The sequence below is a fragment of the Passer montanus genome, unplaced genomic scaffold (assembly GCF_014805655.1).
Source record: "Passer montanus isolate IOZ18808 unplaced genomic scaffold, ASM1480565v1 scaffold36, whole genome shotgun sequence".
Taxonomy (NCBI): Eukaryota; Metazoa; Chordata; class Aves; order Passeriformes; family Passeridae; genus Passer; species Passer montanus.
Window position 1 is genome coordinate 41,116 of NW_024368374.1, and position 72,089 is coordinate 113,204.

Below are 72,089 nucleotides of genomic sequence, written 5' to 3' on the forward strand. Positions count from 1 at the left end.
ATCAAGATTTTAGTCTGCATTGAAGCTTTTGAAGTATTTTCCAGGGAAAACCCTTAATTTTAAAAATGTATCATACAAACTACAGAAACTAGAATGTCTTGTTTAAATTAGCAGAAGGGAATAATAATTAATTTTGCAAACTTAATAACCTCTTTCAGCTTCATAGAAAATGTTTAATCTTAACTGCAATTTCATCCTGACTCTTTCTTATGCCAGAGAATACAAATGTGTAGCTACCTGTCAAAGATATCCATATTAGTTTTCCCACTCATAAGAATTGAATTTCAGTTTGAGAGTGAAGGTGTAAGTCAGTTCAATTAAAAGTACTCAGGACTTCATATTTACCAACAGATATGGATCTTGTGGATATCTCATTTTAAGTGATACTCAACACCTATTTTAGAAATTTTTTTGGTCCAGCCTCCAGAAACTTGATGAGGCATTTATGTGAAAATATCCTTATTTAAATCTTACATTCGGTGATGATTTCTAAACAGGGTAATATGATCTGTGATTCAGCTGATAATTCACAAAACATTTAAACTAATTTGCGTAAACCTAAGTGTCTACTATCATTTATAATTGGAATTACCAATTCAAATAATGAAGCATACTATTACAGAAAGATAAACATGCGCAGAAGTCAATTCTAGTAAGGACATGTTAAAATTGCACCTTTTTGGGGACTGCAGGACTTTAGGCTGCATGAGCAAATTCTGTAGTTTGAAAATATTTCCAATTACTCTCTCATATTTCCCTACTTTTTGTATGCATAAAAGAAATGCCCAGCAATATTAGTGAATTACATTTTCCTACCAGAATTAAATGTTAAAACTAACTGCTGCTTAGCCCATTCTCCATATTTCAGTAATTTAGCCTCTTTTCTTTCCCACATCAGCAGTGTCAATGAATGTCACAGAAATGAAAATTAACATTTTTGGGGACTGAAATGCCACATTTGTGGTCTCTTTCATAAAATACTATTATTTTCCAATGGGTTGGCTTGATCTCAGTTCACCAACCTAGAAATGTAAGGTTCATACCCCTTTATTCATTCTTCCAAATTAGTTTGTATTAGCTATTCACTTTAAGGCCAGAATGACTGTAACAGACTGATGGAAGACTATGGAAGTTCATTTTATTACATGTTGTGGTGTGATTTTATACTTTGTAATATTTTGTAATAATTTTGATTTTCTATCCCCTTATTTTCCCGAAATGATGTACCCTATCTTGTACCCCCTTCCTCTACCTGTGTAATCATTCTCCTGTGTTGAGATCATCCCCCAAATCCCTGCCCTGGCTCTCTGTCAGTCACTCAGCATCCCATCCCCTCTATCCAGAACTTTCGGTCCAAGTCATCGAATGATTAGTCCGAGACCAGGGGTCAGCCCCCTAAGTATTACTCTATACGTTATCCCAAATGTCCATCCCTAAGGTTGCATCCCTGAAGGGTCTTTATTGGTCAGCAAATGTACCTACCTTCGGTTTCCTCCCCCCCTTTAAATATAACCTCGAGATTCCTTTGTTGGACTCTGAGCAAGGCGCATCACTGAGGTGTGGGGCCCCCTGAGGAGCTCCGAATAAACCTTGGACTGGCCCCCTGCTGAGAGTCGGCCTTTTATCCTCTACCAATGCCTCCGGTGTCTCTTCTGATGCAAAGGCACTAGCCCAGCTGCCCTCAGTACCCTCGGGGCACCAGAGAGTGTCCCCCCACTGTCGGTCGCTTTGGGGCTGCCCCCCCGTTGTTTGCCGACCTGGGGCTGGCCGGGTTTCACTGGGAGGCACCCAGAGAGACGGAGACAATTACAGATTAAATAAATTAGATCATGTCATCCTCTAGAAAAAAAAAGGTGGAAAGAGACAATGGTTTAAAAGGTGGCAATGTCTACTACATGGGAAAAGGGCAAATACTTCTGTTCAATTTCACCAGTTCTGAAGCACTGGCTAGTTCACTGTCTTCTGAAGATGGAAACTTGGTTTATCCAGCATCCCATTTGAAGGAAAGCTCCTCCCATTCCTGGCCATAAAATAATAGAAGATAGAAGCTGCTCTCAGTTGCAAACCACAAGCAGCACAAGACCCATGGAACAAAAGCATCATGTATCTATTAAACAAATTAAAATTTAAATTCTCTCCCTTTAGTTCATTTAAATTGCACTTACATTTCTTTCTGGGTGATCCACAAGAAGATATCTAAAATCCTTTGGTGTATCAACTGATGTAGACCATGACATGATTAAGAGCTTTGTTGCTTCTCTCAGCTACACAAACTACCAGTCTCTTTAGACTTCTGTTACTTGAGCTGTATTTTTACAGGACTTTAGTGGGTGGTTTAGGCTAATCTTGGTGAAAGCTCTAGAAAGACCTGTGATACAAATGCAAGTGTGTAATGAAGAGGAAACAGTATTTAGTATCATTAAAAATATTTTTTTTTTTTCACTTTTGGTCCATGTCCTTCATCCCTTAACCATTCTGCATCTGTATCTAAGGTTTGTATCAATTTTTGTGTGCTTTGGCACAAAATGATTAGCATTATTATTCCCAAAACTCAAAAACTATTGATCCTATCCCAGACTCAGTTCACTTTCCTTCATAATAGAAGTATTTACTTCTAAATAATTCATATTTCATATTAGCATCCAGGTTAAATATAATGCTTACAAGCTCACACTCAAAGGCTAAGGATATGTTAAGCAAAGAAAGATAAGAAAGAACAACATGGTTCCCCCTTAGCCTGAAGGAATTAATTTCTTATTTTCCCTTTCCAACCTCCATGGAAATCCTTAACATTAATTCTGTCAAGGTGTAGCTTAAACACGGAAATCAGCACATGAAGCTGCCAGAACACTGAATTAAACAAAAGTGCATGGTTCTATAGGCATAAATCCCGGAGAGCACAGTTAAAAAACAAAACAAGAACAACAAGTGGTTCCAGTTCATCTCACACTATTAAATAGGTCAGTGATTTCTATCCACAGAGTCATGGCCAACTTATCTCTTCCAGCTCAAAGAAAGATGTGTTAATTGCAAAGTGAACAGTACATGATGTTTTACCATTCACTAAGAATTCTCTGGCCTGAATTTCACCTCTGCCTTAGATTACTGCAGCTTGAGCTGAAATGTCTGAAATTAACTGAGCCACAGAAAATTACAATAGAATTTCAGCAGCTAACCATATAATAAATGTATTTCAGCATCAGCACACACGGAGTATATACATTTAATTTAAAAAAAGTATATGGGTTATGGCTTCGAAATCACATTAATATTTATGCAACTTTTTCACTAGGACAAGCTGTAGCATTAGGATTGTGTACAGCTGCCATTAAATCAGTGGGTGACCACCTATCTGTGATGTAGAAGCAGTAATTGCCACACACTTGCACCATCTCTCTTTGCCATCCTTCTACTGATTAAATAGAGCCTGAGGTCACAGCACTCAACTCGCATTTCTGAAGTAGAATAAACAGAGCTGCAGCAGTCGTTTGGTAAACACAAGCGTTCTTTTGCAGGCAGGCTGATGACAAATCATGCAAACCTGGGCTGTCTGCACTTGCCTGGATGTCAGTGAATGAATACAGAGATAATCACTGTGTGATGTAAATTGTTTCTGGGTTAAAAATAAACAATCCATGAACTAAGTACAAAATTATAAATTAATGACAGACCTACCTTGATTGAATAACTCCCCATGCTCCATATCTAAGATTTCCTCCTATTTAATGGATACAATAATGAGTTGTATGCTTAGAAAAGAACTTTTCAGGTAGTTAAGATGATAATTTTGTCAGTCTCCACCTTCTGAGGAAGAGACACTGACACTTCCAGTGTCTAGAGACACTGACAATTCTTGAGGGATCTCACTTTGGTTCTGTTTCATAAGTTCTGGTAAATGCAAGTCCTTGTTATACAGAGGAGTGCAAATGATATGAAAAAAAAAAAAAAAGAAGTGATAGAGTTTTTCTTTTATCACTTATATAAGTGTATGAGAGCAGGGGTGATCAAAGTATGTTCTGAAATGCTATGTCATAAGCATTTTTGTCAAATATAAATTGGACAGGGAGTGATGTGCTGAGAGATGAGGTGCCTGAAAACGTTTGCTTAGTTGCACAACTTCCTGTTCCTACCAAAACTGTTGACCTATACTTTCATACTGGAGGTGGATCACCTAGTGAAGCAAAGATGTGACTTCTTGTGATTTCCTAATAGACAGCAGTTCTTAAAAGATGAATCATAATCACGTGACCACATGTTGAAAGCATTAGCAGATGTTAAACTGCTACTGTGATCCATTTAGCAAGATCGGCTTGAAGACGTGAGTCCAGGGGGGATTTTAATATGGAAAAATCAGACAGCAGTAGAACTGATTGGTCTGTAACATTGAAAATCAGTTTTGAATTAGTGTGTTGACACTGAGAATGTTATTTCTCTGATTTCCAAACAAGTACATAATCACAAGGGCTAAGCATAAATTTTCATCTCTGTTTGTATTTGGATATGAATAAATGACTGAATTCTCAGCCATTTTGGGAAATGAGAAAAAAACCCATAAAAATATATAAAAATATAGATATAGAACACATTAATTTTTGCAAAAATAAGCCCTACTGTTTTATGCATACCTTAGCTCAAATACTCTTAAAATTTAAAAAGTAGGAAATCATATTCTGTGTATTCTCAAATCTTACCCATACCTGGATAGGTATGTGAATTGACAAACACAGGTAACCAAAGGCAACCACCAAACCCCAGCTAAAAGGAAAAGAATAGATTTATTTCATTACCTCACTGACAATGCTGCTCACCAGAGACACACAGACTTGGTTAGTCTCAGCTCATCCTAGCGAGCAGGGAGGCTCAAGCATGGCTGTGAGAGTGGGTTATCTCTACACAGGCATTCTACTTCCCAAAGCATGCACAGGATTGACAACAGTAGGCATAATAAATTGAGTTTTCCCACACAGACAGTGTTTAATCTCTAATTCATTTGTTCTCTTTATAAAGATATCATATTTTGTATACGATTTCATAACAGCAGAAAAATACTTAGTCAATGTTTTATCCCTCTGTTCCATTTCACTCATTAAAAACTCCACTTTTGTTACATTATATCAGGAAGCCAGCTAACTGATCCTGATTAATTTATCCTTATACATATTTGATACAGGTGTAAAATCAATACACGGAACTGCTATTATTTTCTAATATTAAAAAGAGAAACTAAGTCTAAATAGCACATTACTACTATATACTAGATAAGAATGTGAAGATAGGTGGACATTTGACTTGACAAAGAAGAGTGAGTCTTGTTTTATCTTGAAAGGCTGTCTTTGGGGATATGACACATTATCAGTTGTCCTACTTTTAATTATTTTGTGTCCCCATAAATTAGGCATGCTAATTTTTGATGTATAATGAAAGATTAAGTTAAAAACTGTGGTCCTGACCTATTATACCCTTCATATTTGCATGAATTTAATATGTATTTTCCTGCTCTGTAAAGTCGCATGAACATGTTTAACTTTTTTCGCCTCAATAATCTTTAATGCAACATAAAGGTAAATATATAAATAAATTGTATTTAAAAACAGGATTCAAAGAAAATAAAAATGAGACATCTCCTATATACCGTAAGTGGTTCTGTATTTCCTTGGATATTAAATAGAAACTACTGAGCATATTGGGATTTACAAACCAGCAAACTTACTGGAAAAGTCTCAACTTACCTCAATGAGTTAGACTTTTAAGACATTAATAATTCATTTTCCATGTCATTCAATAAATTGCACATTGACATTTATCTCAGCAGGACAAGAAATATCTCGTCAGATTTCAAATTTTGTAAACTCATTTGAGAAAATCCCTAAATTAAGGATGAGTAGATCACTGATGTCTCTTAAATCATGAAAAGCTATGATTGCAACACACTAGTACTCTTAGCATAAAAATAAACAATATATTGTAAAAAATATATCATTGGTTTTTTTGATGTTGACAGAATTGAAGCCAATGCAAGTTCTGGTTTTCTCTAATGACAAGTCATCTGTATGTTTTCCAAAGAGACTGGACCTTGGCAGAACTGGGTGTCAGACTTCAAAAACCTTAAATTCTTCATCCAAGTCAAAGTTGGTATTTTGCCAGTGGTTTAGTATCTCAGATGTAGTCTCATGGAACATTTCTCAGATTCTGATTTATCTCAGTATTTGATCTCCAGCATTTAATTCAGTTGAAACAACTACTGCATTAGGTTTTGGCAGGAATCCCACAGCAGACCTGATACATTTTTTTACTGTGATCTCTGAGTGCTTTATTATGCACCACTTGGGTTAGTGATTGCAGTGAAATTTTAAAATCTCTGTGCAGTCCCTCATCTGTGAATCTCATTTCTCAATTTGAAAATCAAAATTGTCAAGAATTTCTTTAGCTGACAGCCCAAGCCTTATTTCACTTCTGCTTTAAATCTGCTGTAGCACATGGCTTACTTGATTTTCTTTGTGTGTTTGGGGCTGCACAGAGTTCCTGCTGAGGTTCTGATATGAGTGCAAAGCAAAGTCAGCTCCTAAAAGAAATTAACAGCCCTCTTATTGCTAATTAAAAGCTCTTTGCTTTCTCTCCACATGGCCATTGCAGCTGCTTCACATCCTCTCAATGTTTCAAAAACACATAAATTCAAAGAAAATATTGGGAACAGCACCTGGCACTTGCTGCACCTGCCGTGATGAGACTATATTTCATTCTGTCAGTAAATTAAAATTCTCCAGAGCTGAAAAGGATGCTTTTTTTCACATTCAACGTCTTCCATTTTCCCCAGTGGTAAAGAAATGGTAGTTTTCCTTCCATTTTCGATACTAAATATATCATATTGTTGTTTGCTTCAGTGGTGCAGACACCTGCCTCCTGCTGTAAATGTTGTGTTCCACTTTGGAAAGATTTCCCCAGGGCTCCACATTCAAGTATTGGCTTGTAACTATGGCTTAATATCATGTCAAAATCTCTTAAGGAAGATGCAGCTTGTCAAGTCATCTCAGGACTGAACCTCCATCTAGTGAAATTCTGAAAATATCCTTTGAGTGTTTGAAGCCTAAGAAGACAAATAAAAGGCTAGCAAGTCATTTGTAAAGATAATGGCTAACAGCATGCATTTTCCCATTCCCTCCCCCGCTTTCCATTAATGTTGATAAAGGGAGAAGAGCAGAGTACAGGTCAGTGATATTTGTTATTTATATTCAGGTCAAGGAAAGTTCCAAACTTTTGTGCTTTGAGCATGGCAGCAAAATGGAAGCAAAGAGAATGAAAATCTCAACCAAACTGTGGTAGATTTAAGCTCTGATATTTTGATCTTAGAGCTTATTTTCAGAAAAGAAATGGCAAGCAGGAAGTTTTTCACTATAAAAAATTTAACAAACAACACTAAAATTTGGCTGGATCCTTGTAGCATGACGCTGCTGTGGTTGCCACAGTATAGGAGTATTTTTTTAAAGAAATCTACAATGATTACATTAGAAATGGGACTACAACAGAAATTATTATTTGGGATTTTAGCATACAATAGGAAAGGATTTCCCAGTAACTTTTACTAGGGGTTACCTGAAAAAGGTATTCACATATTATCAAAAGGGCGTGTGTCTCTTTTTTTTTTTTTCTTTTCCAGATTGAGAAAAGGGTTCTCTAGATCAATATTAACCTCTTCCCAAATTTCTATATCATTCAAAAATTTGTACTAATTGTCCCCAACAAAGGGAGAAAACCAAAACCCAACAACAAATCCCAACACCACTTTGGATTAACACCTAACAGGGACAAGGGTCTTTATTTCAGTGTTCTTTTTTACCCTAATTGTATTTCTTTAATAAAATAAATACAAAACTACCAAGAGCAGCAATACATTACTGCTCCTTTCCTTTGTCAATCTCCTCACTTTCAGTCCTCAGCTACAGTCCTCATAGCAGACCCAAACCTGCAAGTTTGCAGGTTCGAAGGAGTGTGGGCATGCTTGGCATGAGTGAAAAATTTCACAGTTTAACACATGTCACGGCAAACACTTCATGGAAGAGGCCAAGGAGAGCTCACAGCTCCCACTCAGGAAAGAGCATGACACAGAGAAAAAGAAATACTAACATTTGACTGAAGAGTTATTGCAGATAGAAGGGAAATAACATTTGGGCTGTTGAAATCCTAAAAAAAATATTTTTTGTGTAATGCCTGTTATTCACACATAACGTCTAACACTAACAGACATTCAGTAACATTTCTAAGTGAATTTTACTGAAGGTTGATCAAATCTATGTGAATTTATAATGCCATCATTCAGAAGACACACATGAGAACTGAAGATTTGATTAATTTCTTTGGATGGTTATTTCGTGGGCTTCTCTACCCTAAGACATAAAATTTATGAAATTACTGAGAAAGAAAGTAAAAGATGTATATATTACATCTACCAAGCAAATTCTTCACAATTTTTAGCTGTAGTCAAGCAGGAAAATAATTCAATTTTAATTGTTAAATGTTGAGCTTGTATTGAAATATAAAACAATTGAGATAACATGATAAAAAGAAGCCAGTCAGAAGATCTTCTAAAACAATACAAAATATAATTAATACTTTGTTAGGCTCTCATATCTATATCTCATAATGCCATTATGCTTAATTAAAAGATGATATTTCAAAAGTCTATTTAAATCATTAGGTAATTATGTCGCTTCAATGTTCAGCTATTTCTAATGTTTACTCTTAAAAAACAACAGAAAAAATAGCTACTGATATGGATATGTCAAGGATTTATACTATTATGATTCTATCATTTGAATCTCTTGTTAAAGATATATAGTTTTAAAAACAATATATATATTGAATTTTTTCTCTCACCATGCGTCTCAGAACAATATTTGTCATATCCTTGATACTCATCAACTTTTCTTCACCAGTATGTTTTTCAACTTCTGTTGATAATGTCAATCATGCAGTTTTCCATGCATCATGTAACTTATTTTTTTTTACTTACCATTTGAAATGATGTATTTGTTTTGTTTCTACTTCATTTAAAATCCTTAGCAACATCATAAAAATTTACTTTGAAATAATTGGGTGTCTAGCAAAGATTTTCTAAGATGCATTTTCTTTCTTGGTATGTCAAGTCAAGACACTTTTCTCATGAAAAATACAGATCTAGCAAACACAAATACTTTATTTATCTACTTTGGATTTTTTTTTTATTGTTCCATAAAATATTGGAATGCTTTTAATTTGAAAAACTAATCTTTTTTTCCTAATTCCACCTATTCAATTTTAGAAATTATTTCCTAATGAAAAATTTACTTGAATATTTGTTCTGATTTTTATATGTAATAACAAATTAAAGTGTTCAAAATTTAGAAAAACATTAATTTAACTATAAAATGTCTGAATTTTAAAAACATTATATTTAGTCAAGCTTATGAAAGTTTTTGGTTCTCTATCAAACTTTGGGAAAGCTGACAGGTTTTCTTTACAAGCCTATTCATAGCAGGTATAAATACCATAACAGATGCAAGTTACAATGGGAAGAATTGAATACAGAAAAATTGCCTGTATGTTAAATAAAAACACCATTGAAGAAAACGGAATTTTCAAGCTCAAAATACCTACTATTTTCAGTATGTAGTAAGTGTTATTTATAAAATAGTCTGTGAATCACCTCTCAGCCACAGAATCAGCCACAAAAGGAATAACACTTGGGACTCCTAGCTCCCATTGTTATACTCCATGTTTCCCTTGGTGTTTCCCTTTGTTTTTGTTCTTTTGCTATACTATTAAAATTCATATATAAGTAATAGGAGAGATTCTGAGTTGAAAGGTGCTGTCTATAAATTATTGATATTAAATAATAGAATGACTGAAATTGGAATAAGCAAAGAACTAAGTGAGCAAACATCACCTAATCATTGTGAATTAAACAACTTCTGTTTGCTTTGATATTTAAAGTTAATTTAAATAATATCACTCATGTAGTACACTTTTTTTGCAAGACAATTAGCTTGATAAAAAGTATTAATTAATACATTTTGATAAAATTTCATGTAATATATATTAAATTATTAAAAAAGGATTAAAGAGCAAGCATCAGACAAATCTCAGGAGGTCATTCCAAACAGACTATCATTATTAAAATATTTAAAACATATATTTGTGTCATGTCATAATAAACTCTTGCCTTACTCTGCATCATTGGTGATTTATAAGAAAATAACAAATCATCAATGACAAAGTCAACAGTAAGTAAGAAATTACTTGTAGGGAAATACCTGGATTGTATGGTAGACTGGGAAGATATACCAATAACATTTTACAATGATGAAATATAAGTGACAAAGAATTATGATACACTTTCTGTGTAAGATCTCTATCTATGTAGAATCAGTGATTCTAGTACTTTTGCTAGTACTAAAGGATATTTTATTCTTGTAGACATAGAAGACAAAGTGTATTTGGACCATCTCCTTTGCTAATATGGTTTAGACACTGCCTTTACTGAAAAGCAAGGACTTAGTTCATTAAACACCAAGTACGCTGACTCACGGGGGAGAAGAATATAAATAACTTTTTCTCTGATTATATCGCTAAGTGATATTGATACACTTCAGACCTTCTCAAGACTGAATGTTTCTCAACTGGGAGTCTAAATACCATATCATCTTAGATGAGGCGTATGAAATTAGTTCTATTCTCTTTGAGAATGGGACTGCATAAGTGATTAGAGCTCTGGAGAACCTGCTCTGTGGGAAAAATCTGAAAGAGCTGGGTCTCTTCTCCCTGGAGGAGCAAAGGCTCAGGAGAGGACCTAATCAAAGTATTCCAGTATTTAAGGGCAGCTACAAAGAGAAAGATCATTCTCTCTCTTTATAAGAAACCACATAGAGAAGACAAGGGACAGGAGCTTCAAGTTGCCCTGGGAGAGATTTCATTTTGGTGTAAGGAAGGAAGTTTTTACAGTGAGAACAATCAGTCCCCAGGAACCACCTCCCCAGGGGTATTGTAGTTTTCTCATTGCTGGAAAGTTTCAGCATGCAGCTGCATGGGGGGCTAGGTAATCTTGTCTAGACTCCAATTCACACAAAAGGTTGAACCAGATGAGCTCTCGAGGTCCCTTTCAATCTGGGCTGCTTTACAATTCTATGATTCCATGAAAATTGTCTGCTATACTCTCGCATAAGGTTAATAACCAAATCACAGAAATATATGCGTTGAAAGGAGCATCCAGAGGACACATAATCATCTCTTCTTCTGAAATGAAGGTCTATGGTCTAATTATATTGAATTTCTCAAGAACTCTTTCAATCAACTTTTGAATGTCTCCAAGAATGGACACTCCACAAACTCTTTGGGTAGCATTTTGCAGTGTCCAAGCACCTTCTATTTTGTCCTTATTGTTACTCAGACCTTCCCACCTCCCAGCTTGTTTCCATCATCTTCATTGTGCATATTGAAGCATTCTGGCTCTATCTTTGTATCCTCTAATCAGATGCAGGCAAAAAGACTTATTCTTTCAAAGATGAACAAACCAAATTTTTCACCCTCTCCTCACACCTGCATCCCCCTTCCAAAGTCTTTGTTCAATGGAAACCCAAAATGGGTCGCAGCAGTCCATATGTGACTTCACAATTGCCAAATAGAGTGGAAGAATCATTACCTTGGATCTGATGGCTGCATTCTTGGTAATACAGTCCAATATGTCATGAGGGTTCTTTGATGCAAGTCTACTGATATATGTTCAACACACTGCCCACCAGGATCCCAGGACATTTTATGCAAAGCTGCATTTTTCCCAATTATTCTCCTAAATGGTCGGTTAAATCCAATCCTCAGCTTATGGCGTAGTGAACAGAATTTCTGTCCTTTGCCATAGTTTTAAGAATGCTTAATGCAAACAAAATGTTTGAGAGTTTAGCAGGCATTTCTGTCGACATTGTCCAAACTAAAGTTAGTTTTTGAGTTTTTTTCAGAAATATATTTCTGACAGGATATGATTAAACAGATTTACAGTAGATTAGCAAAAAAACTGTCCCCTGACTCAAAACTTTAAGTTCTTGCAATCAGATAGTAATGTTCAGTGTATCTTTCAAAAAATCACAAACTTTTTCTATACTACTTGGTTTAAAAGTGAAGATTTGGATTAAATATTGTTTTGCTGGTGGTTCAAATATGGCTTTAGTTCAAAACATTTTAACGTTTCTTCTAATTGGTATTGTATTACTCCTTTTATAAAATCCTTCTTATGCCAGAAAAAAAAGAAAAAAACAGTTGACTATCAACTATCAAAAGTTTATCTTTTACTTTTTTGGCTATTCTAATAGTAACAAAAATTAGGTGCAAGTGTTTTATCTTCAATCAGACAATCAGTTAAAATTTAACACTACAGCTCAAGTAACAAATTTCTGCCAGAAGAATTTACAATGGGGCGCAAAAGGAGTGAACAATTGTGCTGGAATTAAAATGTTAGCACTCTTTTTCAAAATGTGGATTGTCCTAAGTATGAAGTCCAAACTATTAATGTTGTAGGAAGAGTCACTGACATTTGAAAATGAGATATGTCAAAAATACTAGCAAAGCAGCCTAAGAGAAAGAGCAATATCTCATTGTCAGAACTATTTTTAATGTTGTACAAAAAAAAAAAGCTGAATTCTAAGAAATGTCCTGGCCTACATTCCTATCTTTTTCACGAACAGGTTGCCTTTTGCATCTTATGGAACTATATTGCCACCCACCATAATGATTACTTCCAAAATACAAAATACTGCATTAATGGGGATCTTGAAATGCATGGCATGTTGAGAGAACTTTGTAAAGAATGGGTGACCTGAAGAGATATGAACTACATCAAGCTATGCAACTGTTTGCCATTTGAGGCATGCAGGTAAATTGAGTATCATTGCTTTTATACAAATAGACTCTAAAAAATAATTTTGTAAGCTGTTACTGTAAAAATCTTACACCACCTTCGCAAAACACATAAAGACACACTTCTCAAACAGAAAAAAACCTCATAATACTAGCTCACATTTATTAATAGTGAGCTTCTGAAACACAGTTTACAGTTGTATTTCCAGTCCTTTTGGGAGATTATCACAGTTAAAGATGCAAAGACGTTCTTTCCTGTTCTGCAGCTATTCAGGCATACTTCTACATATTGATCTCTGTTTTTCCTGTCTTCAAAGAAGGACAGGTCAGGTTCCTATGGTACAGAGAGGAGTAAGATGCTAAAAAAAAAAAAAAAAACAGTAAAGAAAAAGTGAAATTGTACCTGAATACCTGTTGTGAAACCAAACTGAGTACATGCTGCCAGGGTTCCTCTTGATGTCAATGTTTAGGCCTGTGCAAAAGTCAAATGCAATATGAGATTCTTCACATGGAGTGCTAGCTATTTATTGTTGACTTATGATTCTGTTACTATCCCAATTATAGTGTCAAAGGTGTTCCCTGGGTTGTTTTCAGGAGGGCTGCTTGAGGCAGCTGGTTATGAAGACTGACATATTCTCTCATGCTAAGAGAATGTTAACATTGTGTCACCATTTATGCCAGTATAAAATTATTGTGTTAAATTTCCCGTTTTTCTGTGATGTCCATCTTTTACAGCTTGATAATTCCACCTATGTCAGGAGTACATTCTGAAAATTTAGCCAATGAGAAATTCCTTTTCACCTTTTAAACCACCTGCTCTAAAATACAATTCAGATTTATGCCAGTTATAGGTAAAATTAAGAGGTAAATTGTTAGAGAAAATACAAAGAAAAAATGAGAAATAGTGAGGAATGCTAAATCCTGATTGATAAACCTTCTTTCTTTTTGTTATAAAATGACTACCTAAAGGGAGTAGTGTATATCATTTACCTTGACTTTGACACAGTAACCTAGTAAAACAGAAGAGATAAGGATTGAATGGGTGGATGACAAGGCAAATGAAAACTCAGAACTACTCTTTGAGTCGAAGGGCAGAGATCATGGTTTTGAAGTCTTAACTGGTAGTGAATGTCATGCTTGGGTAAGTACTGGAACTCAGGCTGTTTAGTCTCTTAATCAACAATTTGGAATATGAGACAAAATACATTATCATTACATCTGTGAACAAAGCCAAACTTGGGGGAATGGCTAGTGTGTTGGATATCAGGGCTGCCATTCAGAGGTACCTCAAAAAGATGGAGGATTGGGTTAACAGAATCATCATGAATTCCAGCAAAGACTAATGTGAAATCTTGCTGCTCAAGACAGAGCATCCCCTGACATCAGTGCAGGTTGTTAACAGACTTCTGCAGAAAGGAGCTGAGGGCCAAATGACAATTTAAAATTTAGTGCAAACAAGTTGACAGAACAGATAAGTCACTTCTCTTCAGCCCTGGTGAAGCTGTATTTGTAATGCTGCCTCCCAACTTCAGCTTCCCCATGCAATGTAGGGATTGACAAACCTGAGAAAGCCTAAAAGTAAACTATTAATGCAGAGAGAGCTCCAGACCTAATTATATACAAGGAAAGACTGAAGAAATTTGGTTTGTTTAACTTTGAGAAGGGAAAGCTCAGAAAAAAATATTATTGCAGCCTTTTCCTACATAACAAAGTGATTACAGAGAGAATAGAAGATGACTTAATTCAAGTTTTCATAGTGGAAGCAACAGGCTACAACAAAAGAAATTCTTATTGCATAGTGGTAAAAAAGATCACAGTGAGAGAACAATAACATATTCAGATACATAGATAATTTTTGGAAATTTAAAAAGTTCATTTGGAAAAGTTCACAGGTACCTTGATCTACCTTAGAGTTTATTTTTGGTTTGAGCAGGATGTTGAAATAAATCAGATCATGTCTTTTAATCTTCATTTTTTGTAGTTCTGTCATTCAAACACTGCAGGACTGAATGATAAGAATAGCATGCAGAATCCAAAACAGATCTACCAGGCAATTTATGACAGAATGGAAACATTATGGCTTTGGTTGTAATTTTTGTGTTGAGTTGGGTTTTTCAAAGCTATGTACTATATGACTGTTTGCTTATTGCCACAGAATTGGTGAAATGCAGAAGGGTAAGACAATTGCACTGCCTTTAAATTCCCAGCCCAAGTTTGCTTTACCATCAAAGAAACACTGTATTTTCTCCAAGAGTTGCTTTCCTTTTTTGTTTTTTTTCTCCATTAACTGGTGCTACTCAGACTGCAGTCTGCTAGTTTCAGACTACTTAGCTTCCTGCATTAATTTAGGTAGGATTCGTTTTATCCCCTGATTCACTTTTTGTTATGATCAGTTGTGTGTCTTAGCTTTTTCCATGCACTTTTTGAGAAGTTTTTCTGCAGGGCCTTTCAAGTTTTCAAGTCTCTCAAAAGGTTTGTGAAGGCAGATTCGATTTTTGACCTCTAGCTTGACTTCTCAGGACACCTTATCTTGAAGTAGTACTAGCTATGATTTACTAGAGTAAAAGTATTTGCATAATTGCATGAAATAATAACTTTTTTCTTACAGGTCTTCAGACTTTTCCTGCCATGACATGGCTTTTCCATCCATAAACCCCCAATTTTCTTATGAGCCACTGTGTACAACATACTGTCAATAACGTGCTGGTTCTTAGCCTTGAATTCTTCACTGCCTCATCCTTCCTATTCAATTCAGTATAAAGAAATACTTGTTGTTAAAGTTCAAGTTTTTGAATGCTAAGTTTTAAAAAATGTGACATACAAAGAAAGAGCTAAATTTAGAAGCAAGAAAAATTATTGTGAGTACTATGCACAGTCACACATGTGAGGTGATTTTTGAGCTGGTTCCTTTCCCTATCTTTGTGCTGCTTCAAAAGTAACCTGGTACATAATTTTACCTATGAAGATTATCATGCTCATTATCTTAAGCAACCAGTTACTGAATCCATTGACAGAGAAAACAAAGTTCAACTTTCCTCAAAAAAAAAAAAAAGGAAAAAAATAGAAAAAAAATTCAAATAAATCTGTATGTATTTTGATGTGATATTTTCAGAGAACTGCATTTTTCAATCAGCAAATACAACTCAGCCCCAAAATGTATCACATCAAATTACCATCAAGCCAAAAGACATCTGTTCATAACTGCATGGTAAACTCAATAAAGATTAAGAGTAGTTAGAATACCAATTACTCGTGAAAGCCAGGAGCCACAGAGAAATTAGCAATAAATTGATAAATTGATAAAGGCATTAAGGCTAAACAGTTAAAGCTAATGACAATTTATGTTCCAGCACAGAGTATAATCTAACAGGGACCAAGTCCTTTAAATTTTCCTGTGCACAAGAAATCTTTGCTCATGCAGAGAGGAAATGATCCCTCTTCACGTACTTGCATCTATATTTGATGTTGTTGCACTTACTTGAAGACCTTAGGGAGAAAATGAGAAAACTTTTTAGGGACCTTAGCTAGAGGAGACTTTTACCCCAAAACATATAAAAGTTATTTGAATGAGAAAATGCATGAAAGGAAGGACTTTTCATAAGCTTTTAGCCCTGGGCATTGAAGATCTGCATTATGATTTCTTATACTTTTATCTCTTACTGTGAAAAAGAATATTGCAAATCTGGAAATACAAAAATTCACTACATTTTTGGTCTCAAGAAACTGTGCTAAACCATCACAGGGCATATAAACTACACTAAGTAAAAGATTGTTATAAATCACCCAAGAAATATTATGACAACTTTTAGGCTTCTTTGCCTGTTTGTTTGCTTACATACTTTATTTTCTTTTTTGTTTTTTTTTTTTTTTGTTTGTTTGTTTGTTTTGGTTTTTTTTGTTTTGTTTCAGTTGGAGAGGGAAGTTGTAAGCAGGAGTAAAAAGAAAAATAATATTTTCTTTCCTAGTAGCTTAAGAGAAGAACTTGCCAATAAACTACCCCCCAGTAAATGCAGATGATCTGAAAACACTAAAGGAGACAATATGTTCTTGTTGTAGAAATTTCTTCAGGGAAAAGAAAAATATAAATTATTCAGAAAGTTCCGAAGGTTTAGAACAAGTTGTTTATGATGCACGCATGACCATGAGACAACAAATGTGACTGCAGCAGTTCTCAAACACTATTTGTGCTGCAATAAGTGAAAGGTCTCCGTTGAATAATGGTTGACTGAACAGACAACTGGCTGAGGCCATTTGTCAAAGTAAAAGGTGTGTAAGCCACATTTTCTTTATCATTAAGGAGAAATCACTTTAGTTGAAAGAAGAAGTATTTTGCTATACATTATTTAAATTAATTTTATTTGTGATTTTAAAGATTTAATGTCAAATATACCCCATCTGCTATAAGAATGAAGTGAAAATTTTCTCTGACTGCATAAAAGATAAAATAGTTTTTTAAATTTAATATTTATGCATACAAATTTTAAAATTCTGCTTTATCCAAGTAAAAAATATGATCTTTTGTGTAAGTCTCCTGAATATTGTACATATTGTCAAAGATGCTAAATCTATGATGCATTCATTAATAGATATTCAATCTTTCCTCATATTTCATCCATAATTATTATGTATTTAATCACAATATATATTAAAATCTTCTGGGTATATGAGAAACAATCAGAGGTTCTTGAATTGTCTGCATGAAGGCTACCTTGATTCTAAAAAGAGTTTTGACTCATAATTATTTTAAGAATTGTCTAATTTTTATTCATTTAATATAGTTTGAGTCTCATTTGTCTGTGGAAGAAAATTGTGTAAAGAGTGGGGTTCTTTTCTTGAGTGCAGACTATGAGCTTAATGAATTCTGTATGCCGTATACTATATGCTATTTTTACACACTAAAGTAAAATGAATGGGCAGCATGCAACTGTTTAGTGGAAAACCAGTGGGACAGGTATAATAAATGTTTGTTGAACAATAGCAATCAATAGTATAAAGCAACTGTTTATTAAAAAAGTTAATGTTCACAACAAACACTACTAAGTTTAGGGAACAAAAAAACAATAACTTGTCACTTCCAGAGAGGATTGTAATATGATGAATTGTCAAGAAAAAAAGCGGCTAGATCATCACTATTGTTTGCCAAGGACACAGTTTATCAATGTCACTATTATAATCACAAAGTGACTAAAGAAATTATATTCCCACTTGTTCCTAAAAAAACTTGTATGTGATGGCAAATAACAGAAGCTTCTCTTGAGGGTTGTCTAACAAATTATCTGGAAAGTATTCTAAAGGATGATTTTAAATCAAAGGTGCCATATTAGAATCATGCTGCTCTTCTTCATTCTTTACCTTTTTGTCTTTCATAAGATTTTTCCAAGAAAGCTTTTGGGTTGTGTTTAGAAGATAGATCTTAGTATGTATGTGTTCTATCCCTTTGGTTTTCCCCCAGTTTTTCTTTTTTTTTGTGATATATGTCTCTAAGGAAACTCTTGGTAACTAAAATAAAATAGACCAAATGAAAACATAAAAAGTATCAAAAAAATCAGGGAAAAAGTAATATTTTTAAATTTGGACTGCATATATAGTGTACTCTGTCCAGTGCTTAGATAAAAAGAATGTGGAATTCTCTTTCAACATTTTTTTTATCATAGATTTAGATTCTGAGCATTGTCCTCTGTGATTCTGAGTTAAGAAGTGTCAAATAATATTCACAGTCTTTTGAATGAAATAGTTTATACATATTCTTTCAGCCATTGTTAGATAGCTGCAGACTGAGTCACAAGGAAGATATACTTACTTTAACGTTCCAGTCCTATCTTTATCTCAGAATAGTTCCTGATGGCATATTGCATTAGCAGATAAATTGCTTAAATGAAAGTTTTGATTTGAGATTTTCTAAATATAGAAATAATTTTATATTTATAATATGTATTTATACCATATTAACATGATAAATTCCATATATCTTACATCCTAAAATATAGATTAAATAGTTCATCAGACTAACTTCTCTCTATATATGCAAAATTGTTATAGTGTGAAGGGACGGTGAGAATAGTCCATAGTTGAAGAGAAAGCACAATCCCAAAAATAATCTGTAGCACTCAATATAAGCAGTAAGACAGCTAGTATATCTCTGGGACCATAAATTAATTTTATAAACTTTTCTTACTTTAGATTCTGTCATATTTATTCATCAACATTTGAATTCTTGGGTATTATAAGACATTTGAAGTGGTAGTAAATACCTGTGCTCTGGCCAAATCTTCTTTTGAGGTGCTGAGCTGGCATGATTTTTCACTTTCATTAGCTGTCTTGGCCAACTACTCCAGGGACTAGAGTAGGTATTCAAACACCTAGCTCCCACAGAAACACACAGATTTAGGCCTGAGGATAGATGGAGTACTGGCAAGATAATTAGCAGTGCCTAAAATTGTGTCAAACATCCAACTTTAAGAAAATCTAAAATTTTACCCAGGGGATTAGGGGTGTAATTCAGTTGCCCACACATTGGTGCCTTGTGGGTTATGAGATGACAAAGAATATTTCAACTCATCTCCATCTTCATCCTAGAAAATATGTCCTTTGTCATATCTACCAGACAGTGGATATCTTTGCTATCCCATAAGCATATTTTGTGATTCCAGACATCTAGGTATTGAGTCAAACACTCCAAGCACTAATATGATGATAAGCTCTGTCATGTATTGCTCAAACAGAATACATGTTTTATGATCTAAACAAGATCATGTCTGTGTTTGGGGTATTTTTTAAGTTTTCTGTATGAGAAATAGTTCTCCAGTCATCAGCTCATTTGGAAAAATATGAGACACAGATACAAGAAAAGAGAATAAATGAGAGAAGGAAAAGTACTGCTTACTCAAATGATCTTTCCTTTTCCATTTTGTTTCACTCATTGACACCATCATGAAATTCTAATTGTTTTTTTATCCACAGTGATTTTGTCAACTTATTGTTTTGAGTAAACTTTATAGAAATTGTTTTCCTATAAAAAATGACTGTTGCATTGCCTAGAGGATGAAACAAACAATAAATAAAGCATCTCTTTTTTTTTTTTCTATAAAATATCTGCCAGGAGGGCTGTAATGCTTGGTATTTTGATGTTTGGGTCAGCATAAGAGCAGTAAGTACCATAAAATTTTTGCTTTAGAAATGTCTCTACTAAAACAGCTATTACTATGGAAAATTATGCCAGTAGAAAACTATTTGATGTAGTTCTCTGCAGGAGGGCATCTAGTGCTAGTTGGGACTGTCCCTCTAATTTTATTTTTTTTTTGCCTATTTGGAAGGAGATGCTTCTCCAATTGGTTTGTTGTCACATCGCTCTTTGAATGTACCAGCCTATAACGTCACTGTGGGTCAGGTATGACAATGAAACATTTTGTTTGAATCTGTTCTTAAAAGGTTAATAAAACATCACTGTTCTCAGTAGATATTTCTCTTTGTTACTTGTCATGAGTTTCACTTACCAAAATTGTTGGGATATTTATTAATAGTATGCCATCTTTAAGGTCATCTTGGAACAAATTTGTATTTTAGCATGCATCATGTTAACTATGGTAACTTTCTGAGTATGAATACCATAATTCAATACAATATGTAATCTAGTTACTTGGTTTGTAATAGCTGCAGACTGCTATAAGCAATAACTGAGAGATCTCAAGGAAAAAACATTTATAAAAAATATTCACAAGTCAAATCAGGGTGGAAACAGTATGGCACTGATTTTCTGCAAGTGCTCAAAGATCACGGCTTTCAGTCTAGCAGACTTATTAAGGTGGTTGCAACACACTTTAATTCCGTGATTGATATTATCTTCAAAAGAAGTATCAGAATTTGGAATGACTCCAGAGTCATAACCATTATACAAGAGATAAAGGGAACAAAATAAACCTCTGCAGATTACACCTGAGGCCTTTTTCATTAGTAAGCTAATCAATACCAGCTTGCAGAATCAGCACAGGAACAAAAACAAAAAAACTTCACTTGCCCTAGAGAGAGGAAGATCCTGTAAAAGTCAGGGCTTGGGAAATAAAATGATAACATTGTAACTGGAAAAAACCCAAACTCTCACATCAAAGTATTCTTTTCTAAAATCTGATTTCATTTTGTTCTGTCCATTACTTCTCGTATTGCTTTCCAATTCTACCTTGCTCAAGCACTAAAGAGGAAATTTCCCCTCTGGAAGGTTTTTATCTTTTATGAACAACATCAGAACTCCTTTTGGTATTTTTCCTCTGAGGGTAAGAAGTATATAAACCAAAGATCATTTTGTTTTCCTCTCTGACTGTATTACTGCACTTGAGGGGAAATTTGTCTTTATAAAAGGGTTTATGACATTTCAGTGCAATGCAGTATGGTAACACTTGATAACTTTCATTTGGTTTTATTGCTATTCCTTTTGCATCAGATTTATGTGTTCTTTATGGAGTTATGAAAAGACAGGAAAACATAATTTATATTCCTGAATTTTCTTTTCCAAAATAGAACTGAAAAATGTGAAATTCCAAAAATCTTATCATTTTTTTCTATCTGTATTTTTTCTCAGTCCAGGATTCCTCCTTTTAATTCCATTCTTTTCTGAGACCTGTAATTGCAGTAAGAGCTTTCTAAATTGAAAGTTAAGGTGTATGCTAATAGTAAAGAAACTAATGTAGGCATAAAAGATATTATTCAAAGATAATAGTGAACTACAGTTTTATGTTAGAAGATTAAAAAGTTTTACAACATTCTGTCCACAAAGCTTATGTAGATGGAAAATTATTTGACAGAAAGACCTTTAAAGTAAAAAAAAAAAAAAGTTTGCTTTTTTTTTACATAAACTACTAAACTATTATTGTTTTGTTTCTATTGCTCTACTTTTATTGGAATATCTGTCATTATTATGTCAGTAAAGTGCAAGCAGCTTTTAGTACTTAAAACTTTCCTTAATTATATCTTGGAAAGCAGTATTTTTATTGCTGGAATATAATGCACATATTTGCACTCAAGAGGCCTACTGTAGCCCTTATAAAAGTCATCAAAATGCAGATTAATATTCTTAGAATAATTCCCTAAAATCTTAGGGACTTTTTGGATACAAATCACTACTCTTTTAGATTAACATAATATTGTAACATATCTGAATGAGTGACTGTGTCAAACATTTTTCTTACTTAATTGCAGTGAATATATGTCTCACTGGTCTCCACTGACCTTAGAAACATTTTTTGTTGTTGCATCTTGGTTTTATATGCTTTTTAAAAATATATTTTTATGAGAAAATACCTTTATCTTTCAGGTTTATCATCCTGTAACACTGTGGTAATTTCTTCCCTGGCAGAAGTGATAAAAACTTTCAAAAGATATTTCTCAGTGGCTTTCATTATGATAACCGCAACCATCTGTATGAGTAGAAAATCCCAGAGTGCATAATATCAAGTAACGTCTCAAGGTGCAATTCACCAATCTGGAAACACCATAGACTGAGTTACACTCATAACTGAGCTTGAAGACCTGCAGGCAGTTTTGACTGCTATTTCTAGACAGTAATTGAGATACAACAGTGATGGTGCTCATGCTAGAATGGCAAGTGAAGTTTTGGGATTTCTCTTTAGCTTATGATTATTGCTTCATTTAAATAATTTATTTTGCACAAAGTATACTCTTTCCTTGCAAAACAAAATGAAATAAACCAAAAAGCAGGGAAGAATACTACACAGGTCTAGAAATTATGTTAGCAAACAGAAGCAGTGTTTTGAGACCTAGATGTCCACTCTCAATTCTGAAATTAAGAATTACTGATGTAAATGCTAAAAGACTTTCTGGGGAAAGTTCTTTTGAAGTCTTCTGCATTTTTTTTGCTGTACTTTTGGTTGTTTGTTTACTGCAGGCATCATCTTGGCAGTCTAACATTTACACCACACAGGGACAACAGATTGTCATGCAGTACAGATTATGCCATTGCTAAACACTAATTTCCCACAGCTTAAAGAGAACAAAGCTGGGCTTAGTGACACGATTTGTTCAATTTTTTATTCTTTAGCTAGAGCTCAGATAATATTGATCTTCTATTTGTTAAAATATCTTTTTAAATAGAATTTCCTGTTTCCTAGCTTTAGGGCACAGGGACATTATTTAAGGGAAACTCTGTAGGCTCAGGCTTTCATAGTAATTCTGATTGGCTTGAAAAAATAGGTTTCAAAACCATGTAGAAAGTACTGGTTAAAAATTATGTCCTGTAAAGAGATTTTTAAGGGAAGAGTTTCATTAGTATAAAGAAATATGCTTATCAGAGGAAGACAGCAAAAAAAAAAAGTTAGATGAAGCCTCAAGTAACTCCAAAGATAGTTAAGAAACATGTTTTCCCTCTTAGAGCAGTTTGTTATAACTGAGGGAATTAATCAGTGAATAAGACATTCAGAAATGGAAATTCTAATGATTTAAAAGAAAGCAATTTTAGAAGTCTATTCAGTGATAATGTTAACAAAAGTATTTTTAGGTCCAAGTTCTGCTTGCTTATGTCTCCTGTTGCTTTAATACGAATGCAGTGTTGGCCCTTAAGATTATTTCATTGTAGATGCCAAACAGGCAGGACTTTCTTTTAATAGACTCTTCCCTCTAGAATTTCTTTTCTGTAGTTCTCATCTTAAAAACAAAAAAACAAAAATAAAAACAAAACAAAACAAAAAAAAACCCAAACCCAAAACCAAAAACATCTGCATGGTGACTACCATCTGTTACTCAGAGTACTCTCAGTCATCAACTGTGCATGGAGTTAATGGCGAACTATTAAGACAATCTTTCAGAAATGTAATTAAAAGGATGTACATAAGATGCTTTAGTAGTGGAGATGCCATCCCAGGAAATGCTGTTTTGGCATAATTTGGAGGAAAATTAAAATACAGAGAAATAAATATATTAATCATTCTAACTTACAGAAATTCTTTATTTACCTTTTTTAATAAACAGCACTTTCAGCAACATGACAAGAGAGTCCTTACCTTTACATTCCGATTCTTTCTCTAATATTGACAGTTCAAAATATAGACAGTTTAAACTATGTGAGCTGGCATGAAGAATGCTTTTGATGCCATGAGAGGCTACCAAGAACAGAGGCTAGACAGTGTTAAAGGAATAAAGTAGGTATTTATTGAAAGGTCTTCAAAGGATACACCTTGGGCAGTACAGGAGCCTGGCTGAATCTACCCCCAAGATGGATGATGGATGACACATTTTCACACTTTTATAAGTTTTGGTGCATTTACATATTGGGGTTAATTTTCTAATTACAGCTTAGGGCTATGAATTCCCAGCCTCCCAGGTTGTTTTCCTCAATTCACTGTAGTTTACACTTTTTTGGGCCTGGAGCTGCAATGGTGTCCTTGGTTCTCACTGGAAAAGGATTGTTTTGTCTAACTGAACTGTGAAAAGAACTTGCTAACACTTTATATGAAGTTCAGAGTTACATACTAATGCAGTACAGAATCTGGAAAATACAAAAGCTAAAACTTAAGGCATCACTTTAAATTCAGAAAATATCTTTCATCTTATCAGTGAAAATAGCCATGTAGATTGTCATAACTAAAGATTCAGTTTGAGAGTATTATTCTGCTCTTGCAAATATGCTGTGACCCATTATAGACAATAAATACATTTTAAAGAAAATCAGGTTATTTAAACATAATTTATGGCAAATGTTAACTTTATTAGAGGTTTTTTTGTCATTGTTTGTTTATTTTGTTCTGTGTTGCTTAATTTTTTTTATTTCTTTGAAAAATTCCTAGTTAAAACAATAATAGAATGGATCTATATAGAAAAAACTTTAAGAATCTAATTGAGAAAAAAGGGTATAATAGAAACAGCTAAAATATAATCAACTGAAATAAAATTGCAATTTAAAAATATTCAAGTAACTTCTCATTAAATAATCAGTCTGTTATTTAGATTAGACCAAAGAAGAAAGGACAGGATTTTAGATTCACAACATTGACAAAAATACACTCAAAATATTTTCTCTACAAAGAAATAGCTATGATTTTTTTTCAGAAAAAACAAACATCTAGAATCAAACATGCTCTTAGTTTTGATAATGATATATTAGGTATATTATCAAGATATATTTACCTCGATAATGTCTTTGTTAGTTCTAACAATGCTGTTTGTATAAAGCACTGCATGGTCCAATCCTATTGTTACTGACATAAACAGAAGGTAACCCACTGACCACAAAGAAGTTAGGATTTAGGTGGTTATGTTAGTTAGAGACATGTTGGTATCAATGAACAGATGCTAAATAATGAAAGTTAAAACAAAAAAAGCAATGTGTTATGCTGCACATTATTTTTGGGAAGTTTAAACCATATGCTAAGCTGTGGAAAATGTTCTTTGAGCAGTGACATCTTGCTGTTTTGCGTATTCCAAGGGAACAGTGCTGGCAGACTCCAAATTGCCTCTAGCCCTGTCATATGCTAAAGAAGCTTATAGGCTGGTTTATGCTTTTAGGTGCTATAGGCATGATTCTGATCCTATTTGTACTGTTGTTATTTTTTCTTGATACAGTTCCACTATCTGCAATGGAATTACTATTAATTTTGTACTGTGTGTAAGAAAGGATATTCAGCCCTTAAATTTAATCTAACTTTTTTCTTTTAGCTGAAGATATATGTGTTTTGCCATGCATTTGAAATCCAACTTCACAATTTATTTGAAAGTTTTATATACCTTAGAGTAACTCTGTAATGTTTTCTCCCATTTATAACACTTAATACAGATCCCAACATATATTACTTTTTTTGTTTACATCCACTTTTCATTTATTTTGGAAAATTATTAGGAAAAAATCTGCAATCTTCTTGTTTTAAGAGAAGTTGTGAGTTTTTTCAGAGCAGATGATTGCACATTACTTCATTTTCTGAGATGGTGGGTTATGTCTATACATCACTGTCAGTACATGCAATTCTTCTTATTCTTCTTGTAATTTGTAATAACATTGCCATATTGCTAGATCCATGCTTCCTTTATGGTGAGATACAGGGTGCATATTTAAAGATAGAACACTGATGAAGAACTCACTTAGTAATTTCAGTATTATGAATTTGCATTTTTCTTCATTACCATGCTAACACTTTGATTAGGAACAAGTACATACATTTATGCTCATATACACAATAAAGCTACATTTTTATCAGGTTCAGAGTTAGTGAATTGTTAAGCAAAGCCATTTCGATCCAAGCTGACCATACATCATGCTTAGCCAATAGGTATTTCCATGAAGCTCAAATTAATAGCATTTACATACAATGGCAAGGTCTGTGTCTTAATTGTCAACCAATCTGATGTGTCATCACAGATTTAGTTTGATATTCATATTGGTACTGTGCAGTAAAGTAGGTACTTCCCAATAAAGGTACTTCGTAATAGAAGATTTTTTTTGTCTGACTCTAACTGTAACTTTCTATTTTTGTGATTTTCAATTAACAGGATGATTATTGCTCTCTGTATAATGGATTATGCATAATAACTAGGATGTGTAGGTCACCTGCTTGTATTAAAAAATCCTTTTAATTCACTTCAGGGTTACAGAAGGAAAAAAGTTATCTTTTGGTTTTCAAATCTTCAACTAAAACAACAACTTATTTTTAAAAGACACAAATCTCCGATGTGTTTTTATTATTGTTTACCATTTTCTGGGTTTTTTTTACCCATTATTATTGTGCTAGTGAAGTATAGCTTCAGTACCTTTCCTTTTAGTAATTGTATGCTAAACTATTTCCATGTATGTGCAAATCAGGTTATGTCTGCTTTGACTGATTGTGCCAAAGGTATTATATCCATATCAACAATTCCTGTGAAAAATGGAGAGAGGACCCATCAGATCAACATTGTTCTGTTTCGTTTCAGTGTAAAATCACCTAGCTCTCAAATTGATGTTATCAAGTCCTCCTGACCTTCTTGATGCCCACATGGCCCATAAACCTCCACACACATTTTTAAGACAGCAACAACAGAAACACTGTTCATCTTACTGGACTAATTTCATGTACTGGGAAAATTCTGATATCAACTATGTCATTCTTGCACAGGTGAGAATCTGAAGTGTCAGAGACATTTAATAAAGTCCTTTTTTTTCCTTTTTTAATGATGCAGTATGTCCTCTCCTATGGTTTCTCCGTAAAACCATGTTTATCACTTATTGTTTGCATGCCTCACTAATACTAATTTCTACACTAATCAGGTTCCTATTTCTCAATACCCTAATACTGAAGTTTCGTAGAAATTAACACCTTTTGATTCATAAATAGCAATCAATGTGGTTTTATAATATGCATTATTGCATGTAAATTGACCAGCTGATTTGTTATTTGCTCTTGGAGAGTTGATTAGGAATGTAAGGGAGTTTTTTTCTGTGAAACAAATTCTGATACTAAACTAGCCATATTCTTGTCTTCAACTTTAAACAGAGGAATTTTTTCTGTTGCTTGTATACTCTCCATCCAGGAGAATTAAATTAAGTTCAGGTAGTATATCTGGGTGCAGGAGCCCAAATTTCAATTTAAGCTGCCAAATCACCATAATAATCAAAGCCACTTAAAACAGCAATCTGCAAGCCAGCATGGTGACTCTGATGAGTCTGAAGATTATTACTCCAGTCTGTTAGACAATCTGCTCATGAAGACTTTGGTTTAAGCCCTGGTATCACTCATTTGTCTGCACTTTGCTCTTGACTCTGAGCCATGAGTTCCTGATTGCTACTCCAGAGGGGAATATGGAAGATTTGAAAAGAGAATTTTATAAGTGTTTTAACTGAAACAAAAAAAGAAAAAAAGAAAAAATTAGAGACATTTCCTGGACATAAAATAATAATAAAAAAAAGGACACATAATTTAATAGATGAAAAAAAAAAACCAAAAAACTTTTTAAAAAACATCGCTCTTCATTAATTATTTTTTCCCCAGTGGGTTGTAAAGCTTGTTTAAGTTACACTTGGGTTACTTACATCAGTCACACGAGCTTTTTTTTCAAATACAATTAGTCCAAATTTGCAGAGAGAAAAAGATCTATATAATGAAAGCCAAATATTTTTGATTCAAATATCTAGGTCACAATGCCCCTTCCATATTTTTACCAAGTATGATTAATTTCTCTATCAAAAGAGATGCCTTAGACACACTGATTTTTGCAGTACTCTACAGGACAGAAGCTGTTTAGCAACCTCTAAGGATTTGCTGAGAAAGTTATTGACTCTGTATGTGGTCCATGTATATTTACCAGTTTGTCTACAACATATGTATACATGTAAACATACATGTATACATTTGTATATGTGCATATATATACACTTATACATACAAAAATATGCATTTGCACACAGAATGAAATGAAGAGCCTTACCCCAGAATAACTTTGTGGACCATATGCCAGGGATGCTGAGATCTGGCACAGCCTCTGAACTCTCAGATTTATAGTTTGGACAGCAAGTTAAAGTTTCCTCTCACTCCCTTCCAACATTTAGCACTCTTCACCAACAGAATTAGAAGAAATTACATCTTTATGCCTGTCTGCCTTTTTCTGTTTTCTTTGTCTCTTAAATACCCTGAATCAGGCACAGCACAGAAAAAAAAGTCCAGTGTAGCTTGTAGAAAACAGGTATTGATGCAGTAAACACAGTCAAGCACTGTCATGACTAAACTAGGTTGGTGTGATCTCCACTCAGTTTTGGAAGACTGTTTCTGTTACCTTAACTATCTCTTTGAATGGAAATTGATGCCATATTTCAGTCACTTTCATTATTACAACATTGATTTTTTTTTTCCTTGCTCAGAAATAATTTTCTTATGACTTAGTCAAAAAGTTAAAAATTAATTATTGTGAGTGTGAAGTATTATCACAAATTCTTATCTAAAAGGAGGGCACTCATAGGAGGAAAATCAGGGTGACCCTAGGGTGAATCCCAGGCCTCTTTGATGCCCTGAAGATGCAGCTCAAAAACTTTGAAGCACACTCCTGGTCAAAGCAGGGATGTGACATCCCATCATATAGGCTTTATCTCTCAAATAAATACAGACTTTTGGCTGCATCTCTCATTAGCCATTCCTTCACTACAGTACCACTAAGCTAACTTTTAATTTGAAAGCACCTTATTTTTTACTTATGAATCTTTGTGACCTGACAGCTACCAGCATGCTTTTCACAGGTTAAGTGGCTATGATGACACCAGAAAATTCCAGTGTATTTTACTGCAAGTGAGGCCAGCTGGTACAGAATAACTCCTGTCAGTATCTTTGTTCACTTATTTTCCAAAACAGGATAGAAAATCATGAACTACTTTTTGCACTTTCTCTATGGCCTCTGTTAACTCCCAAACCACTCTCAAAAATTGCCTGGAAGACTGAATTTTGACTTGTGCAACAAACATATCAAAGGACCATTGCTGCAGTTAAGTAGTGGTGCATACTTTTACTCTGTATCCAGGAGCCTTCTCTGGCACTATTAAACTGAATAGTATTTTTTATTATTTTTTCAATAAACTTTAAAAAATAAGTATACCTAAAATCAGTTAGTTACACTATTTGGCTCAAAAATTACTGAAGTTTGCTTTGTTTCATTAGGAGCCATTCTAAGATTGTGGAATTTTCATTATTTTAAGCTCTTAGGAGATTGCAAACTATCCTCAAGGTTTCAGCCTCTATTTCCTGTGATCTTTGACAACAAGCTGACAGGTTGCTTGCAGTCTCTAGATGTAGTACTGTTTCTCTTGAGTGATGAAGATGTTAGAGCATTCCTTACACTATTCTCAGGGTATACCCCACAAGTAGCTTACTCCCATTATACAAACTAGTTCTGAGAACACTCCTTTATTTTTCCTCCCCATCTACAAAATGAAAGTCAATACCATGTAAGGGTTGTGATGCTCCTGGTTTCAGATCCAGTTTCAAGCATGGATATTTGCATGTGGCTTTAAGAACACAGTAGATTAAAGCCTTGCTAATCACTTGTAAAACTGATAGTATAGATATTTGGTCACCAGATACTGTTAAGTATGCAGAAGAAAAAAGGACTTTGAGATCCTAAATATATGGAGAAACAAAACCAAGACTTAATCCAAAACAACAGGTCCTGTTGCTGCAAAAAGTGTATTTCATGAGCTCTGAAAACAGTTCACTTGGAATTTGGACTAAAAAAATGAAAGCTGAAGAAGTCTAAGTTCAAGAGCAGCTCTGAAAAACACAAGATATTAGGAAGCAGATGTAAGCTAAAAATAAAACCAGTTACAGCCAAGACAGATCCATGTTTGTGGCACTACAAAAAACAGGCAGTTGTTGCATTTGCCCTACAGCAGTGTCCTGGTAATGACACTGGATATGTGCCAGTTGCTAATTATCCTTACACTAGGAACTTTAAATTGCTGCTTTCTTCCACCTAATGTCTTAGCTTTAGCTCAAAGGCTCATGTGGACCACCTTATCAGAATGACATAAATCTGCTAATATAGTGTACATGTGTACATCGCCATCTCAATGGCCTAAAGGGCTCCTGGGGCATTTGGAAGATCTTTTCCATAGTAAGGTATAAGGACTCCATTTCATTATGACTTTGTACACATCAATGCATAGAAATTGGTCCTCTGACATGGTTTGTATTTTTATGTTTCTATTACATTCTTAAGCAAAGGAAATATGAAGATTGTTAATGTAAATGAAACACAAAGGAAGAGAAGAAAGATAATTTGCATGTGTGTGTTTATGCATGTCTGTGCCAAGAGATGAAGGGATGTAGTAGTTTAATACTATGTGTACACAGTCATTACATATTCCTTATGTTTCACATGTATTTATTAGTTGCTGTTATTAAAGTCAAATAGCTCTCTGTGTTCAGACAATAATATATAAATATCTTATATGCATGTAAGAAATATTCTTAGCCTTGAAGAGTTTATAAATTGAACAGTCACATCAAGAGAAATATAAGTTAATCTAAAAATATGTGATCCTCACTATTAAAACATGAATTCAAAGTTGTGCAAATATTTTTCAAGTGAAAGTTTGAGAAAACATGATCACTTTGCTCAATGCAATCAACTGTATGCTTATGCAAAAACACTGATATCACACAAACGCTTTCAGAATTAAGTTAATATATAGTTTACAGGATCAGTTCTTTTCCTGGTTTCACTAACTGTATTGGTATTAGAAATATTGCTTCACATTTATAGTTTTTAAGCTGTACATCTGAGGTTGATTCCAATCACACAAATTTCTCAGAATTTCAGCTGATAAAGTAAGAAGTCTTAAGTCTGATTTAACATTGTGCTGCTAGTATTTGTAATAAGATTTTTCTCTGTATTTATTTAAACTATTAAGCACATATGCACAGGAATTGCTCTTGTGAGTGTGATGCCTTAGGATTTTAGCTTTCATATTTTTCAAATCCTGTACTGCATTAGTGCATAACTCCAAACTCCATATAGAGTATTAGTTAACTCTCTTTATATTTGGGTCAGACAAAACAATCCCTCTAGGCCTGAGATCCAAGGACACCCTACTGCCTCAAGCCCTGAAAAGTATAAACAAAAGTGAGTTGGAGGGGAGAAAACTGGAGGTATTTGACTTCATAACCTGAAGTTGCAATTGGAGGATTAACCCCTGGTACATAAATGGACCAAACTTACATATGTCTGAAAAACTCGTGCCCATCATCCATCTTGGGTATAGCCCCCCTCAGATGATTTTGACTGCCCAAGGTGTATCTATTGAAGACCTTTAATAAATTCCTCCTTTTATTCTCTTAATCTTGTCTAGCCTTTGTTCTAGGTAGCCACTCCAAGGCAACAAGTGAATAATATCAATGTTTCCTTTGCTTCCATAAGATAGTGGATTTTAGCTACAAGTGTGAAGGCACTTCTTATTGCAAAAAACATTTTGTTCAATATTTTGTTTTGTAAACACATTGCTTTGAGAGGTACAGGTGTAACAGGGTAAGATTATCTAGCAGATAATACTTAGCTGACTGGTACAAGTAGGTGTGCAGACAGGCTGAAGAACTTAGTCCTAGTATGTTCTTCCTTGAAGATATTACATAAGAGATATTTTAGAGCTATTTTCAGGTTAGCACAGCATGCTTTTGAAGATGTTTTCTTACAAAAAATATAAAAGCATCACACACTTGAAATACTTTTGTGTGAGAGTATCTGCTGTGGTAAGTGGACTGAGGGCTTTTAATGCAGAAACTCCTAAAATAATGCTGTTTGTTAAAAATGTCTATAATTCAATACAAACTGGATGGATTTTTTGAGCTGTAAACATCTCATTTAGATGGATAATTTGCTGTATGTTAAACTTATTGTCTGATAGCTAAACTCAAGATAGTTTCTTATTTATCACAAATGTGTCATTTGTGATCATAAAACATAAAAAAACCCCAAAAAACCAAATTAAAAGTAATAATAGCATCGTAGTGTAGAATCCACACTTTTTTTCTTCAACACTGTAGTTCCTCTTGGTAATAATAATAATAATAATAATAATAATAATAATAATAATAAATACAATAATAATTAAATAACCCCAGAAAACAACTTCTCCATGCTCAACTTCCATTGTGAAAGAGGACCACACACAGTAGGAACTTGATTTGATGTATCTGAGAACAGAAAGCCAACATACTACTGACAGTTCCCAGAATACAATATTTTTTCAGCATTAAGATGATACTTGCAACTCACAGAAATGGAAACAGGAATCATTACATTTATGTATCTTGAACAAATCCAGATATTTATTTTTATTTTAGTCACTTTCCTAAATAGACTGGCTATTATTATTACCAATCACAAATAATCATGCAGAATCTTAATGTCATGTTGCAAAATGCATTTGCAGGACACTGTCCTTGCAATCCAAAAAGGGAAGCAACTTATGCTTTGTCTCAGAATCATTTGATATACAAGGAATTATACAGAGATAATGCTTACAGAGTTGGCCTTAAGTTAGGCCTTAGTTCCTCATATCCAGACATTTGAGCTAAATCTCTTCCTTCAGGAGAGGACAAAGGAAGAAGATTATGTCTGGTATTGCTTTCTTTTGAACACTAATAATAACACTATTAATCTCTCTTTTATTTGTAAGAACAAAGTCAGAGGAGTGAGACATATCTTTATATCCTTCTCTTTTTCTTTCTGGTTCTTTGAATTGAAAGCATTGTAATAATTCACATTCCTGAATTTTAAAGAAGAATAATGTCTTGTGAATGGTATATAAATTTACCTTCTATTTTTCTGCATTGTTTCTTAATGGTCAGTCTGAATATTACTTATGTTTGCTTACATACAAAAGTCTACAAAACAAAAACACAAAAAAAGGCCTTTTCTCATGAGAATAATTTGCAATAAACATAATTATAAACATTGAGTACACTCTTGAACCATATGGGGCACTGACTTTAGATGTCAAATTGTAAATGCTAAACGTAGAACTGACTGGTGTGTTACAGCACTGCTGACTACACCCTGAACCATCATGCAGACATGATGTTCAGATGTCCTGATGAAGATTTCCACTGCAAATCTAGTCTCTTTCTAATGCGATTTACTTGTCCTTAACAGCTTTCTTAAAGAGAAAAAAACCCCAAAAAACCAAAAAACCCAAAAAACCTTTCTATCATTAAAACAAAGAAACAGGCCAAAAAAACTAGTAATGTTCAAAGCTAAACGTGAATTAATACTGACACCAAGTGGTCAGTCAAAATTGCTGTTAATTGTTCTAATAGTCCCCATGGAAGGTGCTGAAATTTCCTAGTTAGAGGATGAGGTTCTCAATGTATTTAGTCATCATTATCTCAAGGCCAGTCTGTTGCTAATTTTGACAACATGGCATTAATTAGACCTAAGGTCGTTGAGTGCTGTGTTCAGTGCTTGTTTCTTGATATTGTTTACTTTTGCTGACACTCCAGATAGCAATCATATTGATAGACTATAACAGCCAATATTAGAGATTACAAAACAGACTCCAAAATTAATAAAGAGCATTTTAACAACATAGCATAAGTCAAATGTCTTACAATAAAGGGAGATGGGGAGAAATTGAATTTCTCTAATCTTTTCTATAACACTCATTTCAGTAGACTCCTGTCCAAAGCAAGAGATTTCCAACATGTGAAAAATCAAAGTTTAGTCTTGAATTAGATAAAATCCAACAACTGATTGATAATTTCAGTGCAATAAAATTCTGAGGAATTCTCTACAAATGGTGTTTCTGAACTGATTTATATTCTGAGATGTGTACTAAGATGTGCACTGATTTCACTCTGCAGCAGCAGATCCCAGAGTGTCCTGCTGCAGCCAGTTAATGCTTCCAGGCACTGCTGTCACAGCTCCAAATGCAGCAAGTGGCCCTTCCCTGGCGTGACTTACTGTACAAACTGAGACTTTGGAATATTAAACACTAATTTTGGCAAAAGCTGTAGCATGAATCCATTTTTATGTGAAGATGCCAGAGGTACTGAGTTTTAAGGCAATCCAACCAGAGTCCAGAGAAGATATGAGACTTACTCCCTAAAGTCTAGAAAACTCATAAAAACCAGCATGTTTTGGAAAAAAACATTTGTGACTCAGCTAGTTATCCCTTTTGTGAACATGTGCATGTAGAACAGAACTCTGCCTTTTTTAAAAGGCTGATCTGCATTATAGAAGAATAAGGGCTCTACATACAGACTAACTTCAATCTGTAATTTGCCTTATCATGGTGTGTTTTATTTAGTTACATGGCAAAGCTTTGGGTGGAGGGGTGGGGTCAGCTGCAGGGATGACTTGTTTGAGAAGCTTCCAGAAGCCTCCCCTTTTTCTGACAGAGACAATTTCAGCCAGCTCTGATACAGACCTTCAGTGGGCCAAATCTGAGTCCATCAGTGATATGGGAGGACATTTGTGAAGGCAAAAGTCTATTTAAGGTTAAAAAAAAATTTGCACAGCAGCATTTGAGAAAGGAATGAGAATATGGAAGAGAAACAGCTCTGCAGACACCATGGTAAATAAAGAAGGGGAGAGAGGAGGTACTGTAGGAAATGGCATAGACATTCTCTTGCACCCTGCGATGAAGATTATGGTGAGGCAAGCTGTTCCCCTGCAGCCCATGGAGTACCCCACAGTGCTGCAATCTACAGAGAGCCCATGAAGCAGAAGGCTCCTGATGGGAGCTGTAGCCCATGAAGAGGAGTCCATGCAGGAGAAAGAATTTTGACAGGACCTGTTGACCCTGCAGGAAGCCCATGCTGCAGCCGTCTGCTCCAGAAGGACTGCAGTCCATTGGAGTAACACACACTGGAGCAGTCAGTTACGGAGTGTCATGTGGGCAGGACACCCCACTGGAACAGGGGAAAACTGTGAAAAGGAATCAGTAGCAGAGGTAAAGCATTATCAACTGAACTCACCCCCCAGTCCCCATCTGCCTGCACCACTCATGGGGAGAAGGTGAGCAATTCAGAGGCAAAGTTTAGTCTCAGAAGAGGGAGGGTGAGAGGACGGTGTCTTTTGTTTCTTTTTATTTCTCACTTTTCTAGTGTGTGATTAATTAGCAACAAATTAAATCAATTTTCCCCACAATGACTCTGTTTTTCTTGTGATGATAACTGATGAGTGCTCTTCCTATCTTGACCCATGAGCTTTTCATTGCTATTTTCTCCCCATCTTGATGAGGAGAGGGAATGAGAGAGCACCTTGGTGGACGCCTGGCAGCCAGTCAAGGTCAATCCACCCTAAATATTCACACAAGTCTACCTCCTCAGCACTTTTATCAAAGGAGAGGGCCTGTTAATGCAGAATCTGTGCTCCAGTTGGGTTTAACACACAGCATTTAGCTTGCCTGAAAGACAGGTCAAGAACAGAGCAGCTTTCAGTCAAATATAGTAGCAGTCCTAAGAGCATTGAAAGTGATTTTTGAGAGGCTCCCATTGCAATTTGCAGTCATTATGCAGGTGAAGTGAATCTCACTCTCAGAAACTAATGGGTGTTTCATTCAGAAGCATTATCCTAAGTGTGTGTGTGGTAAAGACATGATTAAAGGAGATTTTGTATCCTGTTATTAGTATTATAACTAAGCATTATATTACCATACAAAAGGTAGTTCTCACAGCAGCTATCCTCCTGTGCAATTTCACGGAACTGAAACTACAATTTTGCTGAAGATCTGTTGTTTATCATGCAGTACTATGAAGCTAAGCCACTAGTAGATCAGGGTTTTCCATAAGGTCATTGATTTTTAAAGTAGAATAACGGAATGAATGTTCAAAAGACAGCTTAAATGAAAAAGTAACAGAAAAAAATTAAACAACAAAATTCATTAAATAAAATTCTTCACCTAAGAGCAAAATATCATGATATAAAAGAGAAAAACATTGCAAAAAGGTATGTGAGATTACAGCAGCTATTCCTTGACAATTTAATTCTCTTTTGCTTTTCCTCATTTTAATGTCTTACCCACTTGGTTGTAGAGCTTACAAATAAAACAGAAATATCTCCTTACAATTAGTATCTTAGAATCATACAACTATTAATGTTGAAAAAGACCTCTAAGACCATCAAGTCTAACCATCAATGTGGCACCAAGACTGTGTTCACTACTAAACAATGTTGTCAAATGCCTTATCTACACATTTTTTGAACAGTTACAAGGATGGTGACACAACCACTTCCCTGGGTAGCCTGTTCCAATGCTTGACAAACCTTTCTGTGACTATATATGTGGTTTTGATTTTTTTAAAATTTCTGATCTAAACCTTCCCTGGTGTTCCGTGAGACCATTTCCTCTCATTCTGCCACGTTACCTGAGAGATGAGACCGACCGCCACCTGGCTACAAGCTCCTTTCAGGGAGTCATGGAGAGCAATATGGTCCCTCCTAAGCCTCCTTTTCTCCAGGCTAAACAACCCCAGCTCCCTCAGCCACACCTCATTAGACTTGCGTTTCCCTTCTCTGGTCATTCTCCCAGTTTTTTGTGATCCTTCTTGTAGTATCCCAAAACTGAAGACAGGATTTGAGGTGCCAGGTACAGAGGGAATGAGCCATATGGAGCAGAAGTAATAGAAATACCTCTGTTACACAGAGTTTATGTGGTCTTTTTTTTCCAAAAAGACTGTACAGGTTGATGCATATTTTTGGTCTTCTGCAATGCTTAGTGAGAAACAAACATTTGTGCTTCATTTATTGGGAGGTATAGCTTCTGAATTTACACTTTTAATAAAAAAGTGTAAATTCTTAGAGTCAGTAAGTCTTCAAAGAGAATGTTCCTAACTATTTTAATATCAGGTACCTTTGAAGTGTCCTGTGTTGGATAGCCAAAAATATTTGAGGCCCATCACCATTTGGGAAACTCCTGATTTTTATTCTTGCAGTGGCACCCTGAAGGCCCTCATGTACATGGTTTACCCTCATGCAGTGGCACCCTGAAGGCCCTCATGTACATGGTTTACCAAAAGAAGAAGGCAAATATTATGAGAGGAGAATCACTTATAGAAAGCTGCAGACAGAAGTCGAGGAAAGGAGCTCAGAAACACTTTTCCAGTTTGGTGCCAACAAAGGTCTGGGTGATAATTATGCCTATGAGGAAATGGCACTGCCCTACTTACTTCCCTGCCAATGAAGCCGTGAAATTCAAAGATAAGGGAATCACAGAGTATATTTATTGAAAAAGTAGTGAAAAGTCCTTTTCAGTGGCAGCTCTCCCAGGAGACACAAAAAGAGCTGCTACTCCTCCAGTCATATTACTACAATTGTTACATTTTTGGGTAGCTTGAGCAATTCCTTGAAGCCACAATTACACCTCCTAAAGTGAATCTGCAAAGTAAAGTTTCCAGCACTATGTGGTTGTCTGTATGTGATTCCAACACCTCTTCCAACTTAATATCATGGCTGAACACAGGGGTGATAACTGGTAAAATAACTTGTGATTTTCTTGATGATTAAGGCCTTAGCAATTCTTCACATACAAGTCAGTTCTTGGTAAGAGCTGAAAACTTATTTCTCAAAGCAACATATAAATTAAAACCACTAACTGATAGAGAGATGGATAGATTGCTAAAACTGGTAGGAAACAGATCTTGTGATTGTAATGCATTTTTCTCCAGCTGTTCAGATAACAATACTGACAGTTCTGCTTTCATTTAATTCACAGTAACTGTGCAATATTGTAGATTGAAATCAAATGATTAGACAGTTGACCAAGCCTTTAAAAAGTGAAAAATTCTAATACAAGAGTTGTAATTAAGATAGTAGAGGAAAATGAAAGAATCATCTTTGATAATCAGTGTATAGCAGTTTAACCCAGCATCTGAAATCTTTAAAACAGAGGCACACAATTCAATACAATTTGTTTGATAATCGTCAAATTATACTCTTGAAGAGGAGTAAAAGTTGCAGGGCTAGTTATTCACTAAATCCCACATGAGTATAGCTCACAAGTTAAAAAGGTCAAAGTGTATTCTCCATTCCCTATCAATATGTTTCTCTACTGTTTGAAGTGGAAAAGTATAGATTTTTTTTTTTTTTTTTTTTTTTTTAAATATTTTCTTCCAAGTAACCTATGTTTTACAATGTGGCATCAGGCTGTTTGTAATTTACCGTTGCAGTGAAACTGTAAGCAAAATAATAACTGATAGATTCTCATCTGGCAGTTAAGGCAGTTACCTAAATATTCACCAGGAGCATTTTCTACCTACAGTCCAGTTCTGTAGTTCATAGTAATGCAAAACTCTTCACTTCTACTTACTGGAAATGTATCTTGGGAAGCAAACCTGAAAGAGAAAAAAGGGACTAAAGAATCATACTAAACATATTGAAATGGAATTAAGATGGGATTTAATTTTTTTTCCCCTAGTATTTTATAAGGCCTGAATCCTGGTACAGTCTGCTAAAATAAGTAATTTGTCTGAATGCAAAGACTATTTCAGAACAGCTCTTCTGAGTAGGAGTTGATGACTTGGGCTCTTAATCTATCAGATATTACTATGCCTTTATGCATATAAAATGACTAAAGCCCATTTTACTCTAAAAGCACTTATATTTAGTAATCTCTAGCAGCAGAATAAACTGAAAGTATTACAGACTGTTAAGGTGATTCCTTTGCAAAGACAACAATTATGCAGCTATTTAATTTTGCTCTTACCTATTAGCACCAACATCATGGATAAGCATGCTAATTTTCATTATAATAAAGCACACAAAATCCATTGTAAAACATATTTATTCACTGTAACTCAACTTTGTCTATGTCATGGTTTAACCCCAGACAGCAGCCAAGCTCCATGTAGCCCTTCACTCACTCTCCCAACAATGTGATTGGAGAGAGAATCAAAAGGATGAAAGCTGGAAAACCTGTGGACTGAGACAAAGACAGTTTAATAGGGCAAGCAAAAATTATGCATACAAGCAAAGCAAAGCAAAGTAAGAAATTCTTTCACTGCTTCCCATGGACAGGCAGGTGTTCAGCCATCTCGAGGAGAGTAGGGCCCCATGTAATAGGAAGTTACTTGGGAAGATAAACACCATCACTCCAAACATCCCACACTTCCTCTTCCATCCCTTCTTTTTATATACTGAACAGGATGCCAAGTGGTCTGGAATATCCCTTTAGTCAGGTGGAGTCACTTGTCCTGGCTGTGTCCCCTCCCAGCTTCCCATGCATCTTAAGCACCCCTGTTGTTGGAGCAGTATGAGAAGCAGAATAGGCCTTGGCTTTCTATGAGCCCTGCTCAACAATAACCAAAACATGTTAAATTGCCAACCCTGTGCTCAGCACAAATCCAAAACACAGCCCCATACCAGAATCTGTGAAGAAAATTAACTCTATCGCAGCCAAAATCAACAGGACTTTTCAGAGAGCCTGGCATTGAGGTAATGGCCCAGAACACATCCTGGAACTGTGGTAAAGTTTGTAAAGTATAATACTAGTATTCATTATTGATTCACCTTGTTTCTAACTGTTTATAAGTTTGAACAGCATCTCACTTTTATCTCATCTTATGGTCCATAGGATAGAAATAAAAAATAAAAATATCCATATTCAACAAATAAAAAATAAAATAATAAAAATGTGATTTAAAAGAAGACCTTAGGGAAATATTTTCCTTTTATAAAAAATATTTAAAGGGCAAATATTTCATATGTAGTTGAAAATTATAGACAAGGATTTGAAGAAAAATTATTGACAACTTAAACCAAGAACATTAGCTCAGTTACCTTACCTGTTTCCTATAGAGTCATGACTGAAACACGTTTGAGTTGAATAGAAGCTGTTGCTTGGAAACTCAATCCCAAGAACTAAAAATTGTCCTTAAACCCTCGTTTAGGACATCAACTGGGAACAAAACAGCTGCTGACGTATATTTAAGTGTTTACTTAAGAGCTTTTCTGGACCTTGTCTAATACCAAAGAAATTGTCTAAAGTAAGACAATAGACAGTATGTATTTGAAATAGAGAAATGGCAACAACTGGAAGAATGAAGGAGCAATGAAGATATACCTGTAAGGTGTCATGCAAGTGGTTGGAGAAACACAGATTTCAGCTTACAGATCATTACAAAATAGAAATAGTGAGGGGATTTATATTTATTAGCACTGAATGCTGAAAGATATTTTGATTTGCTGAAAAGAAGCCATTTGACGAAAGTTTTGGAAGTTTCACATAATGGTCGAAAACTTTCTTAACTAAAGACATTGTAGTGGAGCCTATAGTAAGGAATAATGGATATCACTCAGAAGTCTTTGCTTTCTCTAGCAGAAAAAGGCAATGGTTCCCCCTTTTGCCCTCCCTTTTTACCATAATTCTGGGACAAATCAGTCAAAGAATCCAACACAATAATAGAGTTGAAGGTATAAAGATATTGGACATCCTGGATAAAATTTCATTATATGCCGTTGATGTCATTCTTTTTTTTTTTTTTTCCCAATCCGTATTAATCCCTTGGGGGCCGCAGTCAATGAATTAAAAAATTTGAGGAAGTCTTACTGCAGAATTGTAATCAAAGAAAGTTTAAGATTCAATGCATCAAACTTTCAGTAACAATATATGAAGGCATACTAAATATGGCTTCATTTGGACTAAACATTCAATTGGCTACTTTTGAGTGCAATTACCGCATTGTACTGATGGTCATATGATCTCATTTTTGTTCAGCTATATAGGTCTATTGACCTTGAATAGTGTAACTATATAATGGATATAATAATAAAACTACCCTGCTTTAGGAAGAACTTTTCACCCAAGGATGTCAAAGTATTTTAGAAAAGAGGTCAGGATCATTATCTGCATTGGCTGGGGGAACAGGAGCTGAAGAAGAAAACTGACTTGACCAAAGTTGTCTAGAAGACCTGTAATATAGCCAAAAAGAAAAAGATCCTTTTGTGTTTTGGTGCCAGCACCAGGAGACGAGACAAAGCATAGTAAGATTAAGGTTTTTTCCAATCTTTCTTTATTGCTCCATTTATTGCGCTAAGTGAAAATGCTCCAGATATGTGTGTGTATATTGGGCAAGAAAATTAAATCATCTTAGCTTTCAAAGCTTTCTCCATCTAAACTGGCTTAATTTCAATAAACTAATAATGCCACATTTAAAACCATGCATATATGCAGAAAAAAATTCACCACAGTTGCAAGCATCAATAAACCCTGAGATTTTAAGAGTTTACAGTGTGGATGGAAGAGTTATGAGAAAAGATGCGTTGACCAACACTAAGGTGGAAGTATGGGTTAGTGTGAGTGGGCTTAGGATAGGGCCTTGGCAATAGGACAGCAGGGTTCATCAGTGTTTGCACATGGAGTATAGATTTGAAGTGAAAACTGAGACACTGTCTGACTCCAAAATCTTTTCATTAAAATATCTTGCAAGACCATGATTATGCAATTAGAAGTTTATTTGTGTAACTCCCAACCATCAGAAAATAGTATTTGGTTAAAAATAATTTTTTTTAAGATTATGATATATTAATAATTAAGTATACTGGCAAAAAAATAAGCTACTTGCTTTGCCAGGTCTTCCATGTAAAATCAACATGAAAATGTGAATTTTAGTAGAGAAAAAAAATCATCAAATCAATTGTTCATATATTTAAACTTTATATTCAAGTGGCTCTTGAAAATAACTTTTTTTTACTTGTGTTACTTAATATAAATATCAGCATTATGCTGTTCATTTTACTTATATTTTTGTGAATATTTTAGTCTTGCTAGGCTAACAAAAAATACCTTCCAAAGAACAAAATATATGATAGTTCTTCCTTGATTTTAGCTCTCAGTGAAAGTCTTATCATAGAATTCTTTCTGTAAATATTGTGACAATCTTTACTGTTTCAATATTTCTTATTTCTGCAATGAAATTCGATTAGCTACAGAAAATTTGTCCAAAAAGTGATTGAAAACCTAATTTTGATTTACTGGGTATACATAGATTTAAAGCACCTCATATTGTTCAACACAAAGAGCTGCTGTAAGTCATTAATGGGCTATGTTTACACCTCCTGAAAAGTTAAACTGTAAACCAGCACTTTTCATCTCAGTACAGTTTTCCAAAATTCTCTGCAGCAGATATTGTGGAAGAATTGGAAGAAATTACTATTGTACACTGAGGACATCTTGGCTGATTGCAAGATCTGGTCTCAGACAGATCATCAAGAAAAAGATCTTTTGGAGGAAACCTAGGCAGACTCCAAGTGTGTCAGATAAACCTAGAAGCTTTGATGTGGTTTTGCCTTATAGTATTTTCCTCAGTGAAGATTAATATGCCTAAAACTCAAGAAGTCAAGTTTCATTAGATTGTAGACTAGGATATTGAACTTTTCAGATAATGAAAACCTGAAGACTCTAACCATGCCCACTACATCTTTGCAATATAGTTTCTATTTTCCATTCTGAAAACCAAACAGCTCAGATGATGTCTGAGTAGTCACACACTCTGCAAGACCTCCCTGTATCCTAGAAAGCTTCTGTTTATGCCACCTCTGAAATATTACTTTCTGGTTCTTGTAACTCAGTGAAGATGTTTTGCCCTTTATAACTAGTCCGCTCCCTGGTTCAGTTCTGAGACTCACTTTTTCCCATATTTTGTTTATGACTTATAAAGTTTTTCTCCTTAAAGAGGTACAGCTAATTCCCATGTTAAAGTGAAGAATTGCCCTCAGTTCAGAGGTTTTTGGCCTGTTCACTGTCCCTCAAGGAACTTTTTATACAAATGAAAAATGATCAAATCAAAAGCTATTGTCTGGTGTGAGAATTCCAGCCTCTCAGAGTTCACCTAGATACTCTTAAAAAGGGATTATAAGTCTCCCAATATCTAAAATAGCTACTAAGAAAATCAAGTTTTTTCTATCTTAATTAAAAAGCCTATAATTTTTTTGCCTCATCACTTTCATTTAAAGAATTGTCAATTTTTAATACAACGATGATGTATAAGAGCTAAGTTGACTGACATCTAGTCATTGACCCACAAACATAAATAACTGCCATAATGAGGAATAGAGCAAATATCGACTAAGGATTTGTTCGGTATTGCTCCCATAGAAGAAATAAATGTGAAGACACTAAAGTATTTCTCAGTGAAAAATATGTATATATGTGGTTTCTTCTGTCTCCTTGTCACACAGTATCTGATGTGATATTTACAAAACAATTTAGATAGCTCAATACATTAAATCCAACTTTTGGAAATGTGTTACAGACACAATTCCCAAAGGCAACACAAGAAAGTTAGATGTTTCATCTGCAGCTGCTTTAATAACAAAATGAAAAACTGCAATCCACTTTTATTAAAAAGTCTTAAAATGCCTCAGGGAAAAGTAGGATCATAGTTTTAAATTTCTTTAGGTGACACAAAAAGTCATTATCTTTTACCCAAGACTGCATTGTGTTTCGTTCTATAAAATGCAATGAAAGCACATCTGCAGCAACTTGTAAAAAAAATATACAAGAAGGCACATATGATGACACTTTTAACACTTGCAATATTTCAGACTAGGAGCAAATAAGAATTTTGTATGAAACCTTGAAGCAAATGCAACTTTATCAGTTTCGGAAAAAAAAAAGAACAATAAAACAAAACAAAACAAAACAAAAGGCAAAGAAAACAAAACACATGCTTTTTAACACCTTTAGTGAGCATTATGATATCCAGGTTATGCTATACAATCAGGCTTTCATTTTAATCCACACAACATACAAAAACTCTAATTTCTAAGTTTCTTTGTGTCTGTCCATGTTTCCATACATGTCTTTCTGTGCCTTTGTATATGAAATGGAAATTGTGAGTTCCATTTTTTCCTTACTTTTAGTTGAATTTAGAGTTAAAATTTACATCACACTTAAAATACAATATACATGCACACATAAAACTAAAATAAAAATGCCTAATTTTTATCAGGAATTTAGGCCATGCAAATAGGTGATTTATGTTGTAAAACATATTTGTACTATGCAAAACACAATCTTTCCTTGTGTATTATTGGACTTCTAGTTTTAGTTTGTTGGGAGGTTTTTTTGATGGATTTAACATAATGGACCAGACCTCTACAGACGTCTACAATCTTACCAAAATTCACACAATTATTTCATTTGTTTGTTTGACATACAAGTCTTGAGAAAAGTAATTGTTTCAGCTTATGTTTTGTTAATAAATGTTATAAGTAAAATAATTTTTTTGCTATCTAATCATAGAATGTTAGAATCATAGAATTATTTGGGTTGGAAGAGACCTTACAGATCATTTAGTCCAACACCCCTGCTATGGGCAAGAACATCTTCCACTAGACCAGGTTTCTCAAAACCTCATTCAACCAGGCCTTGAACATTCCCAGGGAGCTGGCATCCACAGCATGTCTGAGAAACCTCTTTTCATAACTCACCACCCATTCAGCAAAGGACTTATTGCTAATATCTAACCTAAATTTACCCTCTTTCAGGTTAAAATCATTACCCCTCCTCCTATCTCCACACTCCATTATAAAGAGGCCATCTTTCCTGGGGCCCACTTTAGACAATGGAAGTATACTATAAATTCTCAGCCTGATCTCATAGCAGAGGTATTCCCAACTTCGGATCATTTTTGGGGCCCTCCTATGGACCGGGTCCAATCAGTGCATGTTCTTCTCATGCTGGGGGCCCCAGAGCTGGATGCAGCACTCCAAAGGGGGTCTCACAGGAGAAAAGGGGGAGACTCACCTCCTTTAACCTGTTGGTTATGCTTCTTTTGATGCAGCCCAGGATACTGTTGGTTTTCTGGGCTGTGAACAGAGATTGCTGGGTCATGTTGAGCTTCTCATCAACGAATCTCCCCAAGTCCTTCTCCACAGGACATCTCAATCCCCTCATCACCCAGCATGAATTCATTTTTGGGATTACTACAACCCACGTACAGGACCTTGCATCTTGTTGAACTTCATGATGTTCTCATGGACCAATCCTTTAGCTGTCAAACTGCCTCTATAGGACATCCCTTTTGTATAGAATTTCAGTCACACCACACAGCTTGGTGTCATCTGCAGACTTGCTGTGGTCATGATCAGTCCCAGTGTCCACATTCTTAGTAAGTGTGTTAAACTTGTGTCAGTCCTGATACCAGTTCCCTGAGAAACACCACCCATCACTGCTCTCTGCTTGAACACCAAGACATTGACGATAGCTGTTTGAGTGCAAACACACAGCCCATTTCAAAGCCAAGTCTCTTCAGTTTAGACAAAGATGTTTTGTAGAACAGTGATGAATGTTTTCAAAAAGTCTAGGTAGATTACGTTAATCATGATTTTGTTATTCATTGTCATTAAAACTATCATAAAAAGACTCCAAGTGTCTCAGATAAATTTGTACTTAGTGCCGCCATGTTGGCTTGTCACCACTTACCCCTCTGTTTTCCATTTGCCTTAGCATTACTTCCAGGAGGATTTTCCTCATGACCTTGCTGGGCACCTATATGAGACTGACCAGTCTGTAGTATACCTGTTCTTTTTCTTTTTTTTTTTTTTTTTTTTCTGTTTTAAAAATGAAGGTAAGATTTCCCTTTTTCCAGTCAGTGGGAATTTCACTGGGGTACCATGAATTTTTAATTACAATGGGTAGTGTCTAGTGATCAATTTAAAAGGAAATAATTAACCTGATCATAAGAAAGCACTTTGATTCACAAAGACTCTTTATAAATATTTAATACATTTTATATATTTTAAAATCTGCTTTAGTTCCTTATGACATTTTGGAGAACTTTCTTTAAACTGGGAGCTATGCCTTGTTTGAAACATTTAATAGGCATTGGGAATTACAAGTCCTGCCTGTTGCAAAAAGTGAAAGATTATAATGAAAAGAAGATCTCAGTCCTAACCAAACAATCACTGATACGGCCTCTTCAAAGGGCAAGACCTTTTAAATAATATACTATTATTATATAGACATGATCTATGGTTCAGAATCCTTTCTTCTACAAATCTCTTTAAGATCTGAACATCTGGAAAGAGTGGTGACATTAAATGGATATAATGGTCCTGTCTAGAAAAATGAGGAATATTAAAATGAACTGTCAGACCTATAAACTATGTGACAGGTCAAATATCTGTTTGATCCTGTTTAAAGAAATTTTTCATTAAAAATAATTTCTTCTAGAGGTACTTTTAGACAAAATTACTCTTGATGAGGGACTGTTCTGCAAAAAAATACTGAAGTCTTTACTAAATTAATCCCAAAACCTCCCCCCCCCCAAGGAATGCAGAATATGGCTATGTCTTAGATGCTTGTATAGCTCTTTGGAGTGGAATGGATTGTGCCCTTATGACACTCTACTGTGCAATTAATTGAAAGTTTTATGCATAATGTGACCCTGAAATAGCTATTTGGTATGTGCATGACAAAAAACCCAACCAAACAAAAAGAAACTCCATTATAAACACTGATCATGTTACTGAAAATGTGATATTTATTTCTATGGAATAGAAATAAAATGCCTAGAAATGTACCCAGAAAGCCTGTAAGTACCTTAAAATGGTAATATTAAGGACCTAATAACTTTGGGAAAACGTGATCATTGTCTAATTTGAAAGCTCTGAAAGACATTGCATCTGTGGGAAAATGAACTATGCTACAACACAAGTAAATTAGTCTAGGGGTCCAATTGTTAACTGAATGTTACACCATCTGGATGAGATAAAGAGGAATCTGAAAAGTGTAGTAATACTAATAGAGCTGTAGAGAAAATATGAATCACATAAAGATTTTAATGAAAAGTTGAAACACAAGCTGTTGATACAATCTAGAGAACTTGAGACATGCACAGACAAAAAATATTAATATCAAAGCATGTTGGAAAATGACCAGAGAGATTTCTTCAGGCAATCAGTCCACAGGGGTAAAAATAATATAGTAAGAAATAAACAAAGAGTGATTGATTTTTTTAAAAAGTCGGTGGATAAAGAAGGCATCATGTAATCAAGGAAAGCTGAAAACAAACTAGTGAGTAGGAAGAGGTTATTAATCAAAGTCATTACAATTTGCAAAGCAGACCAAGAAAATTAGCTAATTGGTAAACATAAGAAAGGAATAGAATTCATAATAATTGCTTAGAGAGTGGAGATAATTTATATTTTGAGTTTTAAATATATTTATCACAGAAAAGGTACAAATAATTATATACGCACAATTAGTTAAGCATTGGAACAGGCTCTCCAGGGAAGTGGTGGAGTTTTCTAGTAGAAGTGCTCAGAAAACAACTAACAACCAAGTAGCTTGCAGTCGCACACTGCCTCTTCCCCCACTGGTGGGATGTGGGAGAGATTGGAAGGATAAGGTAGAAAAGTCATGGGTTGAGATAAAGACAGTTTAATAAGTTAAGCAAAAACAAGACAGAGAAGAAAAGCAAAATAAGGAATTAATTCACTGCTTCCCATGGGCAGGCAGGTGTTCAGCCATCTCCAGGAGAGGAGAGCCATATAACAGGTAAAAGTTACTTGGGAAAACAAACACTCTCACCCCAAACAACCTCCTCTTTCTCCTTTTCCCCCCATTTTATAAACTGAGCATGATGCCATATGGTGTGGAATGTCCCTTTGGTCACTTGGGCTCACCTCTCCTGTCTGTGTCCCCTCTTGACATCCCAAGCACCCCCAGCTTCTTTGCCAGCATGGCAGTATGAAAAACAGAAAAGACCTTGGCTCTGTGTAAGCCCTACTCAGCAGTAACAAAAATCTCTATTTTGTCAACCCTCTGTATAGCACAAACCCTAAACACAGGCCCATATCAGCACACATCTTACACAAGTAGACATGGCATATTATGATATGGTTAGTAGGTATGATGAAATTCTGTTGAAGGTTAGGCTTGGTGGTCTTGGAGACCTTTTCCAACCTTAATGGTTCTGTGAAAGCTGAAAGGCAAATCTTCTATCTTCAGGAAAAAGAAGCATTGCTTCCTAAATGGGGACCCAGGTATTTGCCTGTAGTTTGGCATATACTCTCTGAAATTATGCCAATTGAATGCATTTAAATTAATTTTAGGATTTCTCATAAGAAATAATTTTGCTGTTCTGAGAGGTCTACCTGATGACTGATATCTGCACTAAAATTTTCAGCCTGTAAGCTGACTAGGATTTCCAAATCAGCAACCAAAAAAAAAAAAAAAGACCCCAGGCAACATTCCTGGATTACAAGTGCACTTAAATTTATAAAATGCCATATGCTATTGGAAAAAATTCTATTGAGTACATGAGGAAGGTGCACGTTATGCTTTAACTACAGGTTAAAACTGTACCAAAAAAAATCAGACATGATGGGATTTTTTTGAAAGATTTTATGTGATCTTTGTTCTTTGTTTTATCATTGTCTGCAGTGCTAAGCTATTTAAAAAGAATGGTATATAACCTAAAATAATAACCTAAAATAATAGCCATTTAGATGCTTTTTGCAAATGTGTTTCATATCCATGACCTGAAATTATTAATTTTTCAAATGTGTGAATTTTCAGAAATATATGAGAATGAAACTCAGATAAAACTTACTTATATTTTGTTCGTGGTTGTATGCATTTTTAATCTGGGTTTCAGGGGGTCATTTTCTTTTGTATTTTTTTTGAGATACCAAAAGTAATAGAGGAGAGGGAAATTATTACATACAGTAAAATCTCATGGAATTTTTTTTTTTTTTTCAGATAAGGTGAATATAAAAAAACTAAGAGAATTAAAAAAAAAAAAAAGAGTTTTTGATGTTAGCCTGTGTGAAAGATAAGGGGGCACTTCACCAGACTGAATATAACTACCCAGCTTGTAGATCAGTCTTAGCTCCCTCAGTCAAAATAGAAAAATATGCATTTTGGAGGGAGCAACTCATTGCACGCTAAAGAAGTACACGTATGTGTTCTGTTTAATTCCCTAAATATGTTTTTTATCCCTTTGTCTATGAACAGGGAAAACTGGACCACTATTTCATCTGCAAAGATTTCAGAAATTTAACAGAGAGGCTCCTATCCAGACCAACTAGATCTGGATCTAAATCTAGGTTAGATATGGAGCAAAATTAAATGAAAAATATAATTTCGGTACCAGTGAACCATCATACAAAGAGGACAAAGGGTTGTATAGGGGTTTAAATAGGACAAAGTTTATCTGGATTCCTTTTTATAGAAAAACAATAACTTGGAAAATTGACAAATGCCTTACAAAAGTATCAAAAAGAAAAGGAAAATAAACTGGCCCTTTTATTGCTGAAAGCTATATTGTACTAGATATATTAAGGAGAAGATAAGTGATAAAAATATAAGCCTCAAATGAAGGCTATCTGGCCAGATGCCAGAGAAGTTTAATTATGGGAAAGTAGTAAATTGGCCCAGGATAAATGTATGCTCATTACTATAAATATTAAATCATGACAAAGTTGTTAGAATTGTTTGGTACTTGCTATACAAAAAATACAGACTACAAGTCAGAGAAAGGATCACTGTCACAGACAAAGTTACAGAAAGATTACAAAGATATTGTAGGATTAAAAAAAGTTGTTATGAGAAGCAGGAACTAGGAAGACTGTGTGATATCTTCAGGAGACAGGGAAGGTGGGTCATTCACTGCAGACTCTTCCTGAGATTATGAGCTTAGGAAAATTGATGTAAAAGGAAATTCAGTACGCAAGTTTATTTATTGCCAAATTGTAGCATGCTAACATTTGAAATTATAATAACAGCAGAAAAAATAGAACAAGAATAATAGCTGATCATTGAAGTGAAATGACTCTTACTATTGAATAACAAAAAGACCATTTTTTGTATTTGAAGCCATACAATTAAGGCAATAGAGGATTTAGAAAGAAGCGTTGGTACGCACCTACAAAACAGTGAAGTAGAAAAATTCCAGCATTACTTAAACTTCCATCTAAGGTAGGTTTGCCTTGATGACTGCATCCCTTATTGCCTCTTTCCCTCTTTTTAAGTGTTTAGGAACCATCAAAGTGAAAGTGCAATAATTGTAATTTTAATAGCAATAGTAATTACAAGAAACTTAGTTATTATTATTATAAGCAAGAGAGGAATAAAATTTTAGTAAGGGTTGGATGCTGACCAGCGAGGCATAGGATTACTGAAATACCAAGCTGCATTACCCTGCAAAGTATTTCTTTCAAAATCTCTGCTAACATATAACAATATTTTTGAAGTTGTTGAGGTAACTGATCAGCTTATAAGCATTCTGCCAAAAAAGTATATTATAGCTTCTATTATTGCTGGCCTTGTAATGAATCACCTCTAGTGCTTGAATAATTAAATTGACTAATTTTAAGCTGAAATAAGAACATGAGCTGTCAGTCATTAACAGACATTCTCATAAATTATCTTGCTCACTGGCCTTTTTTGTAAGCAGAACTTACATGTAAAAATAGCATCAGCCATAAACCTTTGGTAGTTAAATGTCTTCTATTCCCCACGAGTGCCTTCATAACTACAGTTTTCTTGGCAGTGAAGTTGTAATGACAGCTGTCATCGATGGACTTTCACAAAATATACTCTGACCTTTGGATGCTATGTGTGACAATTACTGTTGTAAAGCCTTTGGGGCCTTGAATTGGGATTTCACACTTCAGTGTCACTGCATATTGTTAACACTTCTTAAAGCCATCCAAGAAAATATAAGAGCTTTTCTTGTATTTTTTTTTTTAATATGGGAGCTCACACAAAGATGATAATTTGCTGTTGAAATGCAAATATTGGCTGAGAGACAACTATTTCATGAACGAGTTCTGAAAAAAGACATTTCACTATAGAGGTCACACACTTGAAAAATAAAAGTTAATCTGCTTGTCTATAAGGAAAATAAAATAATGCAACTGACAGTTCTTAAAATAAGCTGTTTGGAAATCATAGCCACATGCTTCTTCTATGCTACTGAAATGGATGAGTTTTGAGAACATCCTCTTTATCGTACTAAGAATCTTAGTAAGATAGAGGATGACAATAGAAAACTCATTAAAGCTGAATCCCTGATGAACTATTCTACAAAAAGTATCAAAGCTGCCTTCTAAAAATGATGGTCCAGATTTTTTTTTTATGTGATAGTCATGCCATTTACTTAAATTAATAAATAAATTAATATTAGACATTTTAGATATTCTCTTGCTTCTTATGTCAACACCAAAGCACCATACATTCTGCTTTCTGAGGCGTTCTGATAGTAGCTGTGAATAAGGAATTTTGATACTTGGTAAAATCTATGTTGATTGAGAACAAAGATGTGTTTTGTTGCTTCATTTCTAAAATAAAAAAAAAAAAAAAGCAAAGAGGATTATATGTGATAAACGAGAAATCTACTTTTTATATTTAATGTCATTTTACACTGTTTTGCCAAGAGTATCTTCTGTCAAAAAAAGAGGAAAGTTAGCATTCTGTAGTTACAAACTTCCAGTGGTAAGGATAGCTCTCAATGAACAGTTTACTGCAGATTTCAGTGTTTCCTTGGCATAAAGTTAAAGAAATCCACTTTTTATATTTGTCATTTTACACTGTTTTGCCAAGAGTATCTTCTGTCAAAAAAAGAGGAAAGTTAGCATTCTGTAGTTACAAACTTCCAGTGGTAAGGATAGCTCTCAATGAACAGTTTACTGCAGATTTCAGTGTTTCCTTGGCATAAAGTTATGGTAATTTTCCTATTCTGTCTTAGTAGAATGACCTCTTGTAACAAACACAAACATGGGCTGATTATTTTGGCTAAGAATATTAATTTTAAAGCCATTTATTTTACCATATATGTCTTTATGAACGTATACATCAAAAAGTTTCCCATGTATCTTTCCAAAAAGTGGCCTGTTGAAACCAAAATCAATGATGATCTTAATGGGAATGGCATGTTATTTCAAATGTCTCAGATAAACTTGAACTTGTTTAAGAAAGTTTCATCAGCTCTAGCCTCAATCTTCATTGTGTTCCTATTCTATGGGATTAGTTTAGAGCAGGTAAGTAAATTTTTAATAATATATTAAAAAAAAAAAAAGCTCACAAGTTACAGTAAAATCTTTGAGGAAAATAAACAAGTATTTTCACTGTTTATATTAGAAAAAACAAGGAGTGTATGGCATCTACCATAGTTTGCAGATTTTCAAGCTATTAATAACTTTGTAAGGGAGTAGCATGTATTGCCATGCAAGTATTAGATATATTTTTCAATGTTTTCTGGGGTTGCTTTTAGGTTAACATCTATAAAAAGCTGACTGTATTTTTTTACATCGCTTCTTGATCTTAAGACATCCCTGAACTAGATTTTCAAGAAATGGTTGTTATTTCAGAAAAGTAAAAATAAAAAAAAAAAAGACAGAAAAAAAGAAAAATAAAAATGAAAACCAGAAAACTATATAAAAATTTCAAACCTCTAGATTTGGAGGATTATTCTGAGAACAAAGACTTGAATCTCTCTCTTTGTTTTCTTTTATATACTATGGAAGTAATATTATTTAGTAGATGTCATAGAGAAATATCATATGTTATATTTTCATAATTATTTTATTCTGTGTGCTAGTGATTGTGAGAATCAGCCTAAAAAAATCTGAGGTTTTTGAAAAGTAATGAATCTGTTGGTTCTAAGAAATTCACTTGCTCTGCCAAATTAACAGGATGTATGGACAGCACAGAGACAACTATGGCATACAAAGCAAGTAGAAGAGGATACACTTCAGGCTGACCTCAGACCGGAATATTTACTAAGATGAAATCAAATTTGCCTTCCGTGACAAGGCATAAGATCCCTCTGTTAACAAACCTGCAAGACATTGAGCTTATTTTGACTTGAGGTGAAATTTAGGCATCCCAACAGCAAAACCAGTTTAAATAATCTTCAATACCAATAATTTCTAATTTGCATGCACTTGACTATATATATTATGCTTATATTACAAAACTAAAGTGGGGCCATGTCCCCAAGGCCATAAAGCAGTGACTGCCTTTTGTTCATACTGCTTTGGGTTGTTTTCCTCTATAAAGTTTTGTGCTGGACAGAGATGCCTATAATCATGGACAATAGTGATGGCTTTTATGAAGCTGTCATAATAGTGGCAGCTTGGAGTGGTTTTTATTTTTCAGATCTCAGTAATTTTTTTTTTTTGGTTTTTTGTAAACTTCCTTGGGTGAAATGCACTTGCATGACATTTCACAAAAGAGGAACAGTATAAGCTAAAGTGACTATTAGGAGACTATAGTGAGAAGTGAGTTGTGTTCTTGATGTTAAAAAATTCAAGCACAGTTTCCTACTTTGTACTGTACACCTTAAAGTCCATTAACCTCTAGAACACTGCTTACTAAGACTTTAAAACACTACTGAAATATTTTAGTGGGAAAAAATTTGTAGGAAACACAAACATAGCTTTTAAGAATTTTTTAAATTAAAATGCTACTCAAGAGTTAAGCTCACAATATACTTGAAGAATGTCATATGGTTGAAGGTACAAAAATACGAGTGAAAACCAGAAAAAAACCAGACATTGTTCTTCCTCTTTTTTTTTTTTTTTTTAGTAAATTACCATGACACTGAAATAAGAGCTGAACTGTGCGTCTTCTCAGTGAGCTATAAGTACAGAGGCAGGTTCAGGTAGGATATGCATAATTCTGATCTGAAAGTTCCTTTCAGCATTATGATGACTACAAGACAGTGTTTCTGAGACCTGCATGTAAGTTTAAAAGGATCTTCTCCAGACTTCATCAAGGAATGCCTTAAAGTCTTCCTGATAGACCATATAAAGAGGGATTCAGCAAAAGCACTAGTAATTTCTAAAATTTACTTAATATAATTAGAAAGCATATCGTTGTTATGATGATATATTATGTGTGTCTTGTAGTTTGTCATTAATCAAGTATAGCTGTTCTGTCTCACCACAAGACTTGTCCAGTAAAAAAGGGAACCACCAGGTTTCTATTCAAGATAATTAATGGTCATCTGAATTTTTTATTCAGACTGATGAGTCTGGAGAGGCTCATTCCAGAAATGAGGCATCTGTTAGGTTTAAGAGAATATCATAAATTGAAGTCATTTGGATATGCCTGATTTGAAAACATTTATGTAATATTCAAAAGTAGTCCCTACAGAATTTTACATACCAAATGTTACACAGCTATAATTTTCCATTCATTCCCCACCAACATTCTTAATCTGTGGTAATTAATTATCTACCTGTGAAAAATTAGATCTAAATATTTACTTCAAAGTTTCCAAACTAAAATAGCCACGATTTTTTTTTTTGTAAAATGAATACATCAAAAGTTTTCTCTTTCTTTACACTGCAGTTTACAGAATGCTCTCAAAGACGAAAAAAAGAGATAAAAGAATTTTTTTGGGGGGAAGGAATATCTTTAAAATTTGTCTGATAAGACATATTTTACAACTTTGCCACAATAGCAGTGGTTAACTCATCAACATAGTAATGTTTTACATAGAGAAATCACGGAGATTCAAGGGCATTTAGTTCATTTTTAGAATCAGCAGAGCACAAGTAATTTTATCAAATACTTCAGAATTTTCAGAATATCGTGTCAATTCACATAGCTTCCAATAAAAGTTTTAACACATGCATAAATATTTTAGAACAAAATGCAAGCTTATATACCTATTTACAACATTTGCTTAGTAAAAATATTATGATAGAGAACGTAATAGAGAAGATGTTCTAAGCAGTTCTGTTACATTTTTCTTGGCAAATGGGAATTCCCGAGTTTGGTCCCTATTTTCATTTTTCTACCATTGAAAAAAGAGGCTGAGGAAAAATTCTCAAGCTCCTTGATACGCCTATGCCTTACATATAATGCAGTTGTTTGATTCAGACATGGAGCATGATCAATAGTTTTGCTAAAATTTCACTGCAACAATTTGAGAGTTTCTAATTCAAAACTGCAATACTTGAAAGAGAAAATGTCATCTGCTTTCCTGCTTTCATCCATTTCTCCTCTTTTCCAATGTAAGAGAACCACATTCAGCCAGCTACGTTTTGTCTTTTCCTTTCATTGAACATTCTGTAGTTAGAAATTTTGTGCATTTGAACATATGATTAGCAATCAAGAGTTTCTTCCAAAAGACTCAGTGCTTCTTTTTTGTAGCAATCAATACTGATCAAAACAACAGTGTTACATAAACTTACTATTGTATTTGGCAGTAATAACAGAATGAAGTAGGAAAAAAGTTGACAGACAGGAAAAGTAAATTACTGTATCTTCCATACCACATCCATAAAATCATTAAACATAAGGCAAAAAAAAAAAAAAAGAAAATAATAATTGCTAACATTGCTTTTGGTAGAAAATAAGCTTTGCCTTAATAAACAGATATTGAGCAGAGAGAATTAAGTTGGTCATTTCACAAATCACTGTGGTATTCAGACAATGCTGGCAAATCTTCAGCCACAGGGGGCCTCCAGGCTATACAAACCCTACCTAGCATGTATGAATCTTGTTATTCACACTACATGGCTTTATTATTCCAGAGTATGAAAAACTCTGTATCCCTGGAGAACAAGGGTGTCTCACCTTTGTTATGCTATCACAAAGTATACAATACTTTTCCCTTTTTTTTTTTTTTTCTTTTTCATTTTGTAACAAAATGTGTACCTGTTTCAGCATATTAGATTTCTCAGTTTTGGACTCAATGATATATAATATGTATGATCCAAGGGTACAAATGCAGTGAAAAATATCATATGACATCTGATTATTAAATCCACACCTGTATGCATGTGCTCCCCTCAGAGCAGCTAATACTTGCAGAAGACAAAATACAGGAAGTTACATGCAAATCAGCTGAGGTTTCCAACCAGTGTTTCTTGCATCCCAAATTCAGCCAAACTTATTTTCACAAAAAAAAAAAAAAGTGTTATGATTCAATATCTCCCAGGAATAAGAGGATTTTTGCAAGAGAAAAATGTTTTTCAAAATCCTCTCAAAAAGACATAGGCAGCCATTTTGGCAAATTATACATGTGCAAAGGCATCAGTGAGCAACAGATCATGTGCATATATTTAAATATTTTCCCTTTTATTTGTGACAAGATAAGTATTTACCTAATTTTCCAAATCAATATATCCCTCATTGAAGGTTCATCTGAAGACAAAGTTTTCAACTGCCTACAAGATTGTCCTTTTGAGAATGAAAAAATACCTTTATAATTTCAACAACAGGAATTTATGTTATACATAGCTAATTTGGAAATACTATAAAAAGCCACCAATTTCTCCATTTTAGTATTTTTTTTTCTTTTAAGGTATGTTCTAAATAGTTGCAAGTTAATAGTGAATGTTTCTCTATGTCAGTAAAATGGAAAAAACTGGATTTATATATGCCAAGGGATTTACAAAATTGGTGCGGTTGCAGTTAATAGAGAAGCAAATGTTTTTAATACCAGTGTTGGTATATTTGTATTCCACAAATTATTTCCAGTGAATGCAGTAAAATAGATTTTATTTTTTTAATTATCAAATTATGTTTATAAACATTGCTATGAAGATATTCACCATCCATTCCCATTGAAAAAAAACCCCAACATATTGCTGAAAGAGAGAGGGTAATAAAGATCTTGAATACTAATTCTCCTTTTTTTCAAGTACAGCATTTCAGCTCATATTACTATCCCAGCAAACTCAGTCTCTGCTCCCTCTCAGATAGACCTTTACCTAATACTAAATATTTTTAAAATCTTACATATATTTTATGTAAATACAAAGATATAAATAAAATACAAAGTGTATTATTGTGTTAGCTCTACTTTGAAACAATGATGCCCCCATCCTTATCATCTGAGGATAAGAGCACATATAAAAAATAAGACACATATAATATTTCATGCAGCTTATTCCCTGCAGGCAACCAGCTACTCTTAATCCTACTCCACTCTACAGACTTGTGTTAGAATACTAAAAGTGAAAGAAATTTTATTATAGTTTTGTATCACAGTCTACAAAATAAGCCAAAATCACATGCCTTTACTTCTAGGCACTCCAGAAGATTATTTATCCCATCACAAAGTGCTGGATTGTATCATTTCAGTTATGTTAGGACAGAATGACTTCCCATTTGGAAGTGGTTCTTCTCTTTTTGTAGAAAGTCCACATAAGTAGACTTTAACATTTAGCTATCCAGCATTATGGCACGTTGCATATTGAATTGAGTTAATTTCATTGACTTATGCCTTTACAGTCATTTTAGGTACTACAGAATTTCTAACAAGCCTTTAAATACTGTTTAGTATGGGTAATGTTCTTCCCTTACTTCTTCAAGTCCACACATGCAAAAGGAAAAAAAAAAAAAAAAGACAAGACCAGCAAATAACTCCTCTCTGGTCTAACTTAGATTCTAGTCTTTGTTGTGGGGTCTCCTCAGACAACACAGATGGCTTTATGGAGGTGATATTTAGTGACTGTTTAAGGAAACTACATCCAGTTAAGTTTAGAGGCCTTATACTTGTGAAATTGAAGTTAAGACATAAATAAAATCACATCGTCATTTTTATGCTTTAGGTACACAAAGTTATGGGAAGTAAATCTGAATCCTGCAAAAAATAAGCAGCATTAAATTCTTGTACCATTTTTTACAAATGGAACTGAGGTGGTTGTCCCAGATTTTCAGATTTGCCATGGTTTATTGTTTTACTGTGAAAATAGCAAGTAGGAGATATCAACACTGAAACATTTGTCTTATAAAACATTTTCTCAGCAAAGTCACAACAGATCTTGCCCTCTCCTACCTTAATCTCCCAAACTTCTAACATATTTCCCATATCTGAATTGCTAGCCCTGAATTTTCAAATGTAAAATTTATCACTGGAATGTAAAAATCATAACAGGACTTAAAATAAAAAAAAAAAATTGGATTCTTTTAAGTATGTTACAGGTGGAGATTTCTTTTTAAACTGTAGTTATTGATTTACTTCTTTATTTGCTTTACGCTTTCTAAGCACATGGATATATTCCAAGTTTTCCAATTTTATTGTATCTTTTCTTGTTTTATGTCCAGCATTTGGGGGTTTTGCATTTTTCTTTATTTTAGGTCAACTTTCCAATTACAAAAAAAACCAAAAACCCACTGTATGAGTAATTAGGATCAAATTTGCAGCAGAGCTTGAGTAACTATAAAACATATCTCTTGTCTATGATCATTAACTTGTTTCAAAAAAAGGCAGTTTTAAAGTAAAAAAAAACTTATCCTACAAATAGGATTTGTGTAATTCCTTTGGCACAGAAGAAATGTTCTCCTTCTATTTAATATTTTCTAATATTATGGCTGTTAAATATGTATTTAAAAATGCTTGATATTTTATGAATACTTTTTTCCAGGAAAAAAATTCCTCAATACTGTAATGCTCCAGAAAAAAAAATAAATAAAAGAAACAAATGAAAGAACAACAACATAAAAAAAACAAACAACAAAACACAACAATACCCCAAATTCTAGCAAAATATAAAGACTATATGCTTCTAGAACAGATTTTATTCCAGATAAGTAAAGAGATAATACTGATTGAAGGGTTAGAAATTTGTTTCTATCCTGTCACTTTAAGACTCTTGCTAAAATATTGTCTAAACAACAACAAAAGACAGCAAAATGGAACTATAAAGTTTATGGCACTTGTGAGTGCCTTGCTTTAGTCTGCTCTGAAGGATGATGTCCTTGCTAAGTGTTTATGTTTCTAGTCACTTTGGAAGAGAAAAACACAGAACAGCTGTGTACGATTGAGGACTGTCAAACAGTGGAACAAAGGGATTTGCTCCAGGTAAACCTAATGCAACCCAAGTAAACATCAATTTAGCTAGCAGAGGAATTGGAGCTTGAGAGGAAGGATAAGAGAAGAATAACCTTTTTTTAATGGCTTGTTTGCTGTAAGTGTAGTTTGATCTCTAGTGGCTTGCCAAGTAGGTCAACAAAAGTATTTGCAGTAATTGGCAGTGAGTTTCTAGAATTCACTGTCAGAAAATATAGTGTAACTTCTGAAGAGTACTTGTTCCTAAGGGAAAATAACTTCACAGAATGGATTAGAATAATTTTTGCACTGCTTGGTGAGCTGGTTGGTTAAATTGGTGTTTTGTTTTACTATGGCTGTGTTGCTTACTGTGTACTTCAATACATTTCACTGAGAAGCCAGAGAGAAAAAATTACATTTGCATATTATAATAAGATGCTACAAAGGACATAAAATGGGAATGTTTTTTATATTGCATGTGGAAAACATAAGCTGTTATACCATTATGAATGTTTGCTCTTGACAGAGGGGAATTGCCAGTATCCTTTATAGTTAAAGCCAGACCTGTATGAGAACAGGGCTCATGCTGGGCAATCTTCCCCTATGTAGCTGTAAAAGGAGGGGTAAACCTTTTTGACCCCTGTGGGGTTCTAGTGTGATTGTTGTCATGTAAACTAGGTCAGGGAAAAACAGAAGGGAGAAAGAAAAGGAGAAGGGGGAAGTATTTATGTTCACTGCCACCCCCAATTGTGCTCTTCACTCTTCTGTGTATGAATCAGGATTGATTCTACTACTCCAATTGCAGGAGAAAGAAGGAAAATTGAGTCATTATTGCTTAAAAGTTAGTGTCTTAATTCCTGCATTTTGGCCTTCCACTCCAAAAAAGTATCAGCTCATTAATAAAACCAACAACAAAAGAAAATCCTGTAGGATGAATTCTGGGGAAATTTTAGTCCAGCAAGTATTCTAAAAGAGTGGAACAAGAGGGCCCCTCAACTTTATGAGCCATAAGGATTTTTCCAAAACCATTCTAGTAAGCACTGTGTTCTTAAAATTCCCATGTGGCCTTCAATATACCTCCAAGACTTCTAGTATTTGTCATCAGATTTCTCTTACAAGGAAAGTCTTGTGGTTGCCTGCAGATCAGTGTATTCTCCTCTGTGTGACAACACTCGTATCTGTTATCATCCATGGGTTTGCTGGGCATGTTGTCAGCTCGACTGTCATATATTGAACAATATCAGCTCAGGCCTTGATTTTGTGCTACTCTGCTTGTTATCAGTCACCAACTGGATATCAAACCTTGGAGTTTTACCCCTTGGACCTGCCAGTCCAGACAATTTTTATTCCATCTGACAGTACACTGATATAACTTACAGCTCCTTGGTTTTCAAGAGAGAATCCTGTGGCAAAGATTGTGAAATATTTTAGGATTTAAGATATATCCCATCCACTGTCTTACCATCATCTGTACGGCCTTGATAGATCACTGTAAAAGGCAATCAGGCATGGTGTCAGCTCAGTAATATGAATTGATTGCTCCTGACTATCCTCTTGTCTTTCACATGTCTGGAGAGGAATGCAGTAGTTTTCATTCTTTGTCCCAAGGGCCTTAGTCCCAGTTTTTCTGTTTGAACTCTCAGCAGTGACATCACCTACCAGCAGCAATTGCTGGGCTGTGGGCCAGTGACAGAGACTTTGCAAACACTACACTGAGGTGAGTTTCAGCACCAAATCTATATCATGTGATATAGATTTCTATTGCAAATCCATTCATAGAGATTTCAGAAAACCTTATAATTTGATCAGTTTAAGACACTTTTTGGCAGTTTATAGAACAGTTTATAGTTTATCAGTGTCATCATCTATTTCCACTATCACTGTACAGTAATAAAGTGTAACATTGTTCCAGGGAAAAAACTAGACAATTTAAATAAAATATCAATAAAGTGATGTAGTAATTTATTAGCAGCATGATACTTACTAATACATGTGCTGTCAAACAATAATCCCTGACGATGTATAATCCCCCTGAGGTACAGTTACCCCCATGCTACAACCTTCAGTGTCACCCCACTCTCTGCACTGTGGCAGCTCACTGCTCCTGCCAGGGATCCGCTCCATTCTCCATGGACAAGGACACCTCTGGCAGCCTGAGAACAGCTCTGGCACTTCTGGCTTTCTAATCAGTCCTGGACTGTAATATTTTGATTTAAGTCGTTGCCTGTATTATTTCATGTACCTCAGACATTCATTCATTTTTGATTCATAACAATTTTTGGTATTTTCATTTATTTTCTGCTAGTTAACCAGAGAAGTTTCTAATCAGAGCTTCCTGCAGACTCAGAAACTAGATGAAGCTGCACATTTTTGCCCTGAAAGTTGACTAATTACAAAGAATGCCATCATTTTGCTCTAAAGGGAAGCAGGCATTTTGTAAATATTGGTCTGTACTGTCAAGTTACATATAGAAAAATTTGCTTTTATTAGAAGTCTTGTGGCTCTGAAAACCATTAGAAACTACTCATTTGATATTGTCTTTGTATAACCTCCACAAACTGAACTTGTTTAGAATAAAAGAATATCACAAGACACTAGTAGGAGGTAATTCATGTGCTGCCAGTACTTCAGGTTTTTTGTCACTTAGACTTTAGAAATTAATTATCTCCAGAATGCCAAAACATTCAAGTTTTTGTTGTTAAAAGCTACAATTTCAGTTGCAGAACTTGAATTTCTTGGCTTATGCTATCTGCCTTCTCTTGTGATGTAAATCTGTAGGCTATTTTAAATTGTTGATTATATAGACAACCAAATAGATGCCCTGTCTACATCTAGGAAAGGAGGAAATATTTCAAGTTGACAGTGGGAAAAATTGGATGGAAGGAATGGAAATGGTTTCTTCCGCTCACAAAATGATAGCAAGCAGTCTAATTGGAGAATGAAACAAACTAGAAGGTTCAAGGTAGTTATGAATATGAATTCTTACTTTCTTGTTGATATTTAATGTTTGTGTGTGCCTAGATATAAAACATGATTTAGTGTGGGTTTTGTTGTGTGAATATCTCTAGGAATGCATGTATCTTTCTGTGAAAAAAAGCAGAAAGATTTTGCTCCTGAAGACATTTCCCACAATTTCTCTTAAGTAAAAAACAAGTTTATGTTGCATTCAGCAGAAGCAGGATTTTCCCCCACACATATTCCCAAAATGAAAAACATTTCTTGATTAAAGGTGTAATGACATATAATGACCTGCAGTTTGCACAGTACCATACATACCATTTAACCAGCTTTAATTGCAATTTCCTAAATAAAAAAACTACCCCAAATACTGCACGTAAAAATCAATCCACCTAAATTTTCTATGCTGCACTTTTGCTATCCCATTGTAATGGCATGTTTAAATTCATTGAATTCTTTTCCTGTATCCTGAAAATTCTCCACCCAGCAGTCTTGCAGACATGTACCAATACCTCATAGAGACAAGTATCTGAGGTCTAGATTTTCTTCCAGAACCTTCTGCCCAAGTCCTGGCTGGTGTTTCACAGGGTTCCCTGGCTCTTGTATTAGATCTGACAGTCAAATGTAGATGGCCAATGTACTTTACAGCATCTGTGGGAGAATTTTACTACTTGTAACTTTAAATGGAATAAGAGATTGAAATATTTTATATGCAAAATAAGCAGTTACATATATTGCGATTTGCAGCACAAAACCCCACAAACATCAAGTGATTTACTCTGAGTGCTTCAGCTGCACTCCAGCTATGAATATATACTCAGTTTTCTTTGTGATAGTAGCTATATAGTACTGTGGATTTTGTATCAATATTGATAGAATTTGTGTTATATATAGAAGAAAAAAGCAAGCAAATCACAAAACAGCAAAAACCTTTTTGCTTAATTAATGTAAAAACAGTTTAATCCGGTGTGAAACAAAACAGGTATTTTTGTCTGACTATTTCAAATCATATAGAAAATATTGCAATGAGCTTTATGCATCCTGGAAATGTGATGCTTTACTAGGAGCTTGAGACTCAAAAACAGAAGGGGAGTTAGATATCTGAAAGTACCCTCAGTTAAGTTTCAATATGTGAGTGCAGAAATGCAGGAATGTGAATTATTATGTTTTGCTATTTTAGCATGGAAAAATTGAGCTTTGGATACTGAGGCAAAGTCTGAAGGACAAATCCTCAATGTCTATTCTCATCATCCTGTCCATCAAAGGGAGGAATGACAATTTGCACCAGCTGTTGAATTGCCCTCTGAGTCTGGGGCACAAAAAAAAAAAAAAGATGCTGTAAAAACAGAGTGCTGCCACAGCACCGCAATGCAGAAACTTTTAGAGAAAATCAATCATAAGCCAACTTGATAGATGGCTCAGATTTGAAAGAGAGGCATAGCTACACATGCCTGCCCTGCTTTTGCTGACTTAGTCACAATATATATGTACTGAACATTCACATGATTTTATTAATTTTTAAGAGCCAAGCAGAATTGCTAAAATGTCCATAAAAAGGAATGCTTTGTAAGTCCCATTAGCCCGAGTAGTCACAGGAATCATTATGGCTCAGACACCAAAACTTTAAAATTCATATACAAATAAGCCCTGTATCCATTAGACTCAGATTTTTCTTTAAAAGAAATGATTGAATGACATGGAACAGATCACATAGTAGGAAAAATACTAAGGCTAGCAATATTATTTCACTGATCATTTTATGAGCTAAAAATTAGTTGCTTTCTTTTTAAAAATCAGAAAGAAAAAAAATACAACAAAAGAACCCCTGCATCTTAATATATTATATAAATTCTTTATTTTTATATATATATATATGTATATATATAAATATTTATATATAAATATATAAATTATATAATATAAATTCTTGGTTTTGTTTGTTTAATTTATGCTTACTTTTTAAAAAGTCTTATGCTATTGGAGGGGTTTCTGTATTACATAAAAAATCTATGAAGTTATTTCTGTACATGTGAAAAGTCAAAATAGGAAAAATAAAAAGTTAGTCAATACAATTAGACATTTTTTAGAACTGAGAAACTGAAGGGGTGGAAGGAGGGCAGACAGTCAGTCAGTCAGTCAGTCAGGAAGGAAGGATTCCAAATACATTATCAATATAATTAAATTAAAAAATAAGTATCTTTTAAAAGTGGTATTATTTACTGATGAAGTATTTTTCTGTAATATTTGACTAGCTGCAGATGTAATTAAGTATATCAAGTACAATTATATAGTTGTGTGTATGAATATGCATATAATTTATATGATATGGTGAGAATAAACACAGCTTAGATGGAGTGATCTTCCCGTACTTTTGACTGTAGATGTAGAAATCTGATTTTAAAAACTATCATTTTACAAGCTACAGAGAGCGCATGAGACATTCTTTGTGTCAGATGAATGCACTGGAGGGTGACTACCCCTTAACAGCATCTGTTCTGTCCTTTGTCAGAGAAAGGAGGCTGAGGGGACTAGGGAAGGTTACACTGAGGCTGTGTATGCAGGGATAAATAAAGCCTCTTGCCATAGTTGTGTCTCTTCTTTCTCTTCAGATTATTCAAAAATATATATATTTAATATCACCTTCTGCTATGCAAAACTTTTCTATGCATTCGTTTATTTTCACTTACAAGAGGATTTTATAAATAGCAAAAAACAAGCACATATGTAGGTAGTGTAGCAATGATGACAAAGATGCTTAATAATTAACCTTAAGTTAGAGTGAGGCTTTCCTAAAAGTTAATGAGGTCGTTATTAGATTAATTAGGGCCCAAGAAGGAAATTATAATTTAGACAGTATAAAAATACTACATGACAAATGGCACACCACATGGTCTTTTAACACACTATTAAATTGCAACTGTCCCTTGTACAAAACAAAAAAAAATACAAAGACTCTCAGGAAAACTTCATGTAATATATAATTTTCTTCCTCATAACAGTTACCTGTCAGCATAGAAGCATGGTCTGAGCAATAATACAAATTAAACAGTAGTTTTTCAGTTGTCAGAGAGCCTACACAGTTCTTACGACTTTCTAGAAGAATTATATTTAATTACATTGCATGAAATAAACATACACAGTGGCTAAATTAACAAAATTCTCATGTCCCTGGTAACTATTAAAAGTTTCATATATAGCCAATGTCCATCTCTGAAAATTAAAACTATGAAAGCAGCACAATATGGTCATGATTTTCCATTATACAATACCAACATTCTGCTATTTATATCATATTATTTGGTCCATCAGCAAATAACTATAATTGGATAACCCAGTCATTCAAAGTCCCAGTCATTATTTCCCATAAACAAAAATGTTCTACCAACATGCTTATGCATCCTTCAAGCTATCTAGTAAATATGGGACAATCACTGTATCTTCACCTTATCCAATTATTTTAAGAAGGAGAAGGATCTCTGGTGCCTTTAGAAGAATAAAGGACACAAAATGAGCACAACTTGTTTTGTCTGGAAAAAACTAAGGATGAGAGGGAATATAATTGTTGCCTACAAATAAAGCAGTGGTAACCCCAAGGGACACAAAAGAGTTATTTAGCTAACAGACAGTGTTGGCACAAGCGTAGATGGATATAGAATAGCTGTGCATAATCAATGCAGCCTTGACAGAGAATGTATGTATGTGAGTTGAGGAATGAATCCTGGAGAAAGTGTTTAACAGGTGTAATAGAAACAAAACCAAACCAAGACGGAAACACAGACTCCCAAGCAAAGGAAAAGAAACCCCAAAAAAGAGAAAAAGCTTAGGTACTGCTAGGAAAGAAATGGGATAATTTATTAAGTGAATTATGCTAAGTGATTAAATGTAAAGAGAGCAAAAAGGGACCTATGACCTAGAAGCCCCTTTCAAGTTCAATATTCTATTATACTTTTTTATTTTGATTTCTGAAAACAGAGCTGGACAAAACAGAGTGTAATGCAGAAATGGCTAGACAATACTTACTGTTGTAAAAGAAGACTGAGAGGTACAATCATAATAAAAAACAGCTGAAGAGATTTTTTAAAATATGTTGAATGACAGAAAACACAGCAGTTGACACAGTTAACACTGTACCTCAGATAATAACCAGATTTTGCATTGATAATGTTGTCAGTTGTGTAAAAAATTATCAAGAAAGGTGATTTTTTTTTGTTTGTTTGTTTGTTTTGTTTTTTTCCCCCAGGACTAGGGGAATAAAAAACTACAAATCATTTTGAAACAGAACAGTGTCTTGATAATAATGAAAAAATCATCAAAAATTTTGCCAATAAGCTCTGTATAAGTCGGAGTTCTTCTGGATTTCATTCTGAGAGTGTTAAAAATAAGACAATTCTTGTCTCAAAATCACAACCTTAACAGTGATGTATTATGTTGGGACTTAACAGCTTCTTACTTTTCAGAGCTTATAAACCCATCTGTAGAACACACTGTTTTATTTATATGAGTTTATGTGCAACAAAGTGTAAATTGAATTTTTGTGCTCTTGCTCAAGTAGATATGCCTAAAATACTACCCAAGATTAGAAACAAAGATCAAAGGAGTAAAATGGTCTATAAGAGTAAATAATATACATGTATAGTATTGTTGGTCTTCATAACAGGTCAATATTTATACTATAAATTTGGAAAATATTAATTATGATTTATAATCATAATGGACTCATAACTATTATGCATGTGAACTATAGATGTCTACATCACATACTAAGAAAGTTTCTTATAATAGAACGCACCTTGTTTTGTTTTTCTCTCTCCATCATGTTGTTTCACTTTCCTTTGCTGCCAGTAGTTTTTAACTCTGATGCAGACACTTCTTTATCAGAGTATTTCACTTTTAGGCCTTTGGTTGAGTTCCAGAACACACTCAAGATATGCACTAGGCATCAATTCAGCTCCAAGCAGGTGTCCCTGTTGCTACCATTCCAACAAGTACTCACTGACACCCTCCTTACCAATCTCATTGGGCAGACCAGGCACAGCACAGAAATAGCTTTATTCCATCTGAGTTGATGATGGTTCTTCTGAGCCAAGATCGAGCCCTGCTGGTAGAACAGTGTGAAACAGATTGCATAGGCTGCTGATGCTCCGTGCAGACTGTCGTGATTTTGTTGCCTGTGAGTCTGTTTTTTTATATGATACCTTGCTCTTTACCCACATCCTATCTTAATTCCTTTCCTCTGTATTTTCCCTTTGTTGCCAGAAAGAAAAAATGTTTAGGCACTGATGTCATTAATGGAAAACAGATCCTTCTTTAACAAATTTTCATGGATTGATTTTGGAAGGAGGGTGCTCTTGCTTGAAGTGTCAGTTACTAAAATTCTGGTAATCAAGTGTTTAAAGTTATCTCTCAAAAAAGAAAGCATTTGTTTGGGAGAATGTACAACAAAACAGTAAAAATTCAGTGAAGGGTCGTCAGATTCATTCCTTTTGATTCATCTATATTACTTCTAAAAAGTCATTACAGTTTGTAATTTAATTAAAATTATTACCAATATTGAAAAATTATTTTTGTCTTCAATGACATATTTGCAAAGACTAGGTTACAAAAAATTATGTTCTGGAAAATAATACTGTTTTAGTAGAAGGTATTGCGTTACAGGTGGTACTTTAGTGAGCCAGCACACACAAAATCACTAGATAAATCACTGACACAGAGATATAGAGATTCTTTCTACAGTAAAAAAGCAATCTGCCAGTTATGTAGGACCATTCCACAAGACCATAAATACAATTTTTTATTCATTTCTCCTGAATATCCCATCTCAAGATTCCTTGCAAAGATGTATAAAATGGTATTAACAAGATTTCCAGTTTTCTAACTGATTCTTGCAAGTTTGGAAGGATTATAGGATATTGCAGAATTATATAATATTTATTAATTAAAAATAATTTATTAGGCAACATGTAATTCTTTGATTCCTTTACTTTATATGGCTTGAAATTCTTTAGAAATTGTGTAATATTTTGAAATGCATAATGCTGTTTAGAAGCCCTAATGCAATTTATTTTGTGCTATATCAACTGTTCCCATCTTTTATTCAGTGTCTTACTGCTGTAAAACCACTCAACAATTTTGAGATTTCTTCATCCCAGACTCTGTATGACAGTCAAGTCCTTTGTTCTACCTCTTTTTCTAGTTTCTTGACATTTAATATCCTGACTACAGAATGGCACATTTTGAATAGAAAGGGAAGAGAATCAGCTTTCCTGCTTATTCTATAAGAAATTATCAACCACAGCTGATGCCCAGGATGTAAGAATTGTAAGTGCAATGTTCTGAAGTTAGAGCAGAACCCAAGTCTTCCTTTTCCTGAGTTAATGTCTCAATCAATGAACAGATACTTTTTCTACCTTTTGCAGTTTACAGATTCTGAAACCATTTGCATGCAAGTGCAAACTTTTGCACTAGAAATTTTAGCCACTGACAACAATATTGCTTTTATTAATAATTTTTGGTTGGACTATTTAGGAATAATTACATGACAGCAGCAGTTTATGGACCACAAATTATAATCCCTGAACTAATTTATTGTGCATTGTTACTCAAGAACTTCTTTATAGGAGCAATTTTCTGTCTGGAGAAAATCCATCTGGGGAGCTGCAAACACTAGATCCAATGAGCAAAGAACAACCTTAAATCCATGACCTTTGAAAAGCTTTCCCATAGTTCAAGCATATCTGTGAGGCATTAGTTTTTTACATTTCAAAAGCTTTCTTGACTCTTTCTCAGAGGCACCCAGCACTTTCTTAGTGACTATAGGGGAGACCTAAGGGCCTGACTTTGGCAGTCTGATTTCCCTACTGCTCAAGGTGTCTCAGTAGCTAGAGGGGATGATGTCATAGGTACATCTGTTCAAAGCATGAGACAGTCTCTCACCAAAAGGCATTTCATATTGATAGAAGAAATAGACTGATAACGTGCCTACCAAAGAGAAAATACTGGTGGTTCAGTTGGGGAAAAGGTTTTCTTTTCTTTTAATTATTATTTTTGGTGTGCCCCTCAAAATTACTCCCTGCAGTTACAACAGTAAAAGTCTACTGACTCCGGCCCAAAGATCAGTTTCCACACTGCAAGAAGGTTAGTCCTATGGCAGCGACTACCAAATTTAATTAATGAGCAATCAGTGTGAGATAGGTCTTTCCTACAGTCACAGTGCTAACAGAGACAATGAGACAATGGATAGGTTTGGGACAAAGGACTGGCACGAAGTAGATGATGGAGAGACCTTCTTGCCACCCTTAATAACATAGGATTTGATTAATTAATTAGTTCTGTAGCTCTCAAGGGGAACTTTGTGCTAGCCCAAAAGTTTCCACCAGGTTTCCTCAGAGGAAGGACTTTTTATAATGATAGCAAACTACAGTGCAGTGATCTGTGGATTCACAGGTGCTGGTGAGTCAGAGGGCTGCTTAGTCACACATGCTAGGAGAGGTAGATAGGAATGGTCATGCTTGGGAAATCAGGTACTATCTGTTTATATAGGGCAGAGAGAGGGGGGATGTAAGTAAAATGTGTATAGAGAATTTCCTTGATTTGGTTGGGTTTTTTTTAATGTCAAATAATTTTATAATTCATATAAATGGTTATGCCTGGGATCTTGATTTAGGCTGGTACTAATTTAATAGTTTAACCAGAACTAGACTACAGTAGCTACCCCAGTAATCCTAGCTTGGTTCAGGGCCTGAAGTGTAAGACAGTTCTCCTGACAGTAAGGGATACTAATGCACTTTTTGCAAGAGTCACAATTTAAAAATTTATTTTGGATGAACTGTTATAATAATGTACAAAATTATTATTTGTACATTCTGAAAATTACATACAGTCAAGTGGTTCTGTAAATTGTTGAACTCAGTCCCATAGTTCCTAACATGACTTCTTATAGATGTGTTGTTTGAGCCTGATCAAAGCCATTTTATGATTAATTCTCTTGATTTGCATCATTGGTTCACAGAGTTATTTGAACAATTAATTTTGCTATTACTTCGGTTTTCTGGAGTTTGGCAGAAAATTTTTTCTTAGCTTTTGTTTTCTGTCACAACTTTTCCCACTTGGTTTGAGTTTTATTTATTAACTTGCTTACAATTAATTACAACATTTTATTAACTGGTTAATTAAATTTACTAGTATAATATTACTATTAGATGGAAGCCTACTTAACATTCTCAGAATTCATATTAATATAATGTTAAAATGTTTGAATCTCTCTGTTCTTGAGATTTCAAGTATATAGGTGTTTTAGCACTTAAAATGTTTGATTTTTATGCATAAATATTGTCTGTAGAAGTTCAGCAGCAATTCTGAATTTCAAAAGTTCTATACCATGACACAATATTTTATTCACAAATTACAAGGAAATGCTAAACAAAACACATGTATCTGAAATTATACAGCAATTATGTTTTGCCTATAATGGGGTTGGGGAGGAGAATATCTATTACAGGCTGAAGGATAATTAATGGAGTGTCTTCCCTATTCTCATAGTTCTAATGAACCCCTTTGTAGTGTGTCCCAGGAGCAGTGACTTGCCAACACCTTGGAATCTAAAGCAGAGTGGAAATTATTGCTACACTTCCAAAGTGACAGAGAAATTGTTCAGCTCCAAATGGAAGTTGTAGAACACAGGACTTGGGATACTAAATCATCTAGCAGCAGAGAGGAATTCAGCCACATGATTGATGCCAGATTTCTGCTGGGGGATCAAAATCCATCAAGCAAAGTAGCTATTGCCATTAATCATGTCTCTGAAGTGTTTGGTATTTCTGTGACTTAAGAACATGCAGCAGCCCCTCTGGTGGCAGGAAGTGGAAAGGGAGAAAGCTTTTGTGTCTCTAAATGATGAGAAAGCAAAAACTGCAGGGATGTTTCAAAAAATAAAAGCTTTTATGTCTCTAAATGATGAGAAAGCAAAAACTGCAGGGTTGTTTCAAAAAATAAGAAGAGAAGAGAAGAGAAGAGAAGAGAAGAGAAGAGAAGAGAAGAGAAGAGAAGAGAAGAGAAGAGAAGAGAAGAGAAGAGAAGAGAAGAGAAGATTACAACCCTAAAGGCAAGATATTCTCTAAGCACACAATGCAAGCTGGGTGCAATGAGCCAGCCCTAGCCTTCAGTACTTGCAAGGGTCTGGATACAGCATAATTCTAATAATGGAAAAGCACAGTCATGTATAAAGTATCGTGAAAGGTACTATCATATCTCTTCATGATTAAGGGGAAAGGGATACATTCTGCCTACCTCCAGGTGTATTTTTATAAAATAGCAAAATTATGATTGTCTTGATTCTGTACTTGACATTTTCTAATCTTTTCTGAGGTTAGAATACAGGTTGATGTATATATTCAGAGCATGAACAGTCTTTGGGAAACCTGTGAGTTTAGAATTAAAAAAAAAAAAAAAGAAAAAAAAGAAAATTCACTTTCTCAATAACCTCACATTTCAAATATCAGTTTCTCTCCTGTCAATGAGTCCCTGATAAGTATTACCTTAACTGCATAGTAGCCAGCAAGTGCCCACTAATAATTTTGTTTCATTACCATATTTAACTCTCTCCAAACAATTAATTTTCCTTTAATCCTCCATCAGACCTGTGGAAGAGAAATTAAAACCAGGAATTGTCTAGAGATCCGAGGGTGAAGGTGCATTCAAATATAAAAATGTTATAGAGACAAAGATATTAAATAAAATGGGGTATATCTGTCCCTCCACTTGCTTATCCCCCAGATTTCTTAATGAGAATTTATTAAATATTTTTTAATAATTCAGACTTTTTTCAGCTGTAGACTGGGTCTATAAATACCTGATATAAGTATTCCCAGATCTTCCTATGCAGCAGTAGACTGTGAAGGAACTTCCCAGCTGACTGACTCTAGGCAGGTAGGGAAACTCAGTGCCTGCCAATGGCTGCTGCAATGCCACTGGTTATCAGGTTAGCACAAGACTTGTAGGCAGCAAATTCAGTACAATAGTGTACAAATATTATTTTGAAGAGAGAGGTAAAATCAAGTTACAGAT